Genomic DNA, 55,641 nt, shown 5'->3' on the forward strand with positions numbered 1-55,641 from the left:
TCTATGTCGAAGCACATACACACACTGCATAATTTCTTTGAATTCAACATTATATCAAAGTACTTATGACTATGTATTAGGGTTATTACTCCCTCTTGTACTCTCATATTTGAAGCGAAAGAAAATAGTAGAAAGAATAAAGTAGAAAGTGGATAAAGCAGGAAGAATAAAATAATAAAAAAGAAAGAGTTACTATATATGAAAATGACTTAACCTATGAAGGAACTTCCTGAAATGGAAAAAATGACTCAACTATGAGGGAACGAAGGGAGTAATATTTTAGATTCTTTTATCTCCCCTTAAATTGGTATTATTTTGATTAAACATGCAGGATAAAGGAAAGAAGAAACAACCAAAAGAGACAAAATAAAGTAAAGTAACAAAAATCAAAATAGTAACTTAAAGGCAATTCCCGGGAATATCATGAGAAAAAATCTAGATAGATAAAAGTAAAGACCAATCATCAATCCATTTCCATCTTAAGTCATATTGGTGATGATGGGAGTGAAAACAGTCTGGAGCTCCTTCATCTTGTTGTTAAAATCAGCAACCTCTGCATGTTTGTTGAACACTAACCAATGTGTGAAACACTGGAAAGTATACTCCATCTTCATCTTGTCTGATACTGTGATCTCGTTCGAACTTCTAATGGCATCCCTTGTGTTGTAGGCATAGTTCTCCAAAGCGTACCTCGCATCAGCCTTCTCCCTAAACCTCTCATCCTCCAACTTGTACTTCTTCGCATCCTCAATCATCCTCTCGATTTCTTCCTTAGACAGTCTGCTCTTGTCGTTGGTGATGGTGATGCTGTTCTTCGCTCCAGTCTCTGTGTGCTCTGCTGACACCCTTATGATACCATTTGCATCAATGTCGAAGCACACTATCACTTTAACAACACCTCTTGGCGCTGCTGGAATGCCATAGAGTACGAATTCACCTAGCAGATTATTGTCTGTCCCCTTGCTTCTTTCACCCTCATACACCAGAATACTCATACGGGTCTGATTGTCTTCCGCCGTGCGTATGTTATTATCATACTTGATTGTTGGGATAGTTGTATTCCTCGGAATAATTACGCGCATCTGATCTTCATTAACTCCAATGCCAAGGGACAATGGAGTAACATCGACAAGAACAAGCTTTTGCACCACGTCGTTGCCTTGACTTCTCAACTTGGCAGCCAACACTGCAGCACCATGAGCCACAGCTTCGTCGGGATTAATGGTCTTGCATACTTGTTTCCCACTGAAAGCGTCCTGCAACATACGCTGAACCTTGGGAATCCTACTCGACCCGCCAACAAGCACCACCTCATCCACGCTGCTCTTATTCATCATTGCATCACTCAGGCAATTCTCAACTAATCCCATACACTTCGTGAATAAATCCATGTTAATTTCTTCGAATTTAGCACGAGTGATAGACGAAAACAAATCAATCCCCTCAAACAACGATTCAATCTCAATTGGGGTTTCGAAAGCAGAGGAAAGGACCCTTTTGGCTCTTTCACAAGCACTCTTCAATCTTCTTATCGCTCTTTGATTCCCACTTATATCCTTACCCTGTTTTCTTTTGAACTCTTCCATGAAGTGATCCACCATCCTGTTGTCAAAATCCTGTCCTCCAAGATGAGTATCGCCATAGATAGCCTTCACTTCAATGCCATTTGCTTGAATCGTGGCCACAGACACGTCGAACGTGCCACCACCAAGGTCAAAAATCAGCACATTCTTTGCCACAGAGCTAGTAACAACATTATCAAGACCGTAAGCAATGGCTGCAGCAGTAGGCTCATTGATGATCCTTATAACGTTCAAGCCCGCAATGGTTCCTGCCTCCTTTGTGGCCTGACGTTGGGAGTCATTGAAATAAGCCGGCACAGTAACGACAGCATCTGTGACACATGATCCAAGATATGCCTCAGCAATATCCTTCATCTTGGTAAGAACCATTGAGGAGATTTCCTCAGCTGTAAACTGTTTCTCCACCCCTTTGAATGTTACCGCAAACATAGGCTTGTCGTCAGCGTCAGGAATGACATTGAATGGCCAAAACTTAATGTCCATCTGCACTGTTGGGTCACTGAACTTGCAACCGATCAACCTCTTTGCATCTGTGCAAAAAATAACTCGCTTAGTTAGAGGCTGGAGTAGATGAAACTGACACATAAAATCATAAGATTAACATTCTTATTGAATTGGCATCAACTTCAACCACACCTCTCTTTATCAACTGTCGTTAATTTTATCTTTGATAAGAAATACTATCTTCGTTGTTGGACTGTTACATACGTACCACTAGTGAATATAAATAAAACAAAACATGATAAGAATACATATTTTAAGTCATTCTAATTCAGATAACTCGAAACATAGAGGTGTTAAAAAAATCAAAATAAAACAAAACATGATAAGAATACATATTTTATGTCATTCAAATTCATATAACTCGAAGATAGAAATGTCATAGGACCTATATGCATAAAAAGCCAATTCTTGAAGGAAATAGATGAGAACAAACCGAAAACAGTGTTGATAGGATTATTTGTGACTTGGTTCTTAGCGGCATCGCCGATAAGACGATGGGAGTCGGTGAAAGCGACAGCAGACGGTGTGGTGCGGTTGCCCTGATCGTTAGGTATGATCTCAATGCGGCCGTGCTTCCATGCTGCAACACACGAATACGTCGTCCCCAAATCGATCCCTACCGCCAGCCCAGCGCCAGTTCCAGTTCCAGCCATTAATAATGCTAACAACAAACTGCAACTAGAATTAGAAGAAAACAAAACAGATCAAAACAAACGTTTCAAATAGCTGTCAAAAACGTTAATATTTCAACAAGGAACTAAAATGCACGATACCAAGAGAGTTTTGAAAGAGAAAAAGTGAAACATTGAGCAATAAGCCCTCGGTCTCTTTAATAGCATGTCTCCATCTTCACGATACGGATATCTTTTCATATTCATCTAAATTTAATCATATAGATTAGCATACTATAAGTCGTTAGAATTTGATATGGATATGTTTGATTAGATTTTGTTCAGATTTGATTTATTTAAAAATGATTATGTAGTGTACTATTTGATAAAAAGTAAAATAAGAAAAAAAGATAAAAAAAAATATCATTCTCTTGTTTTCTTATAATATGAATGTGATACGAGAAAATCATGCAGTGGATTAGGTTGAATATTTCTAGTGCTCATTTATTTCATTGTTTGGGTTTTATAAACGTAAATGAAAATGATATGGGGTACTCCAGTATCTTTAAATTTTCACAAAAAAAATCTACGCAAATAAATTATGGTCAAAATCTAAATTTTCGCTTTTGAATAATTTAAATTTTAATATTCCTTCCATCCTCAAACATAGTGTTTTATTGCATTTCAATTCATCCCATAAAACTAATCCACTTCCCGTTTTCGCAAGTTTTTCTCTCTTAAGAGGCTAGTCACTTTCTTTGTTAATAAAACTCTAATCATTTATTTTATATAAAAATGAGTATTAAATGTGTGAGGGATATATATTGGATAGTAACGAATTTTTAAATGATTATGAAGTGTATTTGAGAAATATACTTGCTTGTTCGACATGGATTTTAATGAAAATTTGTCAAAGGAAGAGAGAGATAGAGAGATATTGTGTTAGTTGGAAATGAGGAATATTCTTGTGGGAGGAGGGAGTATTAAATTAAATAAAAAATTAACATTCCTTCTTTGCTGATAATATGAATGTTAAATACTGATAAAAAATTAAAGCATACAGTGGCTTAGCGATTTTAGGTTGAATAATTTTAGTGCTCGTTTATTTCATTATTTAGGTTTTATAAACGTAATTAAAATGATACTATCTTTAGTTTCTTTAAAAATCTACATAAGAAACAAAGTATGGTCAAAATTTAAATTTTCTGTTTTTAATAATTTTACTTTTTAATGGAGTACTTCTTTGTCCTTAAGCAATAGTCTTTTTTTTCATATAATGCACCCATTACTTATTGCAGTATAAAGAGTTCCGATATCTCCATATTGCTATTTGGCACGAGCATAAAGAAAAATTAGAGCACAAATTAGTATTTGAGTAGTTTCCACATTTTAGTAATTTGATATATAGCCATAATAAAGCAACAGTCTTTTTCTGCAACAAGTTTGCAGTGTTTCATGTCGTTATTGAGTTGGTGTCGTTATCGTATTGTTATTGTGCCTTGCAGAACTAATCGTAGAGCTAACGGATTCGTGATAAATGCTGGTTTTATTCGGATTAATTAAATGTAGGAAGTCAGATTCATCTTCAGGTTGATGGTTTCCTTATCATGTTGTATCTAATTAGTTTGGCCTCAACAGTTGGTCAATTATCAAGTCCAATCTGATAAAAAAACCAAAATGTACAATGACGTCCCTAAATTAAATTAGGTTAAAGTGTTTTCAAATTGTGAAATTTCAATTTTTGGTAAACCTCTTCATCACTTTGAATTTAGCAACACCTCTGGGCGCTGCTGGAATGTCTTGGAGACTGAATATTCCTAGCAGATTGTTGTTTGTTGCCTTGCTTCTTTCGCCCTCATACACCGCAAACCTCACAATGGTTCGATTGTCACGTGACGTCCGGAGAATTATCTCCTTACTTGTTGGGACAAGTGTATTTCTCGGAATACAGACGGCCATCTCATCTATACCGATTTCAATTCCAAGCGACAGAGGAGTAACAGCTGAAAGAACCACATTCTGCACCTTATCATTGCCTTCACCACTCAACTTGGTAGCCAACACAGCAGCACCATATGCCACAGCTTTGTCTGGATTAATAGTCTTGCACACCTCCTTTCAACCGAACAACTCCTGCAACATCTGCTGGACCTTGGGTATCCTACTCGACCTGCCCACAAGTACCACCTCATCCACGCTGCTCTTCTCCACCTTTGCATCGCTCACGCTTTTCTCTACCAGTTCCATACACTTGTTGAACAAATCCATGTTGAGCTCATTAAATTTAGCACGAGTGATAGTCGAAAACAGATCAATCCCCTCAAATAAATATTCAATATCAATAGGGGTCTCGACAGCTGAGGATAAGATCCTCTTGGCTCTTTCGCAAGCACTCTTCAATCTCCTAATAGCTCTTGCATTCCCACTCATATCCTTTCCCTTCTTGCTTTTGAACTCTTTCATGAAATAATCCACCATCCTGTTATCCATATCCCGTCCTCCAAGATGAGTATTACCGGTGATAGCCTTCACTTCAATGACACCTGACTTAATTGTGGCCACAGACACATCAAACGTTCCCCCACCAAGTTCAAAAATCAGCACATTCTTTGCCACATAGCTAGTAACACCATTATCAAGACTGTATGCAATGGCTGCAACAGTAGGCTTATTGATGGTCCTTATAACATTGAGGCCGGCAATGGCTCCGGCAGCCTTGGTGGCCTGACACTGAGAGTCGCTGAAATAAGCAGGCACAGTCACCACAGCATCCTTGACGGTTGATCCAAGATATGCCTCGGTGATTTCCTTCATCTTGGTAGTACCATTGAGGAGATCTCCTCAGCATAAAAACGTTTCTCCTCCCCTTTGTAGGTTACCACAATCATAGGCTTGTCGTCAACGTCAGGAATGACCTACCTTGAATGGCCAAAATTTCATGTCATCCTTAATAGTTAGGTCACTGAATTTGCGACCGATCAACCTCTTTGCATCTGTAGATACGTATTGAATGAACAACAAAGTTAAAACCTAGAAAATAAAATTGTGGCTGGATTAGATTAATCAGTAGCATATATTCCAAGTTTCCAACCATGCACACCACATTTATATATTGCCAGAAAAACTACCAAAGTTTGGTCATATACTCGTCAATGGCTTGTTATACGATCGTTATGACATTTTTTTTTCAATAGTCTCAGTATCTCATATTTGAAGGAAATTTTGCATAATGTGACAAACAGATAATATTATGCGGACAAAACGTTCAACTACTTAGTTTAAATACCCTTAGTCAATCACGTAATTAATATATGCACATGTACGCGCTAGATTGATAAATTCAGACACGTATCATGTTGTCATGACACTACAAAAAATGTCAGGTTACCGATGGAATTAGCGACGGAAAATTTTCGTTGCGAATTACCGACGGAATTACCGACTGAATATTTTGCGCTAGCAATTACCGACGGAATTTTTCGTCCCTAATTTTTTTCCTTTTTTAATTAATATTTTTCCATCAATAATTCTGTCGGTAAAATAAAAATTACTGACGAGTTCTTTACCGATGGACAATAATTGTCCGTCGGTAAAGAACTCGTCAGTAAATTTTTTTTACCGACGGAAAATACATTAATTAAAAAAGGAAAAAAATTAGGGACGAAATATAACGTCAGTAATTCCTAGCGCAAAATTTTCCGTCGGTAACTCCGTCGATAAACTGACTTTTTTTTTAGTGTGAGACAATTAAAAAATGTCAAAAGTTATGACAGGATATTGATCAGAATTTAACTATACTTGAATTTTTTTAGCAATTTGCTATTTGAAGCTTAGCCACTATCTATGACTGCTTTTAAAAGGGCACAGGATCCTTTCCTCCACTTTGAAACCTCCAATTGACATGAGGGGGTTCTTTTGAAAACTACGCCTATGACATGAGGAACGCCTCCAGATGTGCAGCCGGAATTGAAGCAGCCGACAAAAAGGAGATAGAGAAGGCCTTCAAGTCTGTTAAGAAATGGTTAGAGTCAAACAAACTTGCAAATGTTGATGCTTTCAAAGAGTAGTTGGAGGAGCTTAAGAGGATTTACGAACACATTGAAGCCAAGATGCTCCACAGTACCTTATGCAGTGTCTTTTTTATTCTGTTTTATGTTGTAGAAACCGTTAATAGAATTCAGATTTTTAAAAGATACTTCATAGATTTTAGATTCTTTTATCTCTTAGATTTCTCGAAAAAACTAGTAAAATATAATTTTGATTAAACTTAACATAGTAACTTAAAGTTGGCATTTCGCAAGAATCATCACGCTAATGGTATTTTATCGTAGCTCTAAACAAAAATCAAGATGGATAAAAGCAGTCATCATTTTCCATTCATCTCGTCTTTATAATCTTCAGTCTTTGCACGTTTGTTGGAGATGAAAGGATTGAAAACAGTCTGGAGTTCCTTCATCTTGTCTTTAAAATCATCAATCTCTGCATGTTTGTTGAAGATCAGCCACTGTACAAAAGACTCGAATGCATCCTCCACAGTCTTCTTGTCTGCTGCTGTGAGATTAGCTGCACTTCTAACAGCGTTCCTTGTGTCATATGCGTAGTCCTCCAAAGCATACCTGGCCTCAGCCGCCTTCTTAAATTTCTCATCCTCCAACTTGTACTTCTTCGCATCCTCAATCATCTTCTCGATTTCTTCCTTGGACAGTCTGCCCTTGTCGTTGGTGATGGTGATGCTTTTCTTCGCTCTAGTCTTTGTGTTCACTGCTGACACATTCATGATACCATTTGCATCAATGTCGATGCACACTTTGACATTAGCAACACCTCTGGGCGCTGCTGGAATGCCTTGGAGTGTGAATTCACCAAGCAGATTGTTGTCTGTTGCCTTGCTTCTTTCACCCTCATACACCAGAAACGCCACGCTGGTCTGATTGTCCTCCACAGTTGTCAAACTATTTCTAGCCTTCTTGATTGGGAAAGGTGTATTCCTCGGAATGATTACACTCATCACATCTCCATCAAGTTGAATACCGAGCGACAAAGGAGTAACATCCGAAAGAACCACATTCTGCACCTTCTCATCGCCTTCACCACTCAACTTGGCAGCCAACACTGCAGCACCATATGCTACAGCTTCGTCCGGATTAATGGTCTTCCGCACCTCTTTCCCACTAAACAACTCCTGCAACATCTCCTGCACCTTTGGAATCCTACTCGACCCGCCCACCAGCACCACCTCATCCACACTCCTCCGCTTCATCTTTGCATCACTCAAGCATTTATCAACCAGTTTCATACACTTGTTGAACAAATCCATGTTGAGTTCATTAAATCTAGCACGAGTGATAGTCGAAAACAGATCAATCCCCTCAAACAACGATTCAATCTCGATTGGGGTTTCAAAAGCTGAGGAAAGGATCCTTTTAGCTCTTTCGCAAGCACTCTTCAATCTCCTAATAGCTCTTAAATTCCCACTGATATCCTTACCCTTCTTGCTTCTGAACTCTTTCATCAAGTAATCCACCATCTTGTTATCCATGTCTTGTCCTCCAAGATGAGTATCTCCGGAGGTAGCCTTCACTTCAATGACATTTTCTTTAATTGTGGCCACAGACACATCAAACGTTCCTCCACCAAGGTCGAAAAGCAGCACATTCTTCGCCACAGAGCTAGTAACACCATTGTCAAGACCGTAGGCAATGGCTGCAGCAGTAGGCTCACTGATTATCCTTATAACGTTGAGGCCAGCAATGGCTCCAGCAGCCTTGGTGGCCTGACGCTGAGAGTCGTTGAAATAAGCAGGCACGGTCACGACAGCATCCTTGACGGCTGATCCAAGATATGCCTCGGAGATTTCCTTCATCTTGGTAAGTACCATTGAAGAGATCTCTTCAGCATAAAAACGTTTCTCCTCCCCTCTGTAGGTTACCACAACCGTAGGCTTGTCCGCAGCATCAGGAATGACCTTGAATGGCCAAAATTTCATGTCATCCTTAATAGCTAGGTCACTGAATTTGCGACCAATCAACCTCTTTACATCTGCATATACAAATTTAGTTAACAACAAAGTTAAAACCAAGAAAATAAAATTGTTGCTGGATTGGATTAGTAGCATCGATTCCCACCACACCACATATCGTCAACCGCTCATATATTGCCAGAAAACCAGCAAAATTTGGTCAAATACCCAGTCAATGGCTGAAAAACCACATTTTTCTTAATTGTCCCACAATCTCAAATTTGAAAAAAAAAAGTCTGAATAAATTATTCTGTACATAACATTCAACTACTTAAACGACGCAATTAATACACTTAATTAATCAATCACATTTTATATATTTACACATGTTCGCGCGCAATACATCATGCCCAAAATTTTCGTCACAAAATAATTAAAGAAATGTACAATATACAAGGGATTTACCATAAATTAGCCAAACTTGATTTTATTGGCAATTTGCCCCACATAAGACTATCCTTAATCTTAAGGCTATGGGAAACACCCCATAAATGTAGAACACAGGACCAAATAAAATAAATCATTATAGGATTACTTTGTTTTTAGTTGATTATATTAAAATCAGATTTTAAAATGAACTAAACAATCTAAAACCTATAGTGCACTAACAACAAAGTAACAACGACACTCGGTGTTGTCTTATAATGAACTATTTTTCTTTAGTTTTCCATTCTGTGTTTAAAATTAGTTTTGTGTTTATCACATACCATATCCCATAAAAAGACAATATTTGAAGTTTGGCCACTATGTATGAATATATTAGAAGTTTGTTATGAATCTTTTAAATATATGCATGTAGTCACAAACAAGGGTAAAAGAAGACTGAAAATCATGGAAAATAGTAGAGAAAAAGTAACCGAAAACAGTGTTGATGGGGTTATTGGCGACTTGATTCTTGGCAGCGTCACCGATGAGACGATGGGAGTCAGTGAAAGCAACGTGAGACGGCGTGGTGCGGTTGCCCTGATCATTCGGTATAATCTCAATGCGATCGTGCTTCCACGCTGCAACACACGAATATGTCGTCCCCAAATCGATCCCTATCGCCCGGCCTTCGCCCTTTCCCGCCATCACAAAACAGTCGAGGGAAAACGTGAAATTTATTGGCAATAAACTGCAGAAAAGTAACAAGTTTGTTCTGAATTCTGAAACCCTATTCTTATTTTTAGAAAGACATTACTTGGACTCCGCCACTAACTAGAGCAAGGATTTTCAATTAAAATAATTCTACAGTACAATTTTATAATTTACATTAAGATCTACTTTCCTACTTTAATTAGTTGTCGGTTTATATTTAGTTATGTGTCTTTGTATATTAACATTTGTTAATCTTTTAACGGAAAGAGATATACTTTCCAACAAGTGAGGATATTTTTAGCTTTTACATTTTTTCTTTCTTAACATGTTTTCTAAATTAACATTTCTTTAATTACGTACTTTTATGAAATTTGACATTTAATGTAATAATACGTACATTTTTTCTAGACTTCTTGTTAATATTAAAAATAATTGAATCATTTCAATTTTAGGTAAAGAAATATAATACTCTTTCACGATATTTTATTCTCTCTTCATCTTTCTTATTTTATTCTCTCTCCACACAACATATTAAACATTTATTTTTAAAAAAAAATCTTCATGCCGAAAAGAAGTGACTCGATTAATAAGAAACTGACAGAATACAATTTTACTTGTATTTATAATTGAGTCCTTTACTTATATATGAATTATTTATATTTTATTAATTTATTTTGCATTAGTATTAGAATATCAAAATTTCTATGCATTTATATTAAAATTTACTTCCAATTTATAAATTGGTTATTATAATTTTCTTATTTCCAACTAATACACACAACCATTTTTTTCTCACTTCAATTATATTCAATTATCTTTCTCTTTTCGTTTAATACTTACACCTACTATTTTTCTCTCTTCAATTAATTATATTAACCAACAACTCCTATAATTTTGTGACAGCTAAGAAATGTGTCATCTTAGTCGGGACGAAGGGAGTAGTAGTTTTGAAGATTATAGGAACGTCTGTGCTGGATTATTAAATTTGAAGTTTCACTTTTTTAAGTTTTTAGTTCCGTTACAGACTATTTAAATAGTAGGAGTAACTAAAATGATTTAAACTAATTGATGGAAAATAATGATAACGATAATAAACTTAAAGTAAATACTACTAGTTCCCTATATACATAGATAGAGAAGGCCTTCAAGTCTGCTATGAAATGGTTAGAGTAAAACAAACTTGCAAATGTTAATGCTTTTAAATATAAGTTGGAGAATCATAAGAAGATTTACGAACGCATTGAAGCCAAGACAGAGTCTTTTTTATTGTGTTTTATGTTGTAAAAATCGTTAAAATAGAATTCAGATTTTCTTTATCAGCCGTAAAGATTCTTCATAGATTTTAGATTCTTTTATCTCTTAGATTTCTCTAAAAAACTAGTAAAAGATAATTTTGATTATACTAATAAGATTGACTCCTTAAAAAGAGCAAAAAAATGAGAAACTAACAAAAAATGAGACGAATATAAACTGAACATAGTAACTTAAAGTTAGCATTTCGCAAGAATCATCACGCTAATGGTATTTTATCGTAGCTCTAAACAAAAATCAAGATAGATAAAAGTAAAGACCCACGAGATCTTGCCAGTCATCATTTTGCATTCATCTCGTCTTTACAATCTTCAGTCTTTGCACGTTTGTTGGCGATGAAGGGATTGAAAACAGTCTCGAGTTCCTTCATCTTGTTTTTAAACTCATCAGCCTCTGCATGTTTGTTGGACTCCAACCACTGTGTGAAAGACTCGAAAGCATTCTCCATCTTCATCTTGTCTGCTGCTGTGACGTTTGCTGCACTTCTAACAGCGTTCCTTGTGTTGTAGGCGTAGTTCTCCAAAGCACACCTCGCATTAGCCTTCTCCCTAAACCTCTCATCCTCCAACTTATACTTCTCCGCATCCTCAATCGTCCTCTCGATTTCTTCCTTAGACAGCCTGCCCTTGTCGTTGGTGATGGAGATTTTGTTCTTCACTCCACTCTCTGTGTGCTCTGCTGACACATTCAATATACCATTCTCATCTATGTCAAAGCACACTTTGAATTTAGCAACACCTCTGGGCGCTGCTGGAATGCCTTGGAGACTGAATACTCCTAGCAGATTGTTGTCTGTTGCCTTGCTTCTTTCACCCTCGTACACCGGAAACAGCGCACTGGTTTGGTAGTCCACCACTGTTTTATAATCATCCCTCTGCCTCCCAGTTGGGATAGGTGTGTTCCTCGGAATAATAACACTCATTAAATCTCCATCGCATTGAATACCAAGAGACAAAGGAGTAACATCCAAAAGGACCACATTTTTCACCTTATCACTGCCTTCACCACTCAACTTGGCAGCCAGCACTGCAGCACCATATGCCACAGCTTCATCTGGATTAATAGTCTTGCACACCTCCTTCCCACCGAACAACTCCTGCAACATCTCCTGCACCTTTGGAATCCTACTCGACCCTCCCACCAGCACTACCTCATCAATGCTGCTCTTCTCCACCTTTGCATCACTCACGCATTTCTCAACCAGTTCCATACACTTGTTGAACAAATCCATGTTAAGGTCTTCGAATTTGGCACGAGTGATAGTCAAAAACAGATCAATCCCCTCAAACAACGATTCAATCTCAATAGGGGTCTCGAAAGCTGAGGATAAGATCCTCTTGGCTCTTTCACAAGCACTCTTCAATCTCCTAATAGCTCTTGCATTCCCAATCATATCCTTTCCCTTCTTGCCTTTGAACTCTTTCATGATGTAATCCACCATCCTGTTATCCATGTCCTGTCCTCCAAGATGAGTATCGCCGGTGATAGCCTTCACTTCAATGACACCTGCCTCAATCGTGGCCACAGACACATCAAAAGTTCCCCCACCAAGGTCGAAAATCAACACATTCTTTGCCACAGAGCTAGTAACACCAGTATCAAGACCGTATGCAATGGCTGCAGCAGTAGGCTCATTGATGATCCTTATAACATTGAGGCCGGCAATGGCTCCAGCAGCCTTGGTGGCCTGACGCTGAGAGTCGTTGAAATAAGCAGGCACAGTCACCACAGCATCCTTGACGGCTGATCCAAGATATGCCTCGGCGATTTCCTTCATCTTGGTAAGTACCATTGAGGAGATCTCCTCAGCATAAAAACGTTTCTCCTCCCCTTTGTAGGTTACCACAACCATAGGCTTGTCGGCAGCGTCAGGAATGACCTTGAATGGCCAAAATTTCATGTCATCCTTAATAGTTAGTTCACTGAATTTGCGACCGATCAACCTCTTTGCATCTGCAGATACAAATCGAGTTAACAACAAATAAAACCAAGAAATTAAAATTGTGGCTGGAATGGATTAGTAGCATATGTTCCAACCATACCACATATCGTCAACCGCCTATATATTGCCAGAAAACCACCAATATTTGGTCAAATACTCAGTCAATGGCTAACAAAACCACACTTTTATTAATGGTCCCATAATCTCAAATTTGAAAAGAAGTCAGAAAAAATTATTCTATGGACATAACATTCAACTACACGTTGTTAATACACTTAATTAATCAATCACAATTTATATGTTTACACATGTTCGCGCGCAATACATCATGCCGAAATTTTTCGTCACGGAACAATTAAAAAAATGTACATTAAGACAGAGGATTTACCATAAATTAGCCAAACTTGATTTTATTGGAAAACTCCCCATAAATGTAAAACACATGACCAAATAAACTAGGTCATAATAGGAGAAAATCCCATAAATGTAGAACACATGACCAAATAAACTACTCCTTCCGTCTCGTTTAAAATGACATGTTTTCCTTTTTAGTTTGTCCCAACTAAGAGACACATTTCCTTGGTAACTTTCTCTCTCCAATTAATACACTCAACCACTTTTTCTCACTCCTATTAAAATATTCATCTTTCTTTATCTCTCTACTTTAATGCCTACACCTACCTTCTCTCTCTTCAATTAAACACTTTAACCAATAACTCCTAAAATCACGTGCCGGTTAAGCAATGTGTTATCTTAGCCAGGACGGAGGGAGTAGGTTATAGCCTTAAGACTATCCTTAATCTTAAGGCTATGGAAAACTCCCCATAAATGTAGAACACATGACCAAATAAACTAGGTCATAATAGGAGAATACCTTAGCTCATTATTGCTTTGTTTTGCTGATTATATTAAAATCGGATTTTAAGATGAAGTAGGTCATGTTAAAATTAAAATTTCCTATAGTGCAGTAACGACAAAGTAACAATGACCATAGGTATTTTCTTATAATGAACTACTCCCTCCGTTCCATAGTAATGGAGACGAAACTTTTCGGCACGAAGATTAAAAAAAATGTATTAGGTGAGTTAAGTAAAGGGAGAATAAAGTGGAAAATGAAAAAAAAAAAAGTAGAGAGATGAAGAGAGAGAAAAGTAAGAGAGAGTAAAGTAATGTGGAAAAATGTGTTGATTTTTACTAAAAAGGGAAATGACTCTATTACTATGGAACGTACTAAAATGGCAAAATGACTCTATTACTATGGAACGGAGGGAGTACTATTTTTTTTTTAGGTATGCGTTCAGCGTTTAAAATTAGTTTTATGTTTATCACATACCATATCCAGTAAGGCCACTATGTATGAATATATTAGAAGTTTGTTATGAATCTTTTAAATATATGCATGTTGCAGCAAACAAGGGTAAAAGAAAGACTGAAAATCATGGAAAATAGAGGAGAAAAAAGTAACCGAAAATAGTGTTGATGGGGTTATTGGCGACTTGATTCTTTGCGGCGTCACCGATGAGACGATGGGAGTCGGTGAAAGCAACGTGAGACGGCGTGGTGCGGTTGCCCTGGTCGTTTGGTATAATCTCGATGTGGTCGTGCTTCCACGCTGCCACACACGAGTAAGTCGTCCCCAAATCGATCCCTATCGCCCGGCCTTCGCCCTTTCCCGCCATCACAAAAACAAACGAGGGAATACTTTTATTGGCAACGAACTGCAGAAAAGTAACAAGTTTGTTCTGACTTCTGAAACCCTATTCTTATACAGAGAGGGAGAATTACTTGGACTCGGCCAATACAACAGAGGTACTCTTAAATCTTAATAATTAGAGCAAGGAATTTTCAATAAAATTATCAATATAAATAATTCTAGTAATTATTATTTTTATTATTGTTATAAGATACTGGTGCAATATAAAATACAGTATAATTTTATAATTTACATTAAGATTTACTTTCCTACGTTAGTATATTTGTCAATCTTTTAGCGGAGAGAGAAATACTTTCCTACAAGTGGGGATATTTTTAGTTTTTTACATTTTTGTTCTTTCTTAATATAAAGTACTAGTATTTTATAACATTTCTTTAATTACGTAATTATTTGAGATTTGTCAATTTGACATTTTACGTGATAATACGTATAATTTTCTACACTTTCTTAGAGTCACTTTTTTTCTTTTTGAAAATCTAAAATAATTGAGTCAATTCTATTTCTGATAAAAAAAAATACTTCATCCGTCCGCGAATAGAAGTCTCATTTGTTTCCGACACGGGTTTTAAGAAATGTTAAAAAAGTGGATGAAAGAAAGTTAGTGGAACATGGGTCTCACTTGTATATATTAGTTTTAAATGATATGTGAGTGAAATGAGTTAGGTGGAGGTGGGACCCTAGTACAATTTTTGGTAAAAGTGAACCGGGACTCTTATTTCGCGGACGGACATAAATGGAAAAACAGGACTCCTATTCGCGAACAGAGAGAGTAATACCCTTCCATAATATTTTATTCTCTCTTCATCTGTCTCATTTTATTCTCCTTCTATTTAACATATTAAACATTTAAATTTTTTAAAAATCTTCATGGAAAAAAAAAGTGACTCGTTTAATACTTCCTTCGTCCCACAAAAGATGTCACACTTGTGGGACGTCACGGGATTTTAGGAGATTTTATTTTGTGTGTTAAATAGATAGAAAAAATATTATTTTTATATTCATGGGAGAGAGAACTTTTTCCGAAAATGAAAATGTGAAACTTTTGTGGCCCGGAGGAAGTAAGAAATTAACAGATTACAAATTACTTGTATTTATAATTGAGTACTTTACTTATATTTTATTAATTTATTTTTTCGTTACTATTAGAATATAAAAATTCTGACGTATTTGTATTAATATAAATTCTTGGGTCGGCAGCTACCGTCGCTGTGCGCGGGTGATCCCGTCGGGCAGCTTCTAGGTTACCTCACGCATCACAAATTTTCCGGCGCCCGTGGCAGGGTCGGCGGCAACTCACAATATTCCTCTCTTTCTCTCGTAAACTCACAGATTAGGGCATAAGATAATTATTGCCATTAGTTGATTGGATGATCTCCATTATGAAAATAGTCCCACATATTTATAATGAGTAGTGATTTAGAGACATAATGTCTCTATGCCATAATACCCCTATGTCACTTTGCCATAATTATAGTTTATATTGTGACTAATTTACCCTAATATCATATTAAATGGATATCTACAATTAAGGAAAATTAAAATCAAACTAAATACATTATCTAAATGCATGTGCATTAATTCTAGATAAATTTGAATCATGCATTAAAGTTATAAATGGATTTTAAAATATTAATTCAGATTATAAATTTATCATTACAGTAGTATTAATTAACACATTATACAACTAAAGTATTATATTTAGCTATAAAATAATTCGATAGCTTAATATAGTATTACTACCATTCTTTCATAGCTTGTTCTTTTATTTAAATATTCTAAAATATACAACAATAAAATCAATTATTTTAATATATGAAAAAATTAAAAAATAAAACATTTTTCTTATTCAAATTTGAATTGTATAATAAAATAATATAGTTACTATGATTAAGCATTTTTTGCGTTATCGTATTTTTGTGTTATTTCTATAGCTTTTGTTACAAATAATATTTTTTTAATTTTAATTGACTAGTACTAGTAAGACTCTTCACTAGGGGTGCTTAAACGGTTCTCCGGTCCTCGGTTAACCGGAATCGGAACCAGAACCGACCGATTAATTGAGGAACCGGAAAATCCAGTTCCGGTACCGGTTCCAACTTTTTATAGAACACCGGTTCCGGTTCGGAATCGGAATCGACCGGTTCCTAACCGGGAACCGGATTATAATTCAATTTTTTTTTTTTTATAATTTCATATACTAAAAAATCTAATTTATTGAATTAATTTTGATTTAAAGTATTATAGTTTGAAACATTGAGTGATTTTTAGATTTAAATCTTTAATCTGTGATACTTTGAATCTACAATTATTTCCCTAATCCATTTTTTATGAACTAATACAATGAGTAGAACATCATAAGTTTGTTTTTAGTTTTCAAAATAACTTATACAAATACAATATCATTTCATATGATATATTTATTACAAATTTATGTAACAATTCATTTAACATACGATTTTAACATATTTGTGAATAATTTATTAAGTGTTCCGGTATAAACCAAATAGTCACAACAATATCAATTAGTATTGGAAATTCCAATGAATACTATGTTTAGGCAAAAAAGGGAAAATGAAATTCAATTTTAAAACTCATTTTTTTAAAAAAAATTGCTAAAGTTTAGAATTCTTATTTTTGTATTAGTAAAAAATTGCTAACATAAACTAGTCCGACCCGACCTACTACACTTGGCATCACTCTTTTCCATATATGAATATTATTGTATTGTTGGTTTGTATTTTGTGTATTTATTTTAATTTTTAGGTATTATTTGTTATAATTCTAGATGTTGGATTATTATTTTTTTAGTATTGAACTATTTAAAATTATAAATAAATTCGGATTAAAATTACACATCGGTTCCGGTTCGGAACCGGAATCGACCGGTTCTTAACCGGCCGGTTCCAAACCGGAACCGATTGGTTCCGATTCCGGTTCCGGTTCTTGAATTTATGAAAATTTAAAATCGGTTAACCGGTCAACCGGTCCGGTTAGAACCGGAACCGGCCGAATAAGCAGGCCTACTCTTCACTAACATTAAGAATCTAAAGAAATCAAAATTTTGGAACGAATAATCAAAATTTTGGAACGAATATTGAAATTTTTAATTTGTTGCTGATATAGTGAATAAATAAACAACTCTAATATTTTTTAAAGAAAAAGATAAAATATTAACTCTATATCTTTAATATATTAAATATTACATGAATTAAGTATAAATATATCATATATCAAATTCTAATTAGTTACAATATACAGTGAATTGAGTCAATAACACTAATATTTTATATAAAAATAAAAGAATATATAATTAATTATATATCTCTAAAATATTAAATAGATGACCTAGAACATGTGATTTTTTATTGAGCTTCAACTTAATGTTCCATAAGTTAATAATTAAAAGAAATAAACATTATAGAACGTAAAGAATTAAAATTGAAATTAAGAATCTCTTAAAATCAAAGCCTTAAACTTAATTAGTAAGAGTACTTTATATATCATACTATATCAAATTATAATTTGTTGCATATTAACAATATTTTTAGCTAAAACCTATAATATTCTATAAAGGAAAATATAAAATATTTATTATATATATTTCAAATATTAAATAGATGAGTTAAAGATAATGCAATTAATTTTTTATTCAAGGTACAACATAATGTTTCAAAAATTTTAAAATAAATAAATTATAATTTTGTAAAGTAAAGAATCTAAATTGAAATTATGAAATAATTAAAATCAAAATCGTCAACTCAATTAATACTAATTTTTTTAATACACCAAATATCACATTTTAATTTTCTACTTGTTATTGTGAATTTAACTGAGAACTCTAATATTGTAAGAAAAAGATAAAATATTATTCATATACCTTTAAAATGCTAAGTAGATGAACGAAGAAACATGTGATTATTTTTTTATCGAGGTTTGATGGTAATGTTTCAAAATTTTACAAATTACATAAATCAAAATTATGAAAAACAAAAAATTAAAATTATAATATTCTTAGAATCAAAACCGTATTGCTCAATTAACATCAATATATTATATATCAAATTTAATTTTCCGTATGTTATAGTGAATTGAACTAAGAATTCTAGTAAACTTTTTGCATCTATAAAAATTTTAATTTTTTATAAAGAAATTATTGTGAATAAAAAGTAGTAACAAAAAGAATAATTTCATCAATATTGAAAATTATTTCAATTTAATTGTAAATTAATTATCAATAAGTTTATCAATATTTTGATTTATTACAGCTTATTAAAATTTGACAAAAAAATTTAATACTTCATTGTGCTAATTATTTTTGAATAATTATTCGATCATCTCATCTAAAATCAATAAGGTCTAGTTTGATACGTCTTTTATTCACCTGTTAAACATACTATTAATTTAATAAAATTACAATATTTAAAATTATAAAATATGACTTTAAATAAATGTAACAAAAATTAATAAATATTATAAAAACCATGCATCACAAATGTGTAGGTCTCAAATAGTCAAAACAAAATTATACTTGCATTATTAGTTCCATATCCTTAAATAACTAAGTAAATTAATGTAAGGGTAATAAAGTATATACACAAAATATAAATTTCTCCAAAAATAAAATTCAATGCACAATTACTAATTTAACCTCATTATAGGATTATGGCTTGAAGATATTATGTCTCTAAAACATTTTCCATTTATAATATAGGTATAATATAGGAAGATAAAAAAAGATATCCTATCATCTCCTAAAATAAATGCATCAAATCTAATATAATCTTAACCAATATATATAAAGATACTAAGTAATAATAATGAGAAATAAAGAAGATATGTCTCGTATCACGTGTTAAGTTGAGATACTATATTTATAAATTTTACTCTCACCCTAAACCCTGAAATCTCTCCTCTCGAAGTACTGGAATGAAAATTTAGAAAATGATGTTTAAAGTTTAAGGACAAAGAATAGAGTTAGAAGAGAGATATTTGGGATATTATATATGAAATGAAAATATTCTGATAAGAACAATTGAATATTTTACTACTCCTATTAAACTGCTGCCCAATGAATCGCTCACTTTTATAATGAGTAGCTAGTGTTATGTCCCTCATTTACCCTCTTGCTACAACATTAAAAATCAACTCTTATAAATTACTTATATGTTCCCTCGGTCTGTAATCAATAGTCAATTTTTATATTTAGGGACGCCACAAAATTAGTCTATTTTTTCTTTTAGTTAATTTCTCTTTTTAATAAGATGACTCTTATCCTTTCTTGTACTACAAATTTTACATTAAAACGTGTCTCGTGTTTACTACCAAGACTACTGGTAGTAGACGAACGTGTTTGTATGTGTGTGTGCACGGCTGGTGGTCATTTAGTAGAGTAGGGTCTGGCCAAGTTTTGTCTTTTTTGATTGGATTTTTCAACCCAAGTTGTTAATTATGACCCAACCTCCATCCTCTCCTCAATTACAAAATTCAATTTCTTCATCTCATCTCTCTCTCTCCCTTGAAAGAAGGCGAAAGTTTTGGGGGATAAAGGTCTGAGAGGCCAGAAAGAGGGACAGGGACATATATATATCTATATATACTCACAAGACACACACTCAATGTGTGTGTAAATGATAAGAGGTGATGGATGAATCAAGTCAAAGAGGAGCTGTTGAGCTTACTTTTTGAGGAGAATGTTGTCAGGCTCGAGGAGTGATTGATCTTATATACACGTATACATATATAAGATCCGTCATTCATCGGACCAGGCTTCATTCCCCTCAATTTCAAGCTTTCTATGCGCGGATTGATTTAATCATTAAGCCGTGGATCTTCACTTTCTTGCTGCTTCTTTCATCGTTGCATTGATGTACGTTTTCGTTGCTCTTTCTTTCTCCTTTTCCTCAGATCTCATTTTTGGATCACAAACATATTTGTATATATGCATGTGAAGTAATTTGAGGTTGTGTTTATGTGTGTGGCAATATTCTATTTCTAACAAGCTCTTTTTTTTCTACAAAGTCTAGAAAGCTCTCTGTGTCTTTCATTTTGTGATTGTGAGCATGGCCACGTCTGCCATTTGAGGAATAGTTTGTGTATTAGTTTAACTTGTCTTAATGAATTATTTTTGCCATAACCTCATTGTTATTATTGGAAATATATGAATATATATTGCTCTGGTTAAGATGTCTAAATCCATAATAATTAATCAGAAATTCGAATTCATGTCGTAAAACTACCTACAAAATTACCATATGATTTTTTGGCTAGAGTTGTACTCCTTTCTCATTTAATTAGCATTGTTTGGTGAATTAAACCCCCTATGGTACTAATTACTTGAAATTTAATTTATCTTTTAGGAACAACGTTCGTTTATATCCAATCCATGTCACATTATTTACACGTCTATATACCAAAAGTAATTAAAATAAGGGACCAATTTAATAATCTACTTGTGTGCGTGCGTTCGGCCAGTAGAAAAGTGGTTCATATCCGAGTCCAAAAGTCTCAAGTTCGAGTTGATGCGACCAATGAATTTCTACTCATTTATTAATAAAAAATAAGGGATAAGTACCAAAACCACTAATAACGTTGGCTCAAAAAGCAAATAAATTACTGACATAATGTTGTAAAGCAACTTGATTCCAAACGTTTATAGAAAAAAGAAAATGAATCCCTAACGTTAACAAATTGCACTTCCTCTGTCCAACTAACATAAAAATAAATATAACATTTAAACATAATTACCTTGTTCAAAGCTCATGAATACTGCTCTAATCCAACTGAATAATAAAATTACTACTATATTGCTTTTTAATAATTAAAAAAAAAAAAAAAAAAAAAAGCCTGTGCAAAGAGAATCTCCAGTCAACACACAACACTTTTGTCAACCCAAATTCCATTCACTATATCAATACGAATAAAATCAAAATAAAAAAATAAAACAAAAGTGTATGATTCCTCTAACGTAAAATCCGGTTCCTCTACTACATTTGTACATGAAATTCTTGTCAATTTATGCCCAAAATCTCCGACCAGCAGTAATCATTTCCTTTTGAGAACTCCTAAAATAAATTATGCATAACAAAAAGAGGAGAGAAGTTAGCTAATGATGTCTCATATTTGAGCTGCGAAGGGTGAGACCATGCAAAAATTTAGTATATCCCAACAAACTAAGTTTGCCGTTGGGCTTCAACCAATCTCTCAGCATCGAATACGCGGTAGGCCCGACGTTCAGCTCCTGCATCCAACCCGATTCTATTAGCTACGAGCGAGTCAATATTAGTTAGTTCGTTAGCTAAGACAAGATATATACGTACCCGGGCTAATTCCTCTACTGATATAACACGGCTACCCTCCTCTTCGAAATGCTCGAAAGCGGTGGAAGCAATTTGCTCCCATTTCTCTAGGGCCTCCAGTTGGTATGTGCTGATGGCAGCTGCACAGAACTCATCGAACTCCATCTTTCGATAAGCTAACGGCGCCATCTGAAGTAACCCCACACGAAAAAATAAGTTAGCTTATTTAGATTAGTATAGTTATGTATGTGTGTGGTGAGAGGTGTTGATAAGGTAGCTAACCGCGTGAAGGATATCCGGGACCCTAGATGCCTTCATGGCATCGGTGGCATTACGTGCAAGAGCCTGCAAAACAGTTATACCATCTCAATACGGGACATGTGTGATTTAGACAATGAGGGCCGGGAGGTTAAGCTGCTTGACAACCTTTTTGAAGTTTTCGAGAGAAACTCGCCCATCCTCACTAGGCTCTAGAAGCATGAACTGTGCTCTGAGATAGATCAGCTCCTCCTCACTCAATGCTTTCGAGAGAGCCTACATGTAACCATCGGACGAGATTATTTATTACTATATCGCAACATTTTGATCAAACAAGGCCATTTTCAAAGGTGTAACAATTACTCATGAAAACCGTTATACAGAACTCAAACTCCGATAGCAACGTAATAAAATTAACAAAGTTCCAAAACCACGTCTCGTGAAACAGCAAACACACCTTTAGTGCTGCACGTTTAAAAGGTGTAGCGTGTAGATACGTCTTTACTAACTTATAGACCAATATGTCTAGCGGAATTGGATGGCTCTCGCTTCGCAGCCAAGGATGAGCTGTGTATGCAAAGATATGTAAGTTAGCTGCATCATTTAGCAATATATTGGCGATTTCGGTTTGGGTTTAAATGGCTTTTATGAGAAAAACATGGAACAATACTAACTCAAAGCTTGAGCGGCAGTCATTCTTTTCCGGTAATCCTTGTTCAGAAGTCGCTTCACGAAGTCCTTGGCATGTGAAGAGACAGATGGCCAAGGTGTGTCCTCAAAGTTTGGCTCGGCCCTCAAAACAGAACGGAATATTCCAGACTCCGTTCTTGCCCAAAATGGTCTACTACCACAAAGCAAAATATAGGTAATCACACCGATACTCCATATGTCGGCCTCCACGCTGTAAGATCTGTGAAGAACCTCAGGTGCTACATAATAAGCACTTCCAACAATATCATTTAGTCTTTCATCTGCCAAATCAAATGTGGAGCAGAAATTAGAAAACTAACTTCAGCAGTAAGAAAAGTGTAAAGGAAATAAGGAATGCCGGTAAAAGATGATACACCTAGTTGGTAACAACTTTTTGCTTCACTGAAACAGTGCAAAGTGCAAAAAAAAAACATTTCTACTGATATCCACGTGTTAAAACTGATAAAAGTTTGGGTTCGGGGAAGTTCGCTAGTTCACCTCCAAAAGTCAAGATGTTATGGAAGAAAGCAGGAACTAGCCATAGATTTAACTCACGAAATTCAGACAGCGGACAGAATGAAGAACTGATGAACAAATATTTATTCCAAATACTCAGAATAACCATCGAAATCAGCAACTAATTACAAATAATTTATAGGAAGAAAATCTACGAGGTTTTACAGCAAGATGAAAGGTAGCAGTTTTCAGAAAAAGGGGTGATAAAATGAATTATTACCTGTCCTGATGAAGTCAGAAAGACCGAAGTCAATGAGTTTCATATCAGCGTCTTCACTTCTGGAGGCAAATAGAAAATTCTGAGGATTGGAATTAGCATCGATGTCATGATGGAAATTTAGAAAAGTCTACTATCAAGAAGCTGATGGGAAAATGAAACATTCTGTATACCTCAGGTTTCAAGTCACGGTGGACAACACCTTGAAGATGACAAAATGCGACAACACTAAGAATCTGAACGATAATAAGTTTTGCTTCTTCTTCAGTATATCTACCACCTCTGAAATGAATAAACTGTTGTCAGTGTTCTGCTTGCAACCATCACAAAGATGGCTTAAAATTAGAACATAAACGAATATCAGTTTTCTCCGTTTCTCCTCCCTAATAGATTGCAAGCAGGACTATGAACGGAAAGCTTACTTTGCCAATATTCTGTCAAGCAGTTCTCCACCATCACACAACCTGTAAAAAGAGAGAGAGAGAGAGAGAGAGAGAGAGAGCTAATATCAGAATTACAAACGCTATTGGTTCGAAGACTCGTAGTACAAACTTTCAAAACTCCTGCCAGTCCCAGTTTCAATTGTTATCTATTTTTTCTCCTATATCTTTTGTTATTAAAGAAGTATTTTGAAATCGAAGACCGAAGTGTAAAGTTTGTCTGTTTAAACATGTGAGAATTTTTATATGCGAATCCATTGGGTTAAAAGGAGATCACTCATACCAGAAGACAGAATTATATACTACGTATATAACTTATAAGAGGATATTATACGAAAAACCTTGCACGAAACCATCATATAGACCAAAGTCCTAAGATAGAACAAAAGTAACACTTTAAGTTCGAAAGCTATCACTTTAATAACCAAAAATCTAACTTCAAGAAAAGTAAGACGTAGAAGAATAATATCAGTCGTATTGGGGTGGAGCCTCTGTACGACAGACAAAAATCCTTAACTAAAGATATATGTATCAAATACTAAAGGAAAATACTTCACTAAATTATTCATGGTAGAGGGACTAACAGAAAATCGTAGTATTAGCAAGCATCAACTATTGTTTCCTAGATTAAGAAACAAACAAAAATTGCCTGATCTAGGAAAAGTGTAACAAGGAAAGAGGGCAAATCAGGAAAAGTTGCAAGATTCACTCAACAAAGATTCAATTGTGTACACTACAGCACAGGGGAAAGAGAGATACGTACTCCATTATAATGTATACATTGTTGGAATCCTCGCAAGCGTCATAAAATCTAACTAGATGTCTATGACCTGAGAGAGCTTTCAAAATTTTTACTTCTCTGCGAACATCTTCAATTGATATCGCAGTCGTCATCTGCCAAACAGCTTATTCAGATACAAAATCAAGTTTCATAACATCATAATTGTTCATTCAGAAAGAAGCCATCAGTAGTATATAGCAGACTGTGTATTTGACGCATACACGGGTCTATCCATTTCATTTTACCCGCTAAAGTTGGAATTTATCTTCCCAAGCACCCTTAGTGCTTATCTTACCGTTACTCTAATCCAAAGGTTTACTCATAGTTGTCTGCTCATTATGCACTTCCACCATCTCCACAAAATAAAGCACCGATAAGGACACTAAGACAAATTATTATGTTTTGCAGCTGAAGATAGTTCAGTTTATCATTCGACAACCATTTTAAGTGGAAAGCAAAAGACATATCTTAATCACTCTTCAGCAGTCACATTAAGGCTCACACCAACCTAATCACGATTGAAGGCCATAACATCGTGATAACTCAAATTTCTTCATTTCAAACCACAACCTCCCTTCATCCCAACACTCAAGGTCCCCAACTTCCTACAGCCCTATTAATCCGGAAACGTTACTTACTCTCTAGAGTTGAATCAGTTAAGAAAACAAATTCTGCAACTCGAGATACACGTTTGATTCGTATCAATAATCCTAATCCTCTTTCCCTGATCTGCTACACATTTACCAACCTACCTAAACCAGAACTACATCATTGATCAGCTAATCAAAACTAAAAAAGATTCCTTTTTTAATTCTACACATACACCCTTCATTAGCTAACTATTGTTGTTGAATCCTTGGCTATGGAATAAACATGTTTAATTTGGCAAGAAAAGCAAAGCACATTACAAATTGATACTTGGACAGAAACGAACCTTGGATTTGGAGATGATTTTGACAGCAAGAGGCAAATCCTTGAGCTCCCCTTTTCTCCCCTTGGCAAAGCAGGTATGCCCAAAATGCCCTCTCCCGACCTCCTTCCCAAGCTCAAACTTCGCCCCAAAATTCTTATTATACCCAAAATTCTTATCCAGCGCGTGCTGCTGCTGCTGCTGCTGCGGCGCCGGCGCCGCCTCCTCCGCTGCATCCTCCGGAATCGCGCCGTGCCGCGGCGACTTCCTCCTGTTCCCCAGCTTCCTCAGCGACGCCCTGATGTGCTTCGCCGGCGACGGCGGCGGAAAGGGCTTCTTGAAGAACCTCATCGGCGTCGACCTCGCCGGCGACGGCGACACCCCGGCGCCGCCGGGGTAGGGGCTCGGCCAGGCGCTGTTCGATCTCGCCGGAGTGCCGTTGGGCGGCGGCGTCTGCGGAGGGAGATCGGCGGCTGCGTACTCATCGTTGCTTACCGTGGGGATCGTCTTACCGTAGCACTGCCCCATCAGCAGCGACTGTCAACTCTCTGTCTCTCTGTCTCTCTCTCTCTCTCTCTGCAAATAACAGAGTTTCTTCTTCTTCTTCTCCTTCTCTTCTTCTACTATTACTATACGGATAAAAAAGTATATACGTTTCTTTGTCTGTATTCGTATTTCTCCAATTTTTTGTAATAAAATTGAAATTGGAAAATTCAAATGTGACAAAATGGAACTGAGTCAAAACAAAGTTAATTGGACAACGAGACGAAAATCGCACTGATTTAAATATTTTTCTAGAATTAATTAGTTTAAAATGAAGAGTGGGATTTTCTACATGTGCAAAGATAGAAGCAAAATTAAGAGGGGTGGAAATTAGTGATTTACTAGTAATAAATGCTCTATTCTCCACCTAATGATGACACATCCACATTTTGTATTTGCAAATCAAATTTTAAACGAATTCAAACCGAATAGTCAGTGGCGGATCCAGGATTTATAAACGAAGGGGGCGAAATAATATTAGTAGGTTGGTTTAGGGCGAAAATGACAATTTTTTTCAATTTTTTGGGTGACGTTGGGGCAAACGGAGGGAGCGGACATGGCAATTTTACGTCCTGATAAGAGGAGATTAGTCGCACGTGGGGTGACCGCCCCCTCCTGCCCCCTAGATCCGCCAGTGCCGAATACTCACTCCGTCCACAAAAAATAGATGAATTGATATATGACACGAATTTTAATGTAGAATTAGTAAAGTAAGAGAGAATGACTGTTAGTGTAATAGAAAAGTTTTGATTCTAATAGCATAAGTGGTAAATAAAATGATGTGCATGATTATTATTTTATTGAAAATTTTCCATGAATGAATGTGCTCTATTTTTTGTGGACGGCCAAAAATTGCAAATGTGCTCAATTTTTTTTGGACGGAGGAAGTATTTATTTAATTGAAAGTAAAACTCAAACCTGAGCTTGAGAACATGCTGCACGCAGGATTAGGTTAACAAGAAGTCAACTAATTAGAAAATTTTATATGGGTGTGACGGTGTGTGACAGTGTGAGAGCAGCTTAACCAACATTTGAAAAAATATACGGTAATTTAGGTTGGAGGTTCGAATCAGGTAATTTAGGTTGGAGGTTCGAATCATCAGTATGAAACGATTATTAATCCTCTTGGATATAAAAAGGGAAAAAACTTGAGTATGAGAAGTTTATGGATTTGTGGGGCTTTACTGTATCTTCATTTTGGGCCAATTTATTGTATTTATTGTGAGTTGATTAAATTGCAGCGTAATAAATTAAATTCTTGTTATGGTATTTATTGCGTTGTGAATTATCTGGTGGTGTTTTTCATCAATCATAGATTCATAGTATTCAATTTAAATTATTGCTAACCTATGCATACAGTTGGTGAATGTAATAGTAGTAGTATCATTTTATCCCCAGCCTGCCACTGTTAATCAGGCCGGCCCAGACGAGTATTTGGATCAAGGCCCATTTTAGGTATGATTGTACAAAGAGATCAAATAAAATAGTACTAGTAAATTGTAATACATTAAGATAAAAGAATTCATATTTGTAATCTCATGGTCAAGCTTGTATAAATATCAATTTATAATTGGTAACCACACTACATTTGTGTGTTAAAAAATTTTTAGAGCGGGTAAATAGGTGTCAACCGAAAGAGTTGTGGTGTATACAGTTGAGATATATTAAGTAGATCGACAAAGGAAATGTATTTGAGTGTCAATCTCATCCATATCATCGATCTCATACCAAATTTTGTCAAATCGAATCACTTTACATACCAAATCTTGTCAAATTGAATCACTTTCCAAGAAATACGAGATAACGACTAAGTATACTGGTCACGGTTCGTCATTGTGTGAATCTTCTTTCGAGATTCACACTGAAGATTCACACTATAATATGGAGTAAAAAAGCTAAAATAAGGATATTAGCCTTTTCTAAAAAAATGTTCTTAAAATGAAAATATCCACTTTTGAGAATAAGATAGTAAAGTTTATGTGAGAATTAAGTGGTTGGGCTTTTTTTCAACTTATACTAGTGGGCCAAATGTCAATATAGGGCTTTCTTCGAGTAGCTTCAAAGCAAATTAACGTATAAATAATGTGTTAAATGCACTCTTCCATACCAAACAAACTTGTTCTTCAAATAGATTATGAAGAAACAGATGGAGAATATATTTCGTATACAATATTATTGTAAGTCGTGATAGTAACTTTGATATATTAATTGCTCATATTATAATATTTGGATAAAACTTGGATGCATATAAAATATATTTATTACTATAAAAAAGACAATGTTTGGATGGTATAGACAATATTACTATAAATTCAATGTTAATGTACAAGTGAATGGAGGGATCCAGTGATATGACTTGCAATAACTCACGAAGCCGTACTACCATAGCTTATTCAATTTTCTATATATAAAAATACACATCTAATTTTATTAAGTTTTTTAATAGTATTAATATTAATATTAATAAAACAACAGAATACAAAGATAGAGAAATGAATTTTCCAAATATATATAATATATAGCTTCGGCACTGAACAAATTAAATTCACATATTTAACTAATTAAATAATATAATTTCTTTAAAAGGATCATTGATATATAAATTAAAATTTTTATTTTTTTGCAATTATTTCTGATGGTCAAAATTGAAACAAATATGATTAAGTAACAAAACGATGTTGGCTATGGATAAAACGAAATCATTCAATTTTAATTAAGACAACGTCAATTTATTCAACAAAACCAAATTTTATTGTTACATCATATGGATTTTGTTACATCAGTTAAGATTTTTTATTATCGTGGTACAATTGCAAATATTTGAAAGTTATAATTTCTCTAGTTTTTTTATATTCAAAAGTTATGTTTTTGACTATAGTCAAACAAGAAATTGTAATTTAAAAGACAATTACCTAATTCTTTAAATATAAAAGTACTAAAATACTCATAAAAATTCCAAAATTTTGCCCCACCCCACCACCATCATCCCAGACAAAATACATATGCGAGGTGACTGCTCCAAATCACTTTCCTCATCTTTGATAAGATTATTACTATTACAGAGTGACCACCAAATTAATAGCCAGGGATCTTGTCTCTTGGTAATAAATAAATAAATTAATTAATCAAGGAATGAATAATTAAAATGTGGGGATGCATGGTTGTGTGGAATGGACAGACGATGAAGCTGGAAAGAACATCCCATGTGCCATCATGTGACTACGATGTGGATGTTGCATCTTCGTACCATATATCTATACATATGCGTACATACATGTGTATATATCTACAACAATATCCACATATTTATATTGAAATATTTTGGTATCTAATGTTTACACTTTCTTTGCAGGAAAAAGGCGATTCTGTCGCCTTGACAGCCCCCAAACTCCGGCCCGATATCATGTGAGGGGATAAAATCAGGATACGCAGTAGCCCGTTAAGGGGGAGGCCTTAACTCATTGGCTGTCAAAAGCCCATCTCCCAAGGCCTTATACTTGTGCCTGAGAGATGAAAGCAACTACACGACAGCAGTGGGATTTGAACTCAGACTCATGACAGTGTTCGTACCATATATCTATACATATACGTACATACATGCATGTGTATACAGTATATATCTACAACAATATCCACATATTTATATTGCAATATTTTGGTATCTAATGTTTACATTTTCTTAAGAAAATGTTCGTAGGTTTCAATTTTAGATGTGGAGTTCCACGTGAAAAATATAATAGTAGTACTAGTATAATTTTTGTCGAACTTGAATGAAGGAATCAAGAGGATACCATTCTAGCTATGATGTAAGTATGTTATTATATTATTAATTTTTTATGTGAGATTCTCCACATAAATTTTATACTAATAGACAACAATGTAAGTATCAACGCACCTCACATAAAAGCTAATGTACTTGACTAAGCAAGTAAGCATTGATGACGAAGTGTTGCTAAGACGATTATCTTTCATCCAGTAGATCAGGGGTTCGAATTATCAAAAAATAAATAATGAATTATTATACTATAAATACACTTTTTAAGAATAAAATTGTATATACACGGAAGGGATAGATTAAAAATCTCTGATAATTAAAATGTCCACGTGTCATCCAACCGTTAAAGAGCATTATTACATAGCTTAAAGATTAACGACTTACTTATTCAGTGACTATAAAAACGAACATTCCAAAATAGGCACTATTAGGTCGATTGTGAACTTTTCTTGACAATAATTGAAGCGGAAAATATTTCCATTTAAATTTAAAATAATACTCCTCCGTCCCAAGGTATTTAGGGCATTTCTTTTGCGCATGAGATTTAAGAAATTGATTTGTTAAAGGTTAAAGTAGATAGAGTAAACTAAGAGACTAAATAAAGTAAGAGAGATGAAGAGAGAGTAAAATAAAAGAGGGAATAAAGTTTTTTTTTAAAAAATGATTCAACTAACTTGGAACAAATAGAAGATCACGATTCAACTATCTTGAAACAGAACGAGTACATGACAGTTATACTAAGCATCCTTATCATGACTAGATCCATTTCCTTTGTGAAAGGAGAATTAAGAAAATCCAATTAATTGCAATCTTTTTTCAGACCTCCGAAAAAAGCATAGAAAAGGCCTGCCTCGAATTATCTCAATTGTATTGCCAAATATTTACCCAAATTGGGTGGCAAAGCAAAATAAGAGCCTAGCCAAAATAAATACAGAAAAAGGTGAAATTAATTCAGACCTCCCAATATTCATTAACAACTTCAGCTACTTTCTTTCATTTTTGGTGTAAGTACAGCTGTTATTTACACTACTTGTATAATAATACTGTGGTGTTGGTGGCTTATCAAATGCTGTTATAATCTCTCTATACATATGAATATTTGCCCAAAATATTCAAGTCCCAACTGCCCCATGCCATTATCAACTCTTTGTCTTTGTGCAATCATGGCCTCATTCCAAGGCCAACTGCTCTGCAAATTTATTGTTTATGTCGTTAAACCCTATGCATCATCACTACTTAGTAGCATACCAGAATTCTCACTTCTTTTTACTTACATATTGTCCCAATTTGCCATAGAGGATGTTTATTCAGTTATTTAACAATCAATTACTCCTTCCGTCCCACTTTAGGAGTCTCGGTTTACCATTTTTGGGCGTCCCAGTTTAAGAGTCCCGGTTGGTATATTCCATAAATGGTATTAGGCCTCGCATTCCACTAACTTTTTTCCTCTCACATTTTATTATAAAACTAATATAAAATAGTAGGACTCACATTCCACTATCTTTTTTCACCAACTTTCTTTTACATTTCTTAAAACTCGTGCCGAACTCAACCGGGAGTCTTAAAGTGGGACGGAGGGAGTAATAAAAACAACCACAAAGGTGGGACTCTCTGTACTCTATTAGTGCTCCCTTAATTGTAACTAACAGCGGATGCAGAAATTTATTTTGATATGGCAATATATTCCAAAACTCAAATTTAAACAAAATAATGAAAATTCGACAATATTATTATACTCTCTCTGTCCCATTAAAAATGAAACGTTTTTCTTTTTTGGTTTCCCATTAAAAATAAAACGTTTTCTAAAATGGAAACAACTCCATCTCTACTTTTTCATATCCCTTACTTAACTCTCTCACAAAACAATACTACATAATATCTTGTGTTTCGATTCCCAAATGTTTCATTTTAAGTGGGACTGAGGGAGTACAAAGTTCCGACACTACTTATAATATGCTCCATATATATACTTTCTTAAAACTTGTGCCGAAATCAAATAAGACATTTATAAGAGACTGGAGAGGGAGCATTGGCTGTGAGAATAATTATCAAGATTAGTTAAGTTAATGGAATATATTCTAATAAAAGTAGTTAATTTTCAGGCCTTTACAAAAAGATAAAGAGTTGTAAAGAGGCAGGTATCTCTCCATTCTTTGTAGAGAAGCATGAGAGTTGGAGAAAAATATTAATCAAACTATCTTCAAACTCCAAAAGAAATTATCTGCCACTACACATGGACGAAAACGACTGCACATAAACACAAAACACATAACCTTAATTTAATTTGGCATCTTCTACTAACTCTCTTATCTACCTTATTTAATGTCACCATAGTAATGTCAATAATCAACACACAAAATGGATAAATCCATCAAATTTACGTATTATCAAATTGACCCGAGATTAATTTTGTCGTAAGTCAAGACTAATACGAATTATACGTGGCGCGTTTCGCCACCCGTGATGACCCCCCGCAGTAACGAGAGGTGGGCGCATTGTGGATGAAGAATAACGACAACTATATAGTTGCTAGTTGTCATCATTGAGTAGTAAATTCACAAGCACATAAATGTATAATAAGAGCCTTGAATTTAAATTTATTTCGATTTCCAAATATGAGTCTGAATTTTAGGTGCCCCCATATCTCAAATCAGCCCCTCACAATCATACATTTTTGCTAGCACTACTATCATATCATATCATTAGTCATGCATTAATCAATTCAATTCGCAATGCTTCTTCATCTTCATCTTCGTCTTCAATTGAACTAAATTAATTAATGGCGCGGCTCTTCCGATCCAAGTCCTGCTCTCTCAACACAATGCCGCCGCCTCTATATGAAGACGACGAAGGCGGTTATTTTGGAGACTACAACTACAACACCGATGACGAGGAGGAGGAGGAGGAGGAAGACGACGGAGGATCGGAGAATCCGGCGACGACGCCGTTTTTGAGCCCGGGAGGAAACGGCGGCGGAAATCAGGCGCAGTTTTCGGTGCTGGGGGTTGTGGCGGCGGCGCTGAGGAAGTCGCTGGTCACGTGCTCCGTCGACGCGGACGACGTGGCGTCTGACGTGGACATAGGATGGCCAACCGACGTGCGACACGTGTCACATGTGACGTTTGACCGGTTTGATGGGTTTCTGGGCCTGCCGGTCGAGCTCCAGCCGGAAGTGCCTTCTAAACCGCCCAGCGCCAGGTTTGGTTTTACTCTTTTTTCCATTTTAATTTTCTTATGTTTAATTAATTGTTGTTAATCTCAATTATTAATTATAGACTATAATTGAAGTGAGGGAGGGAGAGACATGCATGCATATTAATTAGTGTTTTTAATGACTATTTAATGGTGAATAAATCTCTAAATCGTCTGACAATTGATTTTGTATTTTCCGTGTTTTGGGGAAAAAGAGTACTCCATCCGTCCAAAAAAAATAGATCACTTTGTGTATGACACGGATTTTAATGTAGAATTGGTAAAGTCAGAGAGACAAGGAGAAAAAGTACATAAAGTAAGAGAGATGGGGAGAAAAAGTGAGTAAAGTAGGAGAGAGGGAAGAATAAGTGGGAAAAGTATGAGAGATGAACTTTTTATTTTAAAAAATGGTGCTATTTTTTGTGGACGTCCTAAAATGACAAAAGTGATCTATTTTTTGTGGACGGGGGGAGTATTTTATTTTATGAGTCGGAGGTTGCACTGGATATTTAAGTTGTGTTTATTTAGTAGCTGTAATTAATTCTAAAAAATGTGTGTTTATTCAGATCTAGATTTGCAATCCAAGTGATCAAATTAATCCATCAATGATGTTGTTTGGTGACATAATTGGAGTGGCGGGGATTTAACGCGGAATTTATGGGTTCTATCTTAAAATTTATACAGTGATTCAAATTTTCTCTTTAGATAGAATCATATAAGTGAATATTTTTGTTTTATTTTGTCAACGCCCTCCTTCAAACTCTTTCAAAGTCGGATTATTATTCTTATCGAGTTAGACAACCCCTTCGCCTCGAACTGCACCAAATTTGAAGCTAAATTACTATTAGTCATTTTCTTGTTTTTTTAGACATGGATCAAGAGGTAGACGAAGAGATACTGTGGATATAGAGATTTTCTATGGTTTGAATGTAATTGATGGAATTAAAAAGAGAAATGCATAAATTATTTCATTATAGGAAAACTATGACTAACATTTATAATTTAATAGAGGACATATTTTTTGGTTTATTACATTAGCCATGTTAACAATTTTGGTAAGTTCACTTGTAACTCTGCAAGATTTAATTGATGTTTGTTTTTTCTTTCTTCTAACACAAATTGTTTTGCATTAAGTTGATTCATGTGCAATAGTTAAAGTGGCTGGTTGAGAATTAAATTGAACAGTTGAGATTGAATGTGATGAGCTAATATCTATATAATGATGTGGACAGTGCTAGTGTATTTGGAGTTTCTGCACAGTCAATGCAATGTAGCTTTGACCAAAGAGGAAACAGCGTACCCACAATTCTTCTTAGGATGCAAACAAGACTCTATGAAGAAGGAGGCCTTCAAGTATGCCCAATTCTATGTTATTTTAGCTTTATAGTATATTATATTTATACTATAGTAGGAGGGGTAGTGATAAAATGCAATCTCATATATTGTGCAAACTCCAAACTATGATCTGGACTGTTAAAAAATATCAACAGATGACAAAATAGTAGCAATAGAAAATGCCAACACGGTGTCAACACAGCATCAACCGTTGACACTGTGTTGAAATTTTCTGTTGCTACTATTTTGTCATCTGTTGATATTTTCTAACTGTCTAGATCATACTTTGGAGTTTGTACAATATTTAGAGTTTGCATTTGATTACATTCCATAGTAGGAGTATATGATTAATTGTGTGTGTGTTAATTTGAAGGCAGAAGGAATTTTCAGAATCAATGCTGAGAATAGCCAAGAAGAAAATGTTAGGAAACAGCTGAACAAAGGAATTGTGCCACATGGAATTGATGTCCACTGCTTATCTGGTTTGATAAAGGTAATTATAGAAGCAAATTATTAATTAGTACTACTAGTATGGTTTATATTGTCACATTGTTAATGATGAATTTGATATCACAGGCTTGGTTTAGAGAACTCCCTTCTGGAGTGCTTGACTGTTTAAGTGCAGAAGATGTGATGCATTGCAACACAGAGGAAGAGTGTAGCGAGCTCGTAAAGCAGCTTCCCCCGACCGAGGGCGCGCTGCTCGACTGGGCCATCAATCTCATGGCCGACGTCGTGCAGCACCACCACCTTAACAAGATGAACGCGAGGAACATCGCTATGGTTTTCGCTCCAAACATGACTCAGGTGCTTCACTATTCTCAAATGACTCTAATGTCCCTCATCAGATTATTGACCAAATGACTTTTCCTAACAGACTAGTCTTTTGGACGAGTTATCAGACTGTTTAATTTGAAATACTAATGTATACAAGTCCAGATGGCTGATCCACTAACGGCGCTCATCCACGCGGTCCAAGTCATGAACTTTCTCAAGACCCTCATCGGGAAGACGCTTGCTGAGAGAGAGGAGTATTCGGCGGTACTGGAGCAGAGTGGTGCTCCAGTTGACGAAGAATGCAATAATGCAGAAGTGATGAGTAGTGGAGAGACGACACCCGCTACCACCGCTATCACCACGCGCAAAAGGCGAACCTTAGGGCACAGTTTCAAAGACGAATACGAAGCAGACGACGGAATTCTCCGTCGTCTGAATCTTCGGAAAGGCATGCAAAAGCTATGCCGGCATCCGGTATTCCACTTGACCAAGACACAACCTAAGAAGCTATATAATTCTAATTAATCTCTTTTCTTTTTTTTTCTAATGCAATGTTGATTTGCTAGCTAGCTTTTTTCTTTTTTTTCATTTCACCACATAAATAGACACAATATGTAGGCAGGCTTGTGGGTTGATTGGTTCTTAAAAGTTGGGCCTTCACTTGGAAATTAGGACTTTCTATGTATCAAATTCTCTTATCCCTTTCCATCTTATTTATCCATTCCAACAAGGCCCAAATATATCATTCTAACAATCTTCTTTTCAAAGAAATGAATCCATTTTTTTCAACTTGAACCTAATCTCTCTTTTCTCCAAACATCTATAGAGACACTTTACCTATATCTATACCAATACAAAATACCAACACGTGGGATTAACTTTTTTAAATTCAATTCAAGAAATTCAAGAACAAGTGAAGAAAAGTAATGATATTATAAAGAGTCGATAACTTTTTTATATTCAATTCAAGAAATTCAAGAACAAGTGAAGAAAAGTAATGATATTATAAAGAGTCGATATAAGTGAAGAAAAGTAATGATATTATAAAGAGTCGATATAATAATTTATGTTCCTAGATGTGGTGTCTCGTCTCAATTATTTTGTTCACTTTAAATTAATATGAATCTCTTTTTTTATTTTTGTTTTTAGTTTTGGTTTGGGTGGTTCATTTTCTGCAGTCGCTATTTATACAGTATTTAATTTATTATAGTTTATTATCCAGCAGCTAGAGTGGTCCTCCCTTTCCCCACCATCACATGATATAATGGTGCATTATATTTTTTTTATTTTCTTAACTTTATCTAATCTTCACCACTTAATTACATAATTGTACCAAAACTACATATCATAATTAAAAAATAGTATCTTATATACTTTTTTTTATATTTTAAGATTTTTCACAAAATTTCAAGTTGCATTATTAATTAATACTCCCCCGTCCCTAAAAGTTTGCCTCATTTTTCCATTTCCGTCCGTCCCACAAAATTTGTCTCATTTCACTTTTTACCATTTTTTGTAGTGAAACTCATATTCCACTAACTCATTCCTACTCATATTTTATTATAAAACTAATATATAAAGTAGGACTCACATTTTACTAACTTTTTCAATCCACTTTTCATTAAGTATATTTTTTAAAGCACATGTCAGGTCAAAGTGGAACAATATTTGGGGACGGAGGGAGTAAAATATTCATAAAATATATTTTTATTAGTAATAAAATTTTTAAACCGGAAATTTTACTAAGTTTGGGTTTTGGAACATCTGATTTTGATTTGGATTACGCGTGGGCCGTTGTTAATTTGGATTTTGCAACATCAATTCAACATTTTTTGTTTTTTTATATAATATGTTTATGTCAGTGTGGTACCCAAAAATTGATAGGTTCCAACATATTAGAATAAATATTTTTGTAAGAAATAATTATCGTGGATTGCATTTTAAGTTAGCGTGAAATATGCATATTCCTATCAATTTATACTTTATTTTAGGTCATTCAAAAAGAAAAGGCAAAACACATTCTTAGGTCCTTATACTTTAATCAAAATGTTCATTAGGTCATCGTACAATTTTTTGGTTTTAATAGGTCCTTATACCTTTCTCATAAATTTCATCACATCCTCGTACAATTTTTTCGTTTTAGTAAGTCCTTATACTTTGATTATAACTTTTATTAGGTCCTTATACAATTTTTTATTTTAAAATATCTTTTACTTTTATCTTTATAGACTATGCTAAGTTAAATAATGGAATATTAAAAAGTTCATTAAGTTTAATTAAATTTAGATTATTATCCAAGATAAATGTAAAAAAGTCCCTAAAATAAAAGATTGTACAAGGACCTAATGAAAGTAATGATAAAAGTATAAGGACCTACTAAAACGAAAAATTGTACGAGGACTTGATAAAAATATTGTGAAAAGTATAAGGACTTATTGAAACGAAAAAATTGTACAAGGACCTAATGAACATTTTGACTAAAGTATAAGGACCTAAGAATGTGTTTTGCCAAAAGAAAATTACGAGATATATATCAAGTTGATGATGGTGATGAGTGTGAAACTGACTAGTACTATTAATTTATTTTAAAACGATTTTGCGATATCATTTATGGGGGTTATAAACACGTGAATCACGTGGAATTTTGTTGATAATTACAGAGGGTGCGTGGAGTGTTTAATGCTAATCAGATGTTTAGCTTTCTTTATATGATAATCAGATGTTTAACTTTCTTTATATGATAATCAGATGTTTAACTTTCTTTATATGATAATCAGATGTTTAACTTTCTTTATATGATAAAATACTCGTCTTGACAATCTACCAACCTCATGGGGTTATATTCTTTATTTTATTCCCCCTACATAAATTAAACAAAAGTCAAAAAGATTTAGATGTACCAACAAAAAGAGAGGGCAAAATAAATTCAAGGATGCAGTGGAATGGTACGAGATTCGTCCAACCTTAACCAAACAGTCAAGAGATTGAGCTCTGCTTTTGGGTATAGAGCAACTTTAAATCCTTGGCCAGCTATCCCATATATTGAGGTATCTACAAATCAGCGCGGGAATTGAACTCGGCGATGAAGACGTTTCTCTTCCATCTAAGAAATTGGGAGTTCAATCATGGAGTAAATTGAGAACCTCTTACTGAACTAGCACATATTCCACATTCCCACAGACTTGGTTCTAGAACCTTAACTGACGGCTAATCTGATTTTGGTCCAAAATTGAGATCAATGTTAAAATTGCTGAAAATTCATTGAAATTGAATCGTTGGGTATAGGTTAAAAAATGGAACCTTGAATATATTCGTGTTGGGTTACAAACTCATCCCACATCGGATCGGATGAGTGAGGGAAGTTGGAAGGTGTATATAATTCATGTTCATTCCTAATCAGTTTGAGATCTTTTGGGAGTGACCCAAAAACAAATCTGTGCAAGCTTGACCCAAAGCGGACAATATCAAACTGATGTTGCAGTCGACTGTCCTAACAAGTGGTATGAAGGTGTATATAATTTATGTCCCGATGGTTGGAAGGTGTCAATTTGTCGGACTAGTTACGATTCCACTTCCATTAGAATTACCATCGGTTCCGAGCATCCCTAGAGAAGGGCAGTCCATTTTTATAAACACATGCTTTTACAAATATATCCAATCATCATTATTCATTTACCTATATCAATTTGGATGATTGGCTTGAATAGCTGCAACTGAACTGTTACTATTAACATAAGTAGAATTGATATAGGAGAATGTATATAATAGTAGGAATGTTGCAATGATTTGATCCAAATTTTGACTAAATTGATAACTAAAGTTCCTTTTCTATATTTGCAAAATAATGCTAACTTTTTATACTATAATAATATTTTTATTTTGATCACGTTCTTTTATAAGCAACAATAACAAGGCCGCTTCTTTATATGAGAAAAACTACAGATCAAAAAGAATTTTTCTTCCTTAACATGATATATTAATTTATTTGAATTGGAATTTTCACATGACTTTAATGTTACAGCTAAAAAACAATATACTTTTTCACGTACTCTCTTACTTTACCAATTATACATTAAAACTCGTGTCAACCTCAAATAGCTTATTTCTGTGGAACGGAGGGAGTATATATCTTTTAACTTATTACAGTTGCCGCATCCATTTGTTCTGATCGAATTTCACCAATATGACCGGTTTTTTAATTTCTAATTGATGTTTTGTATAAATAGTGTAGATCGATGTACGTTAATTGAAATCGAACATCATTGATAGTATATTAAATATTACTCCCTCCGTCTCTTAAATATTATCACAGTTTGATCGGGCATGAGTTTTAAGAAATATAATGAGAAATGAGTAGAAAAAATTAGTAGGATGTGAGTCCTACTTTTAAAGTATTAGTTTTATAATAAAATGTGAGTGACAATGAGTTAGTGGAATGTGAAATCCACTACTAAAAATAGTAAAAAGTGAAATGTGACAAATTTTGTGGAATGGACGGAAATGAAGTAGAAAAAGTTAGTAGGATGTGAGTCCTACTTTTAAAGTATTAGTTTTATAATAAAATGTGAGTGACAATGAGTTAGTGGAATGTGAGATCCACTATTAAAAATAGTAAAAAGTTAAATGTGACAAATTTTGAAGGATGGACGGAAATAAAAAAATGTGACAAAATTTTAGGGACGGGGAAGTACTACTCTAATGTAAGCTAATTGCATTCAAATGAATGTATTAATAGAAACATATAATCCAAAAAAATATTGTTAGAAGTCCACCCCTACAAAAAAAAATAGTAGTAGTACTAATAATATTAGAAGACCTTTATAATAAGGAATTGTATATACAAACATAAATATTATCGTCCTTTAATTACCTTTGCTTTAATATGGTCCCTCCTAATTTCCCTAGCTACATGCAGACGTCCTCCTTTAATTACACTACTAAAATTTGTTAACAGACCAAGATTTCATTAATTTTTCACCACATTAATTTCATTTGACTTTTGAGCTGTAAATGGTCAGAAGTTTGGAATATAGCTAATTGATTTTGGTTACCCATTAAAGCACTATTCGTATTATTATATTAATAAAATATATCATTAAAACATCATAAAACAATTATATATATAATCTTAGCATCAGGTATTCTTGCATTAATGTGTAAGAGCATCTCCAACGGGAAAAGGTATATTGAGAAGGTATATTTCTCATTTACCTTCTCAAAAAGGTTATTATACCTTCTTAAAAGTAATGGACTCCAAGGAGCAAATAAAATAATTAACTTTATACCTTTTCTATCAAGAAGAGGTAAAGATACCTCCTCAAAATAAAAGAAGGTATAATACCTCCTTAAATACCCTTTCCCTTGGAGCATGAAATTTTATGAAGAAGAGGTAAAAATGGTAGTTATTTTTCTTTACCTCTCCATTTACCCTCTCCCTTGGAGTTGCTCTAAGAAACTATTTTTACACTTGGAACAATTTGGTGTACACTGTATATGATCTTTGTTCAAGAACACATGAGTTAAGGGATCCGCATAGCTTTTATTCAATTTATTTATTTTCATACATTCTCTGCATCTTAATCTTATAAATGAGTACAACTATTGATGTAGCTAGTACTATTGATTACTGAGGTTCAAATCGAAACTTTGCCTCGATGATATACACCATCCGTTCCATAGTAATAGAGTTATTTGTCATTTTGGTACGTTCCATAGTAATAGAGTCATTTCTCTATTTAGTAAAAGTTAACACATTTTTCCATACCTATTCTACTTTCTCTTACTCTATCCTATCTTCGTCTCTCTACCTTTTTCATTTTTCACTTTATTCTCTTTTTACTTAACTCACATATCATAATTGTTCTTAATCTCCGTGCCGAAAAGAAACGTCTTCATTACTATGGAACGAAGGGAGTAATTAATATGAGATTTATTATTAAAACTTAGAAGTTTTAAAAGATCCATACTGCCGGTCTATTATGATATAATCGATCGATCCTTTTAATCTTATACTAAGTACTTTATTCGTCTCAAGATAAGCAACTCACATTCCTTTTTGGGATGTCCCAAGATAAATGAGTTATTTCCTTTTTTGGTATTCTCTTTCTTACTTTTTCTCTCTACTTTACTAACTCTTACTTTATTCACTTTCAACTTTACTAACAAAACCTCATTTCCTTAAATCTCGTGCCGAAAAGTTTTTGCTCACTTATCTTGGCACGAGGGAGTATTACTTAAAAAATTCATGAATTGAATGTTAAAAAGTAGTTATAAACCATAGTTGGATAATCTATACAATCTATAAAATGGGAGTTTAGGGGTATTTAGGCAAATAAGAGGAATTTTGAGGGTATTTAGGGAATAGCCCTTTTGTTTGTAAATTTAAAATTCAAAATTTGTGACCAAATTTTAAAGAACGGTATTTTCTTTAAATTTAAAATTTAACACAAATTTGAATTCCAATGGATAGAATTTAACTAATTTATTTTAAAGAATCGTAATTGTAATTATTTTTAAATAATCATTTTTTATTTTCCCTATAATTAATCCATGAATATGATTTTACTATAATTCAATTGTGATCATTTTAAAGAATCGTTTTAATTTGTGCCCAAATTTTAAAGAACTGTATTTTGTTTGTAAATTTAAAATTTACCAAAAATTTGAATTCTATAATTGTAGGGATAGAATTTAACTAATTTATTTTGTTTCCCTATAATTAATCTATGAATATGGTGTTAAATTTAATTAATTACTACTATAATCTATTCTAAATAAAAGTAATCACACGATTATGCAATTTTAATTAAAAGCTATTTATTGATTAAAATTACTATTAATAATACATTTTTTTAATCTATAAGACATTTATAATGATTTAATTTAGTAGGGTCCGTGCATAATATTTTAGCCTATAAAATTGTCATTACCTACTTACCTTATAGAAGCCAAGCATGCCATTTTTGCTCTTACCATAGGAGGAAAGCTTGACGCCATGGAACTAGAAAGGAGACAATGGAGCGAAGGCAGCAATGTCGGTACGGAGAAGACCCCAGTAGTGTGTCACGGCTACAAGGAGGCTACAAGGAGAGAGCAGACGAGGTACGGAGGCAACGATTGGGCGACAATTTAGCAACAACTAACGAGATTTTTTCTAAGGGCCGAGAGTGAGAAGTGAAGGAGCATCACAATATTTATGTTTGCAAATTGAAAGGAGAAGAGAGATATGATGAGACTTGAAGAGGAGCCGCCACAGAGTATGAAGTATGAACCCTATATTCAATTTTTATTGTATTGTTCAGAATGAGGTTAAAATTGAGTGATTATAGGGCCATCTTATTTTGAATGGACCTTTTGTATAATTATTCATGCTTCTAAAATTAATATTGTAATTAGTCTACCAGCATGTTTTGCTCTCTCCATCCCCCCTCTTTCTCCTTTAATTTATTTACTGTATAAGTTTAATTTTATTTTAGCACTTTCTTTTTTTTCCAATATAGTAATTTTATTTTAATAATTTATTTCTATTCATTTCTAAATTTCATATAATTGTATTATTTCTCATTTTAGTTACTAAAAAAAATGTCGTCCAACACACTTGGATGATACCAATGAATATAATACTTTTTGAAAATATATATTCTATACATCTCGTCGCAAAATTTTGGGAGGCCATCAGGCTTCATAATAGCTCTTGTCTCTTGTCTTGAGATATACATACGACAATACTAATCTCAAGCAATCTTACAACAATTTTTTATTTTAGATGTAATTTAATATTGAGATTCAAAACAAACACTATTAGTCGTAGGGCATAGAGATATCCCAATCCTAGTACGTGGTGGGATCCTATATCTGTGGCCCAAATACTCACACCGGAGGATGGGGATTGGGAAGAGAACTTCTTCACTCGCTACTTAATAAAACTCCATTACTTCACTACACTATAGCTAAACCCAATCAATCCCCCCTCTCTCTCTCTCCCCTTAAAACTTAAAACCACCTCTCTTCCTCTGATCAATTACCTCCACCACCGGCCATGGATCACGACCTAATCCTCTCCTCCTCCACCGCCTCCTCCACCACCAGCTCCGCCGCCGCGGCCTCCCTCTCATCATCCGAGCCGCCCTCCTCCGGCCTCCTCCAGAAGAAGCTCCAGCACATCCTCCAAACCCAGCCCGACTGGTGGGCCTACGCCATTCTCTGGCAGACCACCAAGGACGACTCCGGCCGCATCGTCCTCACGTGGGCCGACGGCCACTTCCAAGGCACCAAGGAGAAGTCCGCCCCCGCGGGCTCCCTCCAGCCGGAGAGAAAAAAGGTCATGCGAGGCATCCAAGCCCTCATCGGCGACGGCGCCTCCGACCCCCTCGACGGCGACGTCACCGACTCCGAGTGGTTCTACGTCATGTCCCTCGCCCAGTCCATCTCCCTCGGCGACGGCGTCGTCGGCAAGGCCTTCAACTCCGGCTCCCTCGTCTGGCTCTCCGGCGCCAACCAGCTCCGCTTCTACAACTGCCACCGCGCCAAGGAGGCGCAGATCCACGGGATGCAGACCATGGTCTGCATCCCGTGCTACGACGGCGTCCTGGAGCTCGGCTCCGACGCCGTCGTCACCGAGAACTGGAACCTCGTGCAGACGGTGAAGTCGCTGTTCGACCCCGCCCTGCACGATCCCGCCCTGCACCTCCCCTTCAGGGAGATGCAGAAGCCGGACGTCCTGTCCTACCTCGACTCGCCAGAGCAGTCGGATTCGGACTTCTTTGCAGGGGCCGCTGAGGCGGCGGCCCCTGCAAAGAAAAAGAGGGGCAGGAAGCCCATTCAGGGGCGCGATGCGCCCCTGAACCACGTGGAGGCAGAGCGGCAGCGGCGCGAGAAGCTCAACCACCGCTTCTACGCCCTCCGCTCTGTCGTCCCCAATGTGTCCCGGATGGACAAGGCCTCCTTGCTGTCCGACGCAGTGTCGTACATCAAGGAGCTGAAGGCGAAAGTCGACGACCTCGAGCAGGCGCAGCAGCCGCGGAATAATAACAAGGCCGTCAAGACGGAGACGGCCGACAACCACAGCACGACGACGACAGTTGACCAGGTGGTCCTGTCGTCGTCGGTGGTGGAAGTGGAGGTGAAGATCGTCGGCGGCGACGGAATGATCCGGGTGCAGTCTGACAAGTCAAACTACCCGGCCGCGCGGCTGATGAACGCCATCCGGGACCTCGAGCTCCCGTTGCACCACGCGAGCATGTCGTGCGTCAACGAGCTGATGCTGCAGGACGTCGTGATTCGGGTCCCGGAGAGGCTCCAATGCGAGAAGACGTTGAGAAACGCCATCCTCGCAAGATTAGAGCAGTGAGAATTAGGGTCAGGGTCGGTCGATCTCACCGTCGGTCTTTTAGTTGTGGTTGACTATTCAGTCCCCACGAATTCTGTTTTTTGGATACGATTGTATGTATGATCACCATGATTTGAATAACCAATTATGATATTAGCGATTAATTAGTTAGCTTTTTGTATATACTAATTCGTTGCAAATTCTGTCTCCTCGCTAAATAGATACGGACATTTTAGGATTGTTGGAATGAACACCAAAACCGGATATTACACATTCCTCGTAGTAAGAATCAATAATTCATATGACTAAATATCCATGTGAAATTTTTTCCCTACTTTATATGTGTGGTTGAAATGAGGAAACTGTTTGGTGGGACCCGCTTAATTGACCAATGAAGACTGTATTTCCCTGTATCACAAAACGTTCACTCCTTTCTCAACTATATTTGGGGATGCATGTTTGCCCTATTCCACACAAAGAGTTTTAAAATCTCATCAAAATTAGTACTTGTATGTATAATGCTTGCTAGCTATGTTGGTGTTTGTAGAAGCATGTTTGTTTATTACTCTTGTATGAGTTGGTGCCCGGCTTCCGGACAAATGCTCAAACTTCAAGACTCTAAGTCACTGTAATTATTTATCGCACTCTAAATCGAAAATCGTTAATCCGGCCCTGTAACTGCCTCCGTTTTTTCCAATGCTTAATTACTTGCTTCCACCATAATTGTACTTCTACACTTATCCATTTTTTCTCTTTCTCTCCTACTTTATCTATTTTTTCACTCTTTCTCTTAGTTATTCTTCAAGATTGGTATAGGACTCAAATTATTTCACTAGGTAAACTAGGCTTCCTTTCTAATAAAATATGCATATTTGGAGACATATTAGTGAGCTGGTTTGGAGTGATAGGCAAAAATAATCACTATGTCGCATAAAAATAGACTTTTATAAGAATAATTACTCTTCTACCACATGATTCATCATTTTCTTCACCCAAAACACATTTTCACCGTTGCCAACACCAACTTTAAGATAGAGATCAATTTTTCATTCAAAATAAACAAATAATTTATGAATATTCGTGTCAAATCCATTAATCCTATGAAGTGAGTAATTAATAATGTTGCATATGAGCATATCATGATGCAACAGCGAGAATCTCTCTATGGCATTGGGAGAAGAAACATAGAATTATAAAGTAATGTGAACATGAGAATAATTATTTGGTTGAGATATTATACTCATATGAAACATGAGGCAAAACCAATAAGGTCCACAACTGCATATCAATTTAAAATGTTTTAATACAGGTGAGTTGGCTGAAGAAAAGGACAAATTTATGGTGATGCCCAATGAAAACGATTTCCCACGTGTCATGCTCTAATTGCTGGTGACAAAAGTAGTACGACAAAAAATATTTAATTTTATTTATTTTTGTGTACTCACTTAGATGAAGGCGTGTCAATGCTGCTGCTGCTGTTGTTTTTATTGTTTTAAACAATTTATTTGACTCAACCACACAAACCTGTGACGAGGGGCCATTTGTGTTTCGAAATGTGGACATGGAAAATTAAGAAATAGACTATCTAAAACTCTAAATCACATGAATTTAAAAATTACTAACCACTGGCTTGTGTGGCGATTTTTATGGATTATTATAATGTCCGATTTATAAATAAATACCGATAATTTGATTGCGTAATCATTTTATTACTATTATATTAGAAAGATACAATAAACTAGTGAGACTATCGTATTTTACTCCCTCTGACTCTAAAAAATAGATAAATCTTAAATAGTAGTATAAGTTTTAATTTATAATTGGTAAACATAATGATAGGGGCATGTTATGGTGCCACCACCCCTTAAAATAATACTATACCTCCATTTCTAGTCAATCATTTGTACACGTGGACGAATAATAAGCTACCACGTGGCAAAAAAATCTGGAAAAAGATGGGCAGCAATGTGTTGGTCTTTAAACAACAATTTTTCTTGAACAGCAATATCCGACACACTATACAGCAATCTATAGATTGCTGTGTAGTGTTTGTAATATTGTTGTGTAGCGTTTATAATATTATTGTATAAGCAGTGTCACGTTGTCATTTTAAGAGGGGTTGTCATTTTAACACAAACCCATAATGATATACTCCATATATAAAAATTGGATTGCACTCTATTGATGGTTTTGGGTGTGAATTATAGAAAATTTGGATTGAGATAATGTTGTACCGTGAATTTTGTACGTAGGCAAGCATGAATAAACTTTAGAGTGATGAATCTAAAAACGTGCGTATTTGTTTAGTATAAGTAAACTTATTCACGATTAATCATAATATCATATTCTGTCTTCTAAATCTGCCGTAATGTTAGTACTATTACTCTTGGCAAAATAATGATTTAATTTTTGACTTTCCTTGAGTAATGATGATGGCATGCTTCAGAAATTATATTCAAAATTGGTAAATCTTGGATATCAATTTGATACTTCCTTCGTTTCTTGTTAATCGAAACACTTTTTTTTTACAGAAATTAAGAATAATGTGTTAAGACCATCTCCAACCATATTACCAAATATGAGTTTTGGTGTAAAAATCTTCTCCAACCATACACCACTCAAACCCATTTTTAGTGTTTTTTTGTTAAACAACACCATATTTGGTGTTTATGCAAAAGTTTTGTGAGACAAAATCTCAAAAATGGTGTAAATCTTAAATTTGGTGTAAATGATTGGAGTATAATTAATTTTTGGTGTGACATATACTCAAAAATGGATTTGAGTTTGGTGTGAATGATTGGAGATGGCCTAAGTGAATGACAAAGAAAGTATAAGAAAAAGTAGGAGAGCATTTTATTTTTGGCAAAAAATTGAAATGACTCAATTATATTGAAACTTTTCAAATTTATAAAACGACTCAATTAACATGGAACGGATGAAGTATTATCGAGCTTCTAACTATATAATTTAATTTGTTGCTAAAGATTGAGCATTTCATTGTTTAACATCTAACTCTAGCTTGGTCAATGGAATTTATGGGGTCATTTTAATTTGATTGGTTATTTCGATTGGAGTTCCCACGTATAACAGTGCAAATTTGAAACTCGTAGCATATTTTGATTTGTGACAAAATTCAAGAAAAGTAATAATGAGGCTTGAAGAAATAAAATGGCAGTGGGGATGAGTAGCTAAATAAGGCAAATAACCTTCTAGAAAACTAGATCATAGGCTTAATTGTGCATGTTTAAATCATGATGTAGGTTCTGACTAAGATTACATAAATTTCATCTCTCTAATTCATTAACATTAGTCTCTCCCCATTTAATTATTTATATAGTATAAATAAAGATTGAAATTCAATGGTGGAGTTGGAGTCGACCGACCGGCCTCACTTATGGCTCGTGAGGCCGAAAAACTCCACCATGTGTTGCCAATGGAGCTGACGTCGATTTCATATATGGTGCGACAGTTCCTTCCCAAATTCGCTTTCATTCTGCCTATCATTCGTTGGTAGCAACAACCTGCTTAGCGGCTCTAACTTTTGACTATCTTTTTCATTGTGTTTAACCCCACGAGTTATGTTTCTCGAATTCACACAGAAACAGGACATTGGACTTGGATACGAAAGCAAGGATTGCATATTTGTGTGACTAAAAAGTAATGCGATGTTAGTGGGAAAGTGTGAAGTTGTGTGTGTAAATACATGGTAGTAATAAAAGAAGACGTAAAAGATTTTTTTTTTCAATTAAAAAATCAAGTTACATGTTTTATAAGTGGAAAACAAGATTTTGACTTATCATAAAGCAAGAATGCAAGTGGGAGTGTTAAATCAATTGTTCTTAATTGATTGTCCACGTGAAAGAGAAGCATGTCACTGTTGCTGTCGTCACCCCAAATTTAGTCACAGGCCCAGGTGGATTATACACCAATTTGGGCGGCCCGATTACTTAAATGGGCCCTTAAATATTTCAACAAAAGTCGTTACTTTTTTTTAATAAATGGGCTATTACAAAACAATCTACTCTATATATAAGAAAACACTTTACTTAAATGTTGGGCCATATCTTTTTAACTTTTCTTTATTTTCTCTGTTCATTTCGTGGAGTTGGTTTAATTTACAAGGACCACAACCCTATACACAATTCGAATCTAGTGGGCTTAGACACAGATGCACATTTTCTTTTATCACATCCCCCTTTTATTAAAAAAAAAAAAAAAAACATCACTTCACTTCACACATGTTCTAATACATACATTCTCAGTCACTTAAAATATGAATTTTTTTTAAAAGATACAAATTTTAATACACAATTAATAAATTAAGAAAGAGATAGAAAGAGCAATGAGTTACAACATAATTGGCAGCGCAAAGTTGTGGTGACCTTGAGGTCACAAGTTCAAACTCTGCGATCCGCTAGAAGACTTTCGGCCTTAATCTGCAAACCCGATCGAGCATAATAAGTCGGCTTCTGCCAATGGTCGGTACATAATACTTGTGGTCAAACCAAAAAAAAATAGAAAGAGATAGAAGGAAATATTGTTAATGGAGAATAGGTGCATTCTAATTCTATATTTCGATAAATAGATAATTCAAAGTTTTAAGGGATAAACTAAATGTAAATAGTTCATATTTTTAAGGGATAGTGCATTCTAATTCTATATTTCGATAAATGGTTCATGTCATACAATATCTATTACAGTTGCACGAAATGAACAAAGCCAAAATTACATATTGTCCGAAATGTAATTCAAGTGGAAGTAAACTCCACATCCGAAAGACAAATTATGTTGCGATTAATGCTCTCTAAGTCCACAAAAATAAAACAACTTAATCATAGCACATAGAATCACCTCAAACCAACCCCGGATATACCTTAGGGTTAGGTGGGACTGCCCCTCCTCATATTTTTGAACGCACATATATATTATCCATTATAAATTTTATTTCTTTTAATCTCTTATTAAATGTCTCTTCACAAATTCTAAAAATTCTTTCATATATAAATTTGTTCCCTCCCAATAAATTTCTGGCTCTGCCCCTGCCTCAAACTTGCTAGGCTCCATCAAACTTGATGTAGTTTTGACGATCGAGCAAACAATACTCATAAAGGGAATAAGGGGTGTATGTATCATGTATGCATATGATATAAATGCCCATGAGCTTTGTGAGAGAATGCATTGGTCGTTCAGTCTGTTATGATCTCTCAAAACACATATCAATATGAAGTATTTCCTCAGTCTCATTAGAAATGAAACGTTTCTTTTATAAGTTATCCTATTAAAAATGATTTTCCCTTTTTATAAAGCAGCAATACATAAACTTTCATCTCGAAAAACAAATGTTTCATTTTTAGACGAGGGAGTATAAGAGCATCCGTAGTGGTGAAGAGCCGCTGCTCGTCCGTCCGTGCCGCTGAGCACCGGCTCGTCCGTCCGTGCCAGCGGCACGGCGCTGCTCTTAGCTAAGAGCACGTCCGTGCCGCTGAGCAGCACACGTGGCGTCGCCTTATTCGCCAACGACATAGCCGTTGGCTTATTAAAACTTTTTTTTAAAAATGCGAAATTAATTAAAAAAAATGTTTTTAAATAAAAAAATATATATTTTCCCACTTCCCAAAAAAATATATCCGTTTTCTCCCCACTTTTAATTTATTTTTCAATTTTTTCCCCCCCAAAATTCACATTTTCATTTATAAATACCCTCACTTCAATACAAAAAAATCGCATTATCATCTATTCTATCATCATCTACATTCTCTCATCTTTTATCCTCATACTCTCTCATCTAAATTCCCACTACACTACACAATGTCCGGCTCTGGCGATCACCATCCGGCAGTCGCGGTTGGAATCACGATTGGTTCGACTCCGAGGCCGGATTTAGTCCAGAAACGCAATTTACGGTCCCTCCTCAAATCCAAGGTTCGCAAGCTCCGGGTGGCTACCGTCCTACCCGGTGCACGACCTAAACGCCTCCGGGTTCGGGTGGGCACCCGAACCCGGATCGGGAGGGAGCAACAGCTCTACTCCTACTCCTACTTCTACTTCTGTTCCTACTCCTACTCCTCCTGTTCGTGGCACCCGCACCCCATACACTCCGAGTGAGATGATGGCGATGTTCAAAGCCTACTTGGCAGTCTCCGAAGATCCGGACGTCGGCACGAACCAAACTGGGGATACGTATTCGCCTCTACAATGAAACCCAGCCGGGGGGAACCATCTATCGCAATGATAGTATGGTGCGCAATTGCCTCTTCATATGCAACGAGGCAATCGGTAGGTATTACCTCCAGGAAGAGCGGACGGCGGGGAGCGGCACGAGCGAGCTCGACATCATCACTACCGCCTTGGCGACCTACCAACACATGGAGTTCAAAGCGTTCAAGTACCTCGATTGTTGGCAGGAGGGGCGCCTACCTCCGAAGTATAGGGACGGATTAGTAGCATCCTCCTCCAACTACTCTAGCAAACGGTCGAGGTCGGTAGCCCTATCCGACGGCGCCTCCGATGATGTGGCTACCCAACTTGCTGGAACTAACTTGGGTAGCCCCGACGCTGACCCGAGCAGTTCCCGCCGACCGCAAGGAAGGAAGAAGGCGACGACCATCCGCCGTCGCGCCCCGACTCCAGCCGCCCCCGCCCCCGCTCCGGCTCCCTTTGTGCCTCCTCCACCCCCGAACAACACGTTGTGGACACTCTTGGATCAACTTTATTTGAACGATACATCTAAGATGACTCCGGAGCAACTTGCAACACATGAGCAAATGATCCTGGGTCTCAAGAGGCAATTGGGGTTAGAGGACTAGTCTTCCACGTGTGTAATTTTTATTTTCTAGTATTTTAATTATGTATTTTTATTTTTTAGAATTTTAATTATGTAATTTTTATTGTTTTATGTATTTTTATAATGTAGAAATGTTTTTAATAATTGGAGTATTTAAATTGAATAATGGAATGGTGGGACTCTTGAGCTTGTCCTTAGCTAAGGTACGGATGTGGATGGTGTACTCTTAGCTAAGGACAAGGAGTAAAAGTGGATCCGGGCCCACTGCTCTTAACTAAAAGCACGGATGGGAATGCTTTAAAGCTAAAATACCACAAAAGACCTAATCATCGAGATACGAACAGTCAACACACCATTCATCCAACCGAAAAGCTAAAAATCTAGCCAAGCAAAGGTCAAAAGTCATGCCATTAATTTCATTAGGCGATAGGCCAAAAGCCGTACCACTCTAATATCTGCAATAATTATGAATTAAGTGTATTATGAATTAAGTGTTGCTGTAATTAAAAAAATATTAACTGATTCCCTCCAAATAAAAAAAGATATTGACATCTAATATCACGAAACCTTCGTCAAAATTGAATTTTTTCCACAAACTTTAAAATTGACAAATAATATCAGGAACTTTACTCCTGGTTTGTTTTTTCCACCAATGAAAAAATTCCCACAAATAATATTATGATACCGATTTTTTTTCGTAATTTCTCGACAACAATTTTGAGAGCTTCAAGTTTTTTCAATCTTTGAAGATAGTTTTTCTTGAAGCACATTCTCCAAAATTGTTCTTCAATCTATTAAAATAACATGAATTTTTTCATTCATGGAAAAAAACAAATCCGGGATAAAATTCATGATATTATTTGTCAATTTTAAAGTTCGTGAAAAAAATCCACGTTTTGAAAGTTTCGTGATATTACATGCCAATATCTCGTAAAAAAAAAAAAGCAACTTGCAAAGAAAAAAAACACAAACAGAGAAGGAGGAAACTAGCATTAGGCATTGACCAACTCCACCTTAAAATTGAAATGGAGATTGGAGACAGACAGAGAGAGAGATAAGTATAATAAATCATAAAATCAATAATACAAACAGTGAATCCCAGAAATTCACTAACATTTTATCCCAAAAAATAAACAAAAAAAAATCATCAATAGAGAATCCAGTGCTCCCCATCCAGCTTGATCTGAAACCCATGGAGCCTCGCAAAGATATGCACCGCCTTCCTGACCCCATCCCACGCGTAGTCATGCCCAAACAGCACCCCGCCCGGCCTCAGCACCTTAAACGCGTGGTTTATATCCACCCACGCGGAGTGGAAATCATGCGCTGCATCCACCTCCACCAGATCCCCGTACACCCCCCAATCGCACAGCCCCCCCAGCGCCGTCCCCGCCGAGAACGGCATCATGATGATCTCCTCCGTCGCGTTCGCCCTCGCCACGTTCTGCATAAATTGGTACATTAACAGAGAGTCTCCGTTCACCATCTTCACGCTCTTCCTCTCCTCGTCGAAGTACCCCGGCCAGCCGCGGAAATCGTCGATGCACACGATCTGCGTCTCCAGCCCTAGTTTTTTTGCAATTGAAGCCATGTGAGTCGCGGAGGCGCCGAGGAAGGTGCCGACCTCGACGATCGTGCGGGGGCGGACCTGCTCGATGAGGTGCTCGAACACCGGCATCTGAGATCCCCAGCCTTTGGTCCACTCGGTGAGCAATAGGGGGCGGGCGTGGGGAGGGGGGAAGGAGTGCCAGGGGGAGGTGTTGTTGAAGACGCGGGAGAGGATGGTGCGGCGGACGTCGGCGGCGGGGACGGGGGGGGCGCAGGGGGCGGGGAAGGAGTTGTGCTCGAGGACGTCGGCGGCGGTGGAGGAGAGGAGGGGGTGGGAGTGGGAGAGGTAGCCGAGGGCGAAGGCGACGACGGGGAGGAGGATGACGTATGCCCTGGGTTTGGGGGCGGCGGCCTCGAGGCGCTTCTGGAAGGGGTTTTTGCGGCGCGGGTGGTGGTGGTGGTGCTGCGGGGGAGGGGGGAGGGATTGCTGCTCGCGGTCGTCCAAATTCATTTCCGGTTAATCGTGATTGGGAGAGGGAGAGGGGGAGAGATCTGAAATGGGGGAGGAGGGGAGCGAGGAGAGTGGAGAGACGGTTGAATTGAATCTGTTTTTTTTTTTTTTTTTTTTTAATTTTATAGAGAGAGAGAGATGTGTCATGTGTGTGTTGACTTGGTCTTATTTTATTACCACTACCTATCAATTATCATCATCATCCCCATTCTATTTCTGTATTAATTCTTTTTCATTAATTGCATATTACTGTGTGTGGAGCATTAATTAATTGTCATTATGAGTTAATCAAAGTGGAGTTAAACGAAGAGAAAATATAGAGATAATAAAGCGGATAATTGAAAGTAGAATAAAATATACTCCCTCCGTCCATAAACAATAGATCTATTGTTGTTTGGCACGGATTTTAATGTAGAATTGGTAAAGTAAGAGAGAGGAGGGGAAAAAGTAGGTAAAGTAAGAGAGATAGAGAGAAAATGTGAGTAAAGTACGAGAGAAGGAAGAAAAAGTGGGAAAAGTATGAGAGATAAACTTTTCATTTTTAGAAAGTGATCTATTTTTTGTGGACGTCCCAAAATGACAAAAGTGGTCTATTGTTTTTGGACGGAGAGAGTATAACAGTAATAATCAATAAGTGTGTTATTTTGTCATTTGGAAATGTTTGTCATTTTTATTTTTACTATATTCAGTAAGTAGGTCTTTATCTTGTTAAACTCGAATTCTATAGTATAATTAATTCATAGTAAAAGTAGATTTATATACTACTAACCTATAAAATTGTATTCTTTTACTAGTACTAATATATTTTAGATTTCGTGTCGATCCAAATTAATTTAATTGATGACGGACGGATTGAGTAAATAGATTAAAATGGTCGTTTTTGTGAAAATAAGAAAATGATTCATATAATTCGGGAGAACTCAAATAAAAATATGATACAAATCATCTAGGACAAAAGGAGTAGTGGAATGTGAACAACTATATCTGTCCCTCAAATATTGACACATTTTAACTCGCTATGGGTTTTAAGAAATGTAATGAAAAGTGAATTAGAAAAGTTGGTGGGATATGGGTCTTACTTTTAAAGTATTAATTTTATAATAAAATGTGAGTAGAAATGAGTTAGTGGAATATGAGATCCACAACTAAAAATGGTAAAAAGTGAAGTGTGTCGAACTTTCACAGACAGACCGAAATGATAAATTATGTCAAATTTTTAGGGACAGAGGTAATATGAATTAGGAGTATGCAGTGTAAGTACGAAGTAGTATGAATTAGGACAAAGGACTTGATACGATATCAACTAAGACAAATAATTATTGGTATTGTAATTTGTAGTATCTTTTACTCGTTAATTTTTGTTTAATCACAAACGAATGATGTTGCACACTATTATCGTACACTTCTTAATTTAGCTTAGATACAACAAACTAATGTTAGCATAAAAATAATGGGTTGACATCAACTCAGACAACTCTTATCGATCGAATTTGTGTCAACATGATAAGAACACAATAATTTCATATAAGATATATATAACCCATTATCATTTTTATTAATTATCAAGTGTAGTTTACTTTAAAAACTTTGAGAAATTAGAATTCGTATGATTTATCGCGTAATGAATTTAGTTTTTGTTGCCAACACAAAATAAATTATACTAGTGATACTCTTTACTAATCAAATCTAGATATTTGTCTTGTGTTCGTGTCTGTATGAGTTCCTATGTCACATTTTTTTTTGTGTATAATTTTCCTATAATGTCGAGTTTGAGTTTGGGTTTGAGTTTGGTTTCATAGTATCAATTCGATAATAATCCAATATACAAAAATTTCCAGGTCTAAATGTAGATATTTTACCACCCCACCGGCACCAGCAATGCATTATAATATTCCATGTGATGAAATAGTATTAACGTATTTCACCTCTGCACATGAAAATTATAAAAATTACAATATGAAATTTTGAGGTGGTGATGGT

General features: G+C 35.6%; 7 protein-coding genes and 1 pseudogene across 7 annotated transcripts; 2 read left to right on the forward strand and 6 right to left on the reverse strand.

Moving 5' to 3' along the window:
- Positions 1-410: 410 nt before the first annotated feature.
- On the reverse strand, positions 411-2,740 carry LOC125222418 (heat shock cognate 70 kDa protein-like). Its single transcript, XM_089063515.1, has 2 exons — positions 2,521-2,740; positions 411-2,113 (listed from the first exon to the last, which is right to left on the reverse strand). The coding sequence occupies exons 1-2, from the start codon at positions 2,738-2,740 to the stop codon at positions 480-482; spliced, it is 1,854 nt and encodes a 617-aa protein (XP_088919641.1). The 3' UTR covers positions 411-479.
- A 1,692-nt stretch (positions 2,741-4,432) lies between these two features.
- On the reverse strand, positions 4,433-6,899 carry LOC148931454 (heat shock cognate 70 kDa protein-like; annotated as a pseudogene).
- A 165-nt stretch (positions 6,900-7,064) lies between these two features.
- On the reverse strand, positions 7,065-9,788 carry LOC148931455 (heat shock cognate 70 kDa protein-like). The gene is made up of 2 exons (XM_089064791.1): positions 9,575-9,788; positions 7,065-8,737 (listed from the first exon to the last, which is right to left on the reverse strand). The coding sequence occupies exons 1-2, from the start codon at positions 9,786-9,788 to the stop codon at positions 7,065-7,067; spliced, it is 1,887 nt and encodes a 628-aa protein (XP_088920917.1).
- Positions 9,789-11,384: 1,596 nt separating this feature from the next.
- Positions 11,385-14,726, reverse strand: LOC148931456 (heat shock cognate 70 kDa protein-like). Its single transcript, XM_089063415.1, has 2 exons — positions 14,513-14,726; positions 11,385-13,058 (listed from the first exon to the last, which is right to left on the reverse strand). The coding sequence occupies exons 1-2, from the start codon at positions 14,724-14,726 to the stop codon at positions 11,386-11,388; spliced, it is 1,887 nt and encodes a 628-aa protein (XP_088919541.1). The 3' UTR covers position 11,385.
- A 6,913-nt stretch (positions 14,727-21,639) lies between these two features.
- On the reverse strand, positions 21,640-26,518 carry LOC125202563 (CDPK-related kinase 3-like). Its single transcript, XM_048100984.2, has 11 exons — positions 25,893-26,518; positions 24,941-25,071; positions 24,160-24,201; positions 23,911-24,019; positions 23,741-23,819; positions 22,989-23,285; positions 22,772-22,881; positions 22,483-22,590; positions 22,339-22,401; positions 22,078-22,245; positions 21,640-21,998 (listed from the first exon to the last, which is right to left on the reverse strand). Exons 1-11 carry the CDS (start codon positions 26,394-26,396, stop codon positions 21,864-21,866), a joined length of 1,746 nt encoding a protein of 581 aa, XP_047956941.1. The 5' UTR covers positions 26,397-26,518; the 3' UTR covers positions 21,640-21,863.
- Positions 26,519-32,752: 6,234 nt separating this feature from the next.
- Positions 32,753-36,203, forward strand: LOC125206513 (rho GTPase-activating protein 5-like). Its single transcript, XM_048105764.2, has 5 exons — positions 32,753-33,384; positions 34,611-34,731; positions 35,087-35,206; positions 35,290-35,520; positions 35,653-36,203. The coding sequence occupies exons 1-5, from the start codon at positions 32,966-32,968 to the stop codon at positions 36,013-36,015; spliced, it is 1,254 nt and encodes a 417-aa protein (XP_047961721.1). The 5' UTR covers positions 32,753-32,965; the 3' UTR covers positions 36,016-36,203.
- Positions 36,204-43,368: 7,165 nt separating this feature from the next.
- On the forward strand, positions 43,369-44,982 carry LOC125200867 (basic helix-loop-helix (bHLH) DNA-binding superfamily protein). The gene has a single exon (XM_048098716.2). It carries the CDS (start codon positions 43,529-43,531, stop codon positions 44,837-44,839), a length of 1,311 nt encoding a protein of 436 aa, XP_047954673.1. The 5' UTR covers positions 43,369-43,528; the 3' UTR covers positions 44,840-44,982.
- Positions 44,983-52,571: 7,589 nt separating this feature from the next.
- On the reverse strand, positions 52,572-53,792 carry LOC125224567 (uncharacterized). The gene has a single exon (XM_048127989.2). The coding sequence runs from the start codon at positions 53,659-53,661 to the stop codon at positions 52,750-52,752; it is 912 nt and encodes a 303-aa protein (XP_047983946.2). The 5' UTR covers positions 53,662-53,792; the 3' UTR covers positions 52,572-52,749.
- Positions 53,793-55,641: the final 1,849 nt, after the last annotated feature.

This window comes from Salvia hispanica, chromosome 2, assembly GCF_029641045.1.
Source record: "Salvia hispanica isolate PSC_SH4W2 chromosome 2, Shi_PSC_v1, whole genome shotgun sequence".
In the NCBI taxonomy this organism is placed as follows: domain Eukaryota; kingdom Viridiplantae; phylum Streptophyta; class Magnoliopsida; order Lamiales; family Lamiaceae; genus Salvia; species Salvia hispanica.

Coding starts and splice junctions, on each gene's coding strand:
- LOC125222418 (XM_089063515.1), bottom strand. CDS start 2,740: ATGGCTGGAACTGGAACTGGCGCTGGGCTGGCGGTAGGGATCGATTTG. Junction 2,114..2,520: donor TCCTATCAACACTGTTTTCG/GTTTGTTCTCAT, acceptor TTTTTTGCACAG/ATGCAAAGAGGTTGATCGGT.
- LOC148931455 (XM_089064791.1), bottom strand. CDS start 9,788: ATGGCGGGAAAGGGCGAAGGCCGGGCGATAGGGATCGATTTGGGGACG. Junction 8,738..9,574: donor CCCCATCAACACTGTTTTCG/GTTACTTTTTCT, acceptor TTGTATATGCAG/ATGTAAAGAGGTTGATTGGT.
- LOC148931456 (XM_089063415.1), bottom strand. CDS start 14,726: ATGGCGGGAAAGGGCGAAGGCCGGGCGATAGGGATCGATTTGGGGACG. Junction 13,059..14,512: donor CCCCATCAACACTATTTTCG/GTTACTTTTTTC, acceptor TTGTATCTGCAG/ATGCAAAGAGGTTGATCGGT.
- LOC125202563 (XM_048100984.2), bottom strand. CDS start 26,396: ATGGGGCAGTGCTACGGTAAGACGATCCCCACGGTAAGCAACGATGAG. Junction 25,072..25,892: donor AAATCATCTCCAAATCCAAG/GTTCGTTTCTGT, acceptor GCTGTTTGGCAG/ATGACGACTGCGATATCAAT. Junction 22,591..22,771: donor TTAAACGTGCAGCACTAAAG/GTGTGTTTGCTG, acceptor GGTTACATGTAG/GCTCTCTCGAAAGCATTGAG.
- LOC125206513 (XM_048105764.2), top strand. CDS start 32,966: ATGGCGCGGCTCTTCCGATCCAAGTCCTGCTCTCTCAACACAATGCCG. Junction 35,207..35,289: donor GCTTATCTGGTTTGATAAAG/GTAATTATAGAA, acceptor TTGATATCACAG/GCTTGGTTTAGAGAACTCCC. Junction 35,521..35,652: donor TCGCTCCAAACATGACTCAG/GTGCTTCACTAT, acceptor ATACAAGTCCAG/ATGGCTGATCCACTAACGGC.
- LOC125200867 (XM_048098716.2), top strand. CDS start 43,529: ATGGATCACGACCTAATCCTCTCCTCCTCCACCGCCTCCTCCACCACC.
- LOC125224567 (XM_048127989.2), bottom strand. CDS start 53,661: ATGAATTTGGACGACCGCGAGCAGCAATCCCTCCCCCCTCCCCCGCAG.